Genomic DNA, 72089 nt, shown 5'->3' on the forward strand with positions numbered 1-72089 from the left:
ACCTTCTTAAAAGCCCTATTTCCAAACACAGTTACATTGGAGTTTAGGGCTTCAGTATACAAATTTTGAGGGAACACAATTCAGTCCATAACATTCCACCCTCATAGTACTTAAGTTATGACTTATCAGTGAGAAGAGTAAATATCACTCAAGGGTTTTCTGTCCTCTTCTTGGAAAAGGCTTAGTGTGTTTGGCTGTACACAGGATAATTGTGTCATGTTACGTATAAGGATGACATTGTTATTTACCTTATTTGGAGATTAAATATGGCTTAAGGAGAAGTATATGGATGACAAGTTGACAAGAGGTGGACTTGTGATGATTAATTTTGTGTGTCAACTTGACTGGACCATGGGGTGCCCAGATATTTGGTCAAACATTATTCTGGGTTTTTCTGTGCAGGTGTTTTGGGCTCAGATTAACGTTTGAATTGGCAGACTGAGTACAGCAGATTGCCCTCCATAATGGGGATGAGCCTCATCTAATCAGGTGAAGGCACGCATAGAACAAAAGGCTGACGCTTCTACAAAAAAGAGAGAATTCTCCTGCTTGAGAGCCTTCAGAGTAGAAGCTCTGTTCTTCCTGGTTCTACAGCAGGCTGCCATTCTTCAGACCCCAACTGGGACACGGACTCTGCAGATCTTGGACGTGCCAGCCTCCGTAAGCACGTGAATCAATTCTTTATAAGTAATACATGTACATACACACATAATACATACAAACATAAATCCTTTTTTTCCTGGAGAACTCTGACTAATAGTCATTCATGCATTTCAAAGGCTGGCTATTGCCCACTTGTCACTTAATCACGTATACACACATTTATTGTAAACGTTTCCTGTGTAGTCATGTTCACTCTTGTTGTTGCAAAATTTAGGAATCAGACGATCCTAGCCAGAGTTCCCACAGTTCTGTGACTCCTAATTTGAGTCAGAAATTTGAGTGGTTATAAGATATTCAGATGATTACAAAATATTTCCTTAATTCTCTAACTTACCAGCTGCACGAACTCTGATGAGTTATCTGCTCTGAAATCCAGTCCCTCATTTGGCAATGGGGATAAAAATACTTCCCCTTTCTATACTGTGAGATCACTTTGGAACCTCATGGGATGACTCGTAGAAGCTCTTCTAAAGATACAAAGTGTCATCACATCACTGGCTGTATTACTATTACTGCATGACATGCATATGCATCTGTAACTGTGGGTTTATTTTGAATTAAAAATTCCCAAACTTTAGGAGACAGATCTTATCTCTTATCATGACAAACACCTTAGGTTAAACGAAGGATGGTTACTAAGTGGCTCATGTGCCCACTGCCCTGGCCAGTATCCAAAGTCTACCAGTGCACTTTGCCACTGAGCTTGGGAAGAGCTTTAGAAATCTTCTAATGCCCGTATTCCTGGCAGCCACTACCAGTGGACCTGAGTAGGCACACAAGTGTATACCTTGTTGTCATCTCTGAATTAGTTATTAATTAATCAGTTCTGTGGGCCTTATGGACCTGCCAAAGGAATGTCTAGATTACTGTTAATTTATATAATGCAACATAGATCTACGGAAGAGTGAGGAACATATGTCCAACCTTAACTGCTGCAGTTAGCAGCCATCCACTTTGCAGCTGTGTCCCACAGCCTTTGTGACCTTTGTGTTTGGAAATACAGACATGTCTGCTCTCCTCTGCAAATTGCTTTACAAATTCTGCAGGTCGTGGGAGCTGTCTTTGTAGAAGAGAGTTTTTTGAAAGGGAACAAGAAATCAGAGACACTGTGCCAAGAGAAGAAAATAGGCTAAATTACCCACCTTCCTCACCAACCCTTACTCGCCTTCCTCCCCAACTAGAGGCACAACTAGTCCTTCTGGGGCTATTTTCCCAAGTCTTCTTCAGATTACACAGAAAAAAACAGAGCTCTCTGATTAAAGTTAGCCTAAGGTTTTATGTTTCTTTTTTCACTGAGTCATACAAAACAAACAAAACACATTCAGCTCAATCAAAATCTAACCAATCATATAGCGTTATTAAACACGGCATCGACCGAAAGAAAATATGAACTCCTTGCCCAGGAAGGATGAATGCCAAGAACAGAGTAATTTTCTGGCTTTGTCTTTCATATCTATAAATTTTATTTTTGTGCAAGTCACTACGTTCCTGAATAGCTGTTGATGTTAAACACTGGGGGAAACTTACAAATGGGCAGTGAAATGCATTAGGGATTACCAGATGTTAGCTAGCCACACTCCGTGAGAACCTTACTCACATCTGGTTTTGACCTCCAGAGTACATAAAACACTCTCTTCTCTCTTCTCTTATTCAATCTCCTTATTTTCGTGGCCAAGTATATACTGGATGCAAAAACTTTTCAGACCAAAACTTGGCATGTGAACTCTCGATCTGGCTGCAGTTGGGTTACTACCAATTTGCAAAATAAAGTATGAATAATAAGTAAGAGTGCAAGTAAAGTAAATCTTTACCATCTTATCAGGGAATATAAATCATTCTGGCACATACGTCAACCTTAATTTCTGTGTAAAAGTTCCAGATGTAGTTATGATTCTATTTTATAAACATAACCAACTTATTAGGAATAATGAGAGCGAAAGACCCCATGGATCTCATGAATGGCCCTTCCTCATGAACACAATCTGAGCCCAGAGCCTTGGAATTCGACTGAGTTCACTTGACAATGTTGCCTCTACACAGGTTTTCCTGGTCTCTTTGTTCCCGTCCCTCACTCAATTAAACGCCTCTTCCCTCTACTTCATTTTCTGCCATGTATATGCCTCCTCTTGACCTACGAACAACAGATTAGCCTTTTGGGGTGCAATCAGGGCCAAAAAGGGCATTTCTTTTTAGAACACATATCTGCAGTAATGATTTAGGATACCACCCTCCACTATTTTTTGTATTTCAAAGTAGGCTTCAACATGAAACGCTTGCTATGGGTTTTCAAACCTAAGCTCTTGGTCATATCAGACTCCCACTGCTGCTCTGCCCGCCTGGCACCTGGGCATCACCACCTCTCTCTGTCCACTGTGTGCAGGTCTTGCGTAGACTGGTCAGACCACCTAGGATTCTCAGCCACTGTCAAAGTTGGCTCTCCTTTATTAGGTACCACTTACTGTGGTCCAGGTGCATTACCTTCTCCAGTGCCACAACAGCCTGTTAGGGCAGAACTCTTAGAATGAGGAAAGGGAGGCCTAGATTCATGTACTTGCCTGTAGTTCCATAGTTAGGTCACTTCACCAGGAGCTGCTTCTTTCCTGGCCATATTAGAAGCATCAGTTCTGACCACTCCTCCCATTTCTGCAATCCTTGGTCATTGAACAAAAGGTATCGCCACTCCACCTCCTCTCCTTGGTGTTTTTTTTATCCCCTACTGCTCTTCAATTCTGTACCCCTGAACAATGCCAACACCCCAGGTGCATTCTCCTGGCACCCCATCGAGCTTTTGCCTTCATCTAAGTGTCATCCTCTGTCAATGTCATCTGGGTTGAACATCTTCTGCCTCTCTTAACCCTCCAGACATCTCCTTTCTTTACTCAGAAGCTTGACACATGGATTGGTTTTCTTTTCTAACAAATTTAGTTTTAAGAGACTGTGACGTTCTCTGATTCTTACAGGAACGTTGGCTTTCATGTCGCTTTTATTTTCTTCCAGTCTGCTGACTTCCTTCTTTCCCTTTTTGCCCTGCCCACGACCTTTACAGCTGAGGTCCGAACAGCAAATATTCACCATCCTTGGTTCTCTTAGATCCCCACACTCTGCTCACCCTGTCTGGGAAAACTGAACCCAAGATGAAGGCTACAACCTACTTTCTCTGTACTCTCTCTACCGTTGGACAGTTGAAGGCTGCCAGAGGAAGCTGCATATTCCTGTATGTTGGTGCTAATGCTAGCTTGGAATGTTCGTTAACCCTTCACTTGCCTTGGATTAGAGTCCACTCTCTTCTCCCTCAGATACAGGCCCAAGGCTTTACCATACTCCTAAAGATCTCCACCCAGCGCCCTCCCCTCCCTGCCAGCACACGGCCTCACGCCCTACTTCACTGTGACGACAGCCCCTCGAGCCTGATCTGTCAACTTCCCGTCTTAAGATTTTGCCTTATCTAAATCCACATGCTTCCTTCCTTCCTTGCAATCTCAGAGGACAAGAAGTCTCTTCTCCTGCCTGGAATCCCCCCCCCCCCCCCGGCCCCGTCTCTCCATTCGGCTAACTCCTCACTCCTCTGTTAAGGCATCTCAGATGGTCACTCTTCCAAGACGGGCTCCATCGAGCTGGTCCTATAGTTGGGTCAGGTGACTCCCATCTACCCTCATGCTTCTGACGTGCTAGTGTAAAGCTGCTTAGGTGTTTGCTGCCTGGACCAGGCTGGGAGGTCCCCAAGGTCAAAGACCTGATCCTTCTCACCTTTAAATCCTCAATGTAGTGCAGGCCTGTCACCTAAAAGGGACACAGTTTTACTGATTTGTTTTTGTTATCAACTTCCTTCCTTAACTGAGCTGGATGTGTTTCCGTAACAGTCTAGACAAAAAAAAAAAAAACCAAAACAATCCACCCCCCCACAAAAAACCCACCAGACTAACAGACTCAACAAGGACGTCCTATGCTTCTACATCTCATTTCTATTAAAAAGAAAGATTTTATAGATAATGCAGTATATAACATATATTATGTGCGTGTATATATATTTATACATATTCATAATTTTTCTAGTACTTTATGTGCAATAAAAAATATCTTTTGTTTTCCATTCTTAACACTATTATACACTTCAAATAAGTCACCTGCCCATTCTGGGCCTCAGTTTGCAAAGTGAGGAGGCCGGACTTGGTGAGCTCAGTGAACTCTTCAGTAATGAGATGACTGTTTGATGACAGTGATAATCAAGCAGAGACTCTAGGCCTGGGCGACAGCAGAAAAATACTCGACTCTGCTATTCTAAAAGTATTTGCAAACTATCACATAATTATTCCCTTACCTGACATTTCTAAAGTGAGCTTTTGAATTTGTAAGCTGCTTTCAAATTAAATGAAATAATCAGATAAATTCTGATATTAGTACGTCAATTTCCTTTTTGAAAATACACTTTTAAATTTTATAATAATTTTAGATTTACGTAAAGTTTGCAAAGATAGTGCAGACAATTCCTGTATACCCCTCATCTGGTTTCCCTTTTGTTAATATCTTACATTACTACCAACTCAACTCTAGACCTCATTTGGACTTCACTAGTTTTCCACTGTCCTTTTTCTGTTCCAGGATCTCAGTGAGGACACCACATCCATTCATCATGTCTAATTAATTTCCTGTGGGTTGTGAGAGTTTCTCAGTCTTTGCTTGTTTTTCATGACCTCGATGGTTTCGAGAAGTACTGGTAGGGTATCCTGCAACATGTCCCTCAACTTGAGTTTGTCTGATGTTTTTTCTCATGGTTAGACTGGGGTTATGGGTTTTGGGGAGGAAGACCACAGAGATACAGTGCTATTCTCATCACATCATATCAAGGGAATGTATACCAACATGACTTATCACTGTAATGTGAACCTTAACCTCAGTGTCCTTTTATGGAGCAATTTCATATTCGTTACCTCATGTGACTCTTTTAAGGATCATGGTATATACAAGCCTGGCATCCCCAGCTCCATTTTACAAAGGAAGACCTTGAGTTGGGGTTTGGAGACAAGGCATCATGACTGTCACACTATCAATCTCTCCCTAGCCCCCTGACGATCTCTTCTAAGTCACACCTAAAAGAAGCATTTACAAGAAGCATCTTACAATGCTTTCCTGTATACATTCATTTTAGTGCTCCTGTGGTTAAGAATTTTCACGATTAAATGCTACATGGTATCTTCACGACTACAGCTATAATCCTAGGCTTATTTGGACAAATCCAAAATGAATCAACATGTCCAATCAACCAATCAAGTAGCCAACTAATCATTATTTAAATTCACATTTGGAATGAACTTTCTTTTTTCAAATGGATTACTTGGTGTTTGATAGTCACACTTTATTTTCTGAAAGATTCAAGCCTTCTTACCAGACCCCAAAAATCTTTAAAAGAAAGTTGTTTCTTCATCTGTAAAATAGGCTTGTGATTTACATAGAGATACAATATTTTGGGTGTGTATTTCAATATGATAGGAAGGGGGCCTGATAACTGTCCCTCTGGAGACACTAGTAACAATAATAATCATTGGTATTATAATGATAGCAATAATAATATTAGCTAACATATTTAGCTCTTACTATGAGGCAGAATTTGTGCTAAATGATAATCTCATTTCATCATCAAAATCTATGGGTTAAGTGCTTGAAGCATTTACTTTGCTAGGGCTGCCATAATAAAATACCACAGACTGGCTTAAAGAACAGACCTTTGGGACTTCCCTTATGGTTCAGTGGTTAAGGCTCAATGCTCCCAATGCAGGGGGCCCGGGTTTAATCCCTGGTCAGGGAACTAGATCCCACATGCCGCAACTAAAATATCCCGCGTGCCTCAATGAAGATCCCGCACGTGGAAACGAAGATCTCACATGCCCCAACTAAGACCTGGCACAGCCAAATAAATTTTTAAAATAAATAAATAAATAAATAAATATTTAAAAAAAAAAGAACAGATATTTACTTTCTCACAGTTCTAGATCACAGAGAGCAGTCTGCTTCTGTCTGAGGCCTCTCTCCTTGGCTTGCAGACGGCCACCTTCTCGCTGAATCCTCACATGGCCTGTCCTCTGTGCATGTGCACTCCTGTTATCTCTGTGCACCCAAATTTCCTCTTTTTATAAGGACACCATTCAAATTGCATTAGGATCCACCTTAATGGCTACATTTTAATTTAATCACCTCTTTAAAGACCTTATCTTGAAATCCACTTACATTCTGAGTTACAGTACTAGGGGTTGGGACTTTAACATATGGATACTGGGAGAACATAGTTCAGCCCATAACAGGAACTGTGACTCAAACCCAAGCTGCATGACTCCCAAGCCAAAATCTTAACTATTTAGCTATCCTGGGAAATGAATCTTACAACTTCAGGGGAGTAAAACCACCAGCATTTTTAGACTTACTTATCATCACAGCCAATCATGCAGTGTTTCCACTGATCTGTGATCTCCCTCCATGTGATAGAATGAAACACTGAGCTCATACCAATAATATTTACTACTTTATTATTTACCCCATCATTTACAAGCAGCTGGCCTTAGAAGAGGACTCGGCTATGATGCCAGCTGGGGAATAACATATTTCTGTTTTGGGGTGTTGCTTATTCAGCTCTCACTCGTATCTTCATTTATTTATTCAACAAATATTTACTGAGTGCTTGCTATAATTTGGGCATTTTTCTAAGCACTTTAGAAATATCATTTAATTTAATCCTCATAATACATGAAGGTATTATCATTATTCTTATCTTACAGATGAGAAACCAAGGCTCAAAGAGGTTAAGCAACTTGCCAATCACTTAAGAGGTGGTGACAAGGCTTGAAGAAGGCAACCTGAGGGCAGCCTCACTCCAGACCCTTTGCCTATACTTCAGATTTCTCTTCCTTGCTAGCTGTTAAAGTTTCTGAAGGTTGATAATTACCTCTGACTTTTCCTTTTTTTAAAATGAGAGTAATTATTACAGTTATTAGTAACTTAGCAAAGATCTGTTTTTCCTCTACTATTATATATAATGTGAAATAGTTGCAATTAGAGTTCCTATTTAATCCTTATGTTTCAGAACAGTAAATAAATCTGTGAGTTTTCTGGTTCAAATTTGTGATCTAGCAGCTAAGACTTCACCTTTGAAATAACAGAAGAGATTTTTAAAGCCAGAAAGGATGCAATTAAAACAGTGCTTTGAAGGCATGGGGGGACAGACTAGGCATTTTGAGGAATTTCAGGAAGCTAGAATACAGATAGGATAGGGTCAATGGAGAAAGCAGAGTAGAAGAAAACAGCCTAAGAGAACAGAGATGAGCACAGCTCTTTCCATGAGTGTGCCTAAGACGCTAAAGTCATACCAGCAAGTGTGAAGAGCAGCTGTGCTCAAGGTATTTATTCAATAACTATATTCAGACCGTCTATATTGGGGACCACCGCTACTCCTTACCTAGAGCCCTCAATGATCTCGAGTTAAAATCTGAGAAGTGTTCTTGAAAGAAAGAGGGGGGTGGGCTAGGTGAGACTCCTAGTAAGGGTGTAAAGAGAATCAGAACACTCTTGGGGGTGGATGTGGCTCTTGCAGCAGCCAGGGCTGGGGGATGGGGTAGAGGAGAGAAATCAAGGCAGCTCTACCAAGGCCTGAGTGAGACGCACTAAGCACTAGCTCTCAGAGGCTCATGGGAGCCCTCCTTGCACTGACACCACTGCCTGCTTCTGTGTGTGTGCGTGTGTGTGTTAGAGTGATGTCTGAATAGGATCAAAATGGGGCTATGGGAGAAATGAACATTATTAGGAGGTTGTGGCTTTTGAGACCAACCTGCAACTTTGGTAGCTCTGGATGCAGACACGACTTTGGATTGCATCACTATTGGGAGGCCATGGGTGGGACCGTAATTGCATGCACACTCTTCGGATAGTATCAGGCGGGGACATCTCTAGCCCTGTAGGTGTGGGAGATTTTTTTAATTGCTCAGTGCTTTTTTCTTTTTTAAATGATTATCGGACTCTTGGCTTGAAGGTTTCAAAATATTTTTCAAAGCTTCCAGTTTTCTAAAACGGGTTTAGGAGAAAATTAAAAAGAACTAACCTTAAGGTGCTCATTAATGACAGTTTTGTTTTTCAGATCCAGAGACAACAAAACCTATACCGAATCTAAACCTTCAAAACAGAGAAAAAAAAAAAAAAGATGTGGGGAAGATGTCAGATTGACCTCCTTTCTTTTCTGTTAACCTTTCCCCCTGGAGAGCCCTTCTCAAGAGACCTGAGAAAGAGAAAAGCAACCCCCTAAAGCAGGCAACTGGTCTGGCACTGTCAGCCCGGTCTCGGTCTCCTCCTGGTGAGCACAAAAATTTCACAGCACATCCACTTCAAGCAAGGCCACTCTGTGAGCATGATGGATCAAGACAAAAGATAGGACCACTCTACAATCATGTCTGAACACAGACAAAACATGAACATTGTCCAAACCACAAAAATGACCAAACATTCCCCACCTATCTAAATTAGCATCAAGACACTCAATTGTAGAATTATGAACCCTACTTGCTGATAGCATCCAATTTAGAGTAAAGCCCCACCTTCTTCAGCCCTCTTTAAAATCACCTAACACAAGCCCAATCCTTTCTAGTAAGTTTTTTCTAACCTTTCTGACAGCTTCTTAGCGAGACACCCCACAGTTCTCCATGGAGTGTGTACTCCCTCCCTAAAAACGTAATAAGACCAACTTGTTCAGCAATAGATGTGTTCCTGGTGGTGTCGGGATGGAGGATTTTGACAGGTCTTAGGAATGTCAAGTTTCTCTCTGCACTTTCATTATTACTTGTCTCAGATCATCAAAGAGCAGCTCCCCTGGACTAAGTTTCCTGGTCCAGGCAGTAATTGCCAAGGTTTGCCAAGCTCTCAGGACGTGCCAGGAGCTTTATATGAATGAACTCCTTTTATACTCACAATGGCCCTACGAGTTGAGAGGCTTAGTACCCCGTTTATAGATGAGGAAACTGAGGTACAAAGGTTACACACAACTAAGTGGCTGAGCCAGGAGTCCAGGACAGCCAGTTGAGCCAGTGCTGGGGCTCCAACGTCCACACCATGCTGCTTCCCGCTGTACAGAATCACTGCTGTACAGTCACTGGTCACTGTGCCATCAGCCTGCACTGAAGGGCGCTATAATAAACAGCCCCAGGATATCACTGCTAGGTTTCCTGTAAGATGTGGAAGAATGCAGACGCACAGGAAAAAAGCAATCTTAATCACAGCACCAGAAATAACTGAGTTTCTTTTAAGTAACTGGATTTTTTTTCACCTAATGAAGACAGTAATTGTATAATTCAGAGATTTCAACCTAATTTAAGACAGCGTTGGGATGATTTTAGACTGAATAAACCTAAGCAAGAAAGACAATTCTCTCTGAGTTTTACTTTCAAGTTTACTAATGTGGTCAAGAGAGCATTCCTGCTTGGTAGTAAGAGGACTAGCTTTTTTTTTTGGCCGCATCACGAGGCATGGGGGATCTCAGTTCCCTCATGAGGGATGGAACAGAGCCCCCTGCAGTGGAAGCCCAGAGTCTTAACCACTGGACCACCAGGAAAGTCCCAGGACTAGCATTTCTTTATTTTCCCAGAAAGAGGGAGGTTGAGGCACAGAGGCTTGGAAGGTAATAATTAATATCTAGCAAGGTCTCAATAACTTAGCTTCATTTTATTCTATTGATTTTTGGTAATTACCTTCCATTTATAGCTTACTACACTGATTTTCCATTTACAAGTGATACAAAGATTTCTTTAAAAATTATTTCAGTAAAAATTTGAGTTCGTTTAAGGAAAAATGTTAAGTTAATCGTGGTACAGGTGGTAGGAGACCAAACAAGGAAACAAAAATCATGAAGGTGCTTTGGGAAACGCTGACTTCAGTTGCCTCTTTGCCTTGGGTGCTGGCAAGTCGGAGTTTACTTCATGACTCATTGATGTCAAGGGTACAGTGTCCTACTCCATGAATTTCTCCGTCTGACCTAAACCTAGCTTTATCTTGTCTCCCCCTCACTGTCCCCTCTGCCCTCTTGTCTTGCCACCCTACTTCCTTTCAGAAAAAATAGTGTGTTGGGGGGGCGAGACATAATAAAGACTATCTCTTTGCTTTAATAACACCTGGTCCAAACAGTGGAAGTGACCCGGGCTACCCGTCTGCTAAGGGAGGGGCAGGGAGCTCTGGGAAAGCCCAGGGTGCCTCGTTTCCTCTGGTCCGGGAAAGTTTTAATTCTCCAAACTGGGCTGGAACCTTATTTCTAAACCTGCCTGCGCAGCAGATTCTCCGGCTCTCCTGCGTCCCATCTCAGAGTCACCGTGAGAGCCTGTTCCTGCAAGAAGTGTGAGTGAATTAAAGTACTTCAGTGGAAAAGTAAGGGAACCCCCCAGCCCCCGACGTCCCCCTCCCCCTTTCTGGCTATGCAGCCCCACGACCTTCAGTCCGCCTCCCTCTTTCCAATTCCTCGGAGCGGCGAGGTTCTCGAGGACCCCACGGAGGCCGGGCGGCGGGGGTCGAGGGCAGGGACGGAGAGGGCCCTCCCCACTCCCCGGGATTGGGAGGGGGATGGGCAAGCGCGGCAGAATAACGCCTGGGAGCCCGAGCAGCGCAGCCCCAGACTCCCCGGAAAGCCCGAAAAGCTGGGTGCAGAATCGCCTCTCTTTCGAGAGTTCTCAGGAAGTTTGGGGGAGGGGCGCTCCGCTCGCTCCAGTTCGTGGGAGGGTGAGGGAGGACGACAGCAGCGGCAGGTCTCGGAGCTGTGTCGCGTCCCGCCCTCGGGCGGGCTCGGGTGCTCCCGGCGGCGGGGTCTGCGGGGCGCGGGCAGAGCGCGCCGGGCGGCATGGAGGGACTGGTCCTGCTCAACGCCCTGGCCACCCGGCTGCTCTTCGTGCTGCACTCGCTGGTTGGAGTCTGGCGAGTGACCGAGGTGAAGAAGGAGCCGTGGTACTGGCTGCTGGCGCTGCTCAACCTCTTGCTTTTTCTGGAGACGGCGCTGACCCTCAAATTCCAGCGCGGCAGAGGCTACAAGTGGTGAGCGCACCCTGGGTGACGGAGGGCACGCCGAGTCCCCGGGCGCTGTCCCCTGCGGCACTCTCAGGCGGCCCAAGAGCCCGTCTCCCCGACGATTCTTTACTGGGATGCGGAGGACCCCCATTGTCCTCGCTGGGAGCATCGAAGGAGCGCGGGATGCTTGGGCGTCGCTTGGACACAACGGAGTGCCCCAGGGTCCCAGGGCAACCCGGGAGAGGGGAAGGCTCCAGTTGCAGCCACGCGCCACCCAACCCCAGGTTTAGCAACTTGAAAGATGGGAAAAAAGAAGGGAAGCGCTTGCATGCTCTGCAGAAAGTGCTCCAAAGTGGGAGAGTAGTGGGGCGACGGGGGTGTCATGTGCTCCGCGTTCTGAATTTGGGGTGTGGTTGTGCACGGCTTAGCCTGAGTGCATGCAGTTATGGGAATGCCCTTCGCCGGGCATCAGCGACTTGTGCAAGGGCTTGTGCACATCGGGCAGCGCTGGGGGCAGCACTTCCCGGGGTGACAAGCCACTCGCAGCACGTCTGTGGTTTCAGCCGCTTCCCCGCAAACCAGCCCCAGCATGGCACTAGCTTCAGGTGTCTTCCGGGCTTGGTTGCTTCCGAGAGCCTCGGTTAATGGTCAGCCCATCTTGTCAGATGTGTCATTTCTTGCTTGTTTCAAACAGCCTGCTTAGTTTCACTTAGATTTGTTCTATATCACCTTAGGAAGTTACCTTAGATATAAATGTGTGATTTTGACATCGGTTTCACTTAACCCACTTAGATTCATCTTAATTTGCTCTAACTTGTACTAAGATGGTACTTTTGAGATGAATGTGCATTTCTGAGCTTGTTTGCTCATATAAAGTTTATATAGCATTTACAACGTTAAAAAAAAAAAAAAAGATGGGTTACGACGCTGGTGAAGGTACTAGCAGGCAGTGGTTCAGCCTTCACCTCAACGTGCCAGACCGCAGACTCTTTAGTGATGTTTTATTTCCTCCCCAAAGACTTGGATGGCAATCAAAGAACTGAGAAAAAGATTCCCTGCCATTTACAAAGCGCCTCTACCTCTACGGCTCCACTCCCAGGAAATTTTCAGCCCCAACTTATCTGAGTTAGGCCTCTTTCTGTATTATTTTTTAAAACAATGAGTCTGTGTTTTCATGTATGCCATATTTAAGAAGAATACCAACTGCTATGAGATAGAGGAAAATACGGTTAGCCAATTCAAGAATTGTATACATGATGGCATATTAAGAAAAAATAAAAGAAAAAACCCCTCTGGACAGTTTTACATATTAAACTACAAAAGGCTGTGTATTTCACTACAATCCAAGGGAGAGAATGCGTTGTCTCTTCAAATCATGTGAGTCTTGCTTAAATTTTCCACTGTCGAAAAATTTCTAGAATTATCAATGAAGGAATTATTCAAGTAGAATCAATTTAATACAACAAGGATTGGAGGAATGTCACTGCCCCTCCCCCCATTAACAGCTTATCAAGCAAGAGAGATCTGAGGAACTTTCCAGTATGCCTTTCGGAAATCTCAAAGAAAAATAGTATTAGTTCCCCAAATAAGCCTTAGGGTTAAAGAAACAGAAGGGAGAAAAGTGTTCACCCAGCAAACGGATCACATGAGATTGATTTAGCTTTTACTGAGTAGCTTTAACATGCTAGGGTAAAAAATATCTTCAGTAACATGAGGATGAAATCTGAGGCTTAAATATGTTCCACGGAAAGTAGTCCTGCCACCAGCCATCATCAGAGCTTCTGGGAGACATGTCAACCTCAGAAGAAGGAACAGCTCAACTGGCCCTGAAATATCCTCCTTCTTCTCCAAGAGTGAGGGCTTAGCTCACATTAAGTCAAAATTCCATGCCAGTTGTGTAGAAATACTGTAGGCAATGGAACCTTCATGTCCGTATCACCATTGACCACTGATTGACTCAGATTGACATGTAACTTAAAACGGAGAAAGGACAAAAGGATGGGCCAAAAACTGGTGATGGTCAATATGGCAAATTAAACAGGAAACTGGGGACATGTCTGTATATAGAGCATGGATTCAAAATCAGACAGATAATGGAGTAAAAATCGGGGCTTTCCTACTTACTTCCTGTGAGGCACTGAATAAGTTACTTAACCTTTTTGAGTCTCAGTTTCCTCATCTATAGATACTTATCTCATAGGTTGTTATGAATTAAATGAAATAATATATGTTGATGGTCAATGAATACAAAAGAAATGGTCTTTTCTAGATCCTACAGTTTTTCTTATTTTTCTTCTTATTAAAAAATATTCTGTGTCCAGTGGACATATTTTCTGTCTGTAAAAGTCAAAAAACTTTACTTGAGAGACTGGCCAGTAAACCATTGGTCCAGAGCCAAAAAGCAGAAAATAATTCTCATCTTTATTTCAGAACAGGCCCATGATGTATATTGTATATTATAGCACTAACTGAAAAAAATTTTTGCTGGCTCAATATCAAGATTATATTTGAGAGTTAGCAAAAAAAAATAAAAAATCCTTGATAGACTTGGCTATTATAAAATTTCAGGAACAAACGAGTCTTTGTAAAATGATCTAAACAGAAATGTGATAAGTAATTCTTTGTTCTACTGATGTTACCAAATAAAACCGAGTCTACAAATATCGTCATTTTCGTGATGGACAAAGGTCACATGCTGTTCTTTCATAACTTTGAGAAAAAAATCAGAAAGTGGAATGCTAAAAAAACATAGAAAATTATCCCAGATATAACATGGTGACACTTAAAAAGGGTTTGATTTGGGACATACTTCATTTCTGGATTGAAGTTTTCTGAGTAAGGAAAAGCATAATTTTTTGTTGTTTTTGAACATTAAAAAAAGTTGTCATTAGAAAATCAAGGCTGATGGAATAAAAAAAAAGATAAAGTAAAAATGATGGCAGTAGGAAAATGTTCCTCTAAGTAGGAAAATGTTACTACAGAGATCTTTATGTAGATCTACATAATATAAAGATATATGTATCTTTTTCTTTTGGCTGAGTTGGGTCTTCATTGCTGCGCATGGGCTTTCTCGAGTTGCGGCGAGTGGGGGCTACCCTTCGTTGCGGTGCGCGGCTTTCTCATTGCGGTGGCTTCTCTTGTTGCAGAGCACGGGCTCTTGCATGGGCTTCAGTAGTTGCAGCATGCAGGCCCTAGAGTGCATGGGCTTCAGTAGTTGTGGAGTATGGGCTCTAGAGCACAGGCTCAGTAGTTGTGACACACGGGTTTAGCTGCTCCACGGCATGCGGGATCTTCTTGGACCAGGAATCAAACCAGTGTCCCCTGCATTGGCAGGCGGATTCTTAACCACTGTCCCACCAAGGAAGTCCCTATATCTGTATCTTTCGATCCATTGGTCTTACAATTTTGACTCTACCCTATAGAACCAAAAGTACCCATATGCAAAGACACACATACAAAAATACTAATTTTCATCTTGTTAGTGGAAAATAAAGCTAAAATCAACCTGATTATTCACCAATAGATTGGTTGAAAAATTGTAATATACCCATGCTATAGAATATTTTGCTGGTATTAAAAATAATGAGCTAGGGCTTCCCTGGTGGCACAGTGGTTGGGAGTCCGCTTGCTGACGCGGGGGGCGCAGGTTCGTGCCCCGGTCTGGGGGGATCCCACGTGCCGCGGAGCGGCTGGGCCCGTGGGCCATGGCCGCTGGGCCTGTGCATCCAGGGCCTGTGCTCCGCAGCGGGAGAGGCCGCAGCAGTGAGAGGCCCACGTAACGCTAAAAAAATTTTAAAAAATAATAATAATGAGCTAGATTTTATCTATTGACTTTGAGGGATGTCCATGATATGTTGTCAGAAGAATAAAGTTACAGACTTATGTATATTATGCCCTCAATTTTTAAACAAACTTGTCAAAGAACTACCCTTTGTATCAATTGAATACATTGTCTATTTACTAGTCAAGAAGAAGAAGGAGGGGGAGAGGAGGAGGTGGGGAGGCAGGAGAAGAGAATGAGAAGAAGAAGAAAGAGGAGAAGAGAAAGAAGAAGAGTTGGAGGAAGAGGGAAAACCCTCTCACACTGAAAATCAATCAATCAAGGCCTGAACGGTGGACTAAACTCTGTTTACACATGAAGTGAAAATTTCTCTTCTGGAATATCGGATCCATGAAACTCCTTTAGACCGCTCTAGGCTAGTTTGAACATTGTTCTTTTTATTAAAATTTGCACCTGGCCCCAAATAAATCAAATCTATAGAAATCATGGCGCAATAAACAGAGCTAGAGAGGAAAATGTGAAAAAAATTTCTTGAAACACAGCAAACATATTACACTTGTCCAAAGAATGTTTCTTTAGCTATTCTTTGGATAGGAAAAATGGAACTAGAGCTGCTGAGCTCAGCTGTCCAGGGACAGGCAACATTACATCAACACTAAGAACTTGCCAGTTGGAGGAGCTTAATTTGTTGGAATCCTATAGAATAAAGAGGGTAAGCCAACGACACGTTCCTTGTTAAGTCCAACAAATGTGTGCTGGTGGAATTTGGCCCTTTTCCCCTAGTATTTATTAATTTCATCTGCTCTTCACTTACTTTTCATTAAGATGAAAATTAGTATCACTGCTTTATTTTTTCTTGATTTTGTTTTCTATTGTCTGGGCAACAATCCAAAGGGTCTGTGAATTACCATTTAGGTACAGTCAAACAGAAGATAAGATTTCCAGTTGCTTTCTAGCTAATATTGATAAAATATTCCTCAGGAAATAGAAAAACGATCAAGATTGTGACAAATTTGAAGCCTGTTCACTTAAAAGCAGGTGGTATCTGAGAATAAGTAGAAATCTAAGTTGAATTTATTGATAAAACTGTAGAATTGTAAGTACTGAGCTTTCTTCATCAAAATTTCAAGAATACAAGGTAAATATCATTGAGTTAATAAAACAGCTCACTTATATGGTCACCTTTCTGCATTGTCTCTTGCCCTTCTCTTTTTTTTTTTTTTTAAATAAATTTATTTATTTATTTTTGGCTGTGTTGCTACCTGCAGGCTTTCTCTAGTTGCAGCGAGCGGGGGCTACTCTTTGTTGCGGTGTGCTTCGGTAGTTGTGGCTCGCGGGCTTAGTTGCTCCGCGGCATGTGGGATCTTCCCAGAACAGGGCTTGAACCTGTGTCCCCTGCATTGGCAGGCGGATTCTTAACCACTTCGCCACCAGGGAAGTCCCCTCCCTTCTCTTTTATTAGGTTGAATCAGACAACTACTTGTTGACCTGCCTACTAAGTAAACATGACACATGCTAGACACTGTGAAGAAACAGAAAACAGACATATTTGAGATTTTAAAATAAAATGTAGCATTTCAATGAAGTGTTCACATGTGTGGGAATAAGAATAATTGTGAATAGTTAGCATTTTGTGATGTTCGGGCTCTTTCAAGTGTTTACAGAACTTCCCACTTGATCCTGACAGCAGCTGTAGTTATTTTGTTTCTGTTTTCTCCCATTTTTAGGTGAGGAAGCTGAGGCACAGAGTTGTTACACCATTTAAAGATCATTGAGCTGGTGATGGGGAAAGCAGGGATGTTAAGACTCTAACAATTTAGAGGAGAAAAGGATGTGGGGAGGAGTGATGGGGCAGGGTGGGGACGTGGCCAGGGGATGGTGAGTAGGGAGGGAGAGGGGGCTTTACAGCATTTGAGCCGCAGCAGGAAAAGCAGATATGAGAGAGAAGAGTGCCAAGGCTGGGTAAGTAAAGGACATCCTGAGGGAGGTGAGTGTGGGGAAACGATGACAGATTTCTCTGGAGGAAACACAGAGCCTTATCATTCTTCATTCAGCAAAAATACCTGGAACATCTCAAGTGTGTTAGATGTTTTTTTTTAGTGCCAAGAATACGGAGGTGAATAAATCCTGCCCTGAAAGAACTTGTATCTTAGTCAAGGGACTCAGAAAATAAAATAAATAATAAACAAATGTGCTGACGGGGAACTGGATAAAGGCAGTCAAAAGGTACAAACTTCCAGTTATAAGATAAATAAGTACGAGGGATGTAATGTACAACATGATTAATATAATTAACACTGCTGTATGTTACATATGGACGTTACTGAGAGTAAATCCTAAGACTTCTCATCACAAGGAAAAACTATTTCTTCCCGTTTCTTTTATTTGTATCCGTATGAGATGGATGTTTACTAAACTTACTGTGACAATCATTTCATGATGTACGTAAGTCAAATCATTAATGCTGTACAACCTTAAACTCACACAGTGCTGTATGTCAATTGCGCCTCAGTGAAACTGGAAGAAAAAAACCAGGTGTGCTGATAAGTAACAATAAGCAGGTAAACAAATGAGGGATCAGAATTATGAAGGCCTAAGTGGGATGGGTTATAGAGGGATGGAGGCCCGGGGGAAGGTTCCACTGGGTGGAAAGAGAGATGTCTAGCTGGGGAGGCGACATGTGAGCTGAGTCCGTTAGAGAGAGAAGGAGCCAGGCAAGGGAAGAGCCAGGGAGACGATGAAAGAAGTGAGAGGAAGAAGAGCTATGCGTGCCTTGGGACACTTCCGACATCCTCCCAGAAGACAGAGAAATACTGACTTTCTCTTCTAGTCTTCATTGTCTCTTCTCCCCATGTCCCCTGCCTCCAAGTGAGAAATTCCTTCTAAATTTTATATTTGATCATATCTCGTTTTAAAAAATTGAAGTATAGTTGATTTATAGTGTTTTAGGCATACAGCAAAGTGATCCAGTTATAGACACATACATACATACACACATGTGTATATATATAGTCTTCTTCAGATTCTTTTCCATTATAGGTTATTACAAGATACTGAATAGAGTTCCCTGTGCTATACAGTAGGTCCTTGTTGTTTATCTATTTTATACACAGTAGTGTGTATCTGTTACCATATCTCATTTGAAACATCATGTGTTTGAAAATGTCTGGCTGGCCCCCAACTAAAAACAGGAAAGATAAATTAAACATCAAAAGAGATTCCATCCTAAATTGATTGCAAATTCAAACCAATTGTGTAAAAAACTCAGTGAAATCTGATTTGATTAATCAATTGTATTTAGACGGTTCAGCAGCGGAAATGAAAAACCTAGACTAGACAGGTATCGTATGAGGTCTGACCCTGAACAAGTTTGGAGCAGTGTAGAAGAGCTCTGTAGGATTATAATGCTGTAGTATTTGATAATATGTATCTTCCTCTACCAAAACTGCTTACAAAAACGCCACAGAGGACGTTGGGAAATAAAAGCACTCTTCTCCTGATCTTGTGGGGTATCAGAGAGGACGAAATGAAGGCATTTAGAAGGAGACCCTATGATTTCCATATGGCCAGGGTGGGCACCGGAAATTCTCCCAGGAGATAAACTGTTTCTCTTCTTGTTCACATTTGCTGTCCAGATTTCCTGATATCTCTCCTTCACTTTTTAGTTATTCCAATAATACTTTCCACTGTGCATTGGACTTAACAGTACTGCCTGCAGTGTACATCCAGAGCTTTATAATATTCATTATCTTCACATGTGTTTGTGTGTATGCGTTTTCTATCCTGAACCTTGAGCTCAAGGCAAAAGGGTGACTTACATTTGCATCCTTTTTGTAGGCATACACTGAATGTTACCAGCAAATGACTTTGTTTTTAGTGATCCGAGTCATGGTTTAGGAGGAAGAGTCTTAACCTATCTTGAGTTAGTACTATGCTTTGCTCCTAAGAAGAAGTCGTATTTTCTTCCTTTATTTCACAATGAACTTGGGATCAAATCAATAATTATGGCTGCATTTAGAATGGGACCCCCAGGAAATTGAACCACTGAATGATGCCCGTGTTTTTCTCCACCAGTATGTTCAAGTGAGACATTTAAAACTGAAAATTAAGGCTATAATATTTTGTAACTTCGTGTACTTGACTGGGAGAAAAACAAAGTACAAATTAGTGTGGGCAGCTCCCATGAGTCAGTGTATATGTGTATATCCCTACTTCTAAATTTCAAGCATTTCTCCTTCTCATAGCAGTGACATTATTATGCATACAGCATCAGGACGAATCTGAATAGCTTCACTTTTATAACAATGGAAAATTCACCTTTACATGGAGGTTTATTTTCCCCATGTGCATTTCCCTCCCTACTCCAGAAGTTCCTCTAAAGTACCAATATCAGGCGTGTTAGACCTGGAGTGCATAAATCATTTTGTTAAAGAAAACCCGTGGTTTTTAAAAAATAAAATAGTATTTTTTAATATGCAGGTATGAAAAAATGAACTTTCTTTGAAAGTCACGTTCAGGATTGTTAACAGTCCACAATTTTAATATAAAATGCCAAGGTGGGGCTGATTTTGTTTATTTTTTCTGAATATAAACTTACCACCCATAGTTGTTCAGGGAGAGGGGTTATATTTTATCTTTGGGTTGTCTGACCTCCAAGAAGTAGCTGGTGCATGACTGACTTAATGTTGTATGCTTATTAGAATAAAAATTAGTAATTCTTAGATAAAAAAGAAGTCCTCTCTATGATGGATGCCTCTGACAGCCTCGGTTGGGTCCTACAAGAGTCCTTTGCTTTCTTATTTCCCTGATTGAGCCCCCTGTTCCACACACCTATTTTATTATTAGGAATAGCCTCTTAATATATTGGCTATGCCATTTTCTGACAGTCTGTTAATAATGGAGATGAGGAGGATGATGAAAGTGATGGTGATGATGCAGGTGGTAACAGTTATTGATTACTGAGTACTGACGATGCTCCTAGCCTGCTTTACATCCATTATCTCATGTGATCCTCACGACCACCCAATGAATTCGTTTTCATCTTTATTACTATTTTATGATGAGGACGCTGCGCATAGCAAGGCTAGGTCACTTATCTAAGGTCACGACTAGTAATAATAAATCACAAAGACAATGCCTAGCATATGGTGAGCCCTCACTTTTATTGAGCCAGGCTTTTGCACTGAATGGATTACCTCCTTCACTCCTCACAATAGCCCTCGTGCTACTATTCTAGCTCCTACTTGCACATGAGGAAGCCAAACTCAGAGAAGTATTCCCACGCTCGGCTTAAACTCCATCAGCCTGTTTGTTGTGCTCTGCATTCGGTAACCAGACTGGGTTTTGCCTGTGGACAGTACAACTACGTATATTTTGGGGGTCAAGGATTCCCTACAGTAGAGAAAGGGTCAAAGTATTTACTCTGTTTCAAAACTGGGGAGGTAAATCTCAGGTGACTTGCTAATGAGTACTAGGATGGTTTTGCTTAGAAGGTACAAAATTTCAGACTCCACATGGCCACGACTCAGAGACACTTGCACAAGCAGACATCCCTGTAAAATCAAAGCAGATGCAAAAGAAGACAGAAGAGGGGAAAAATTCTAGAGCGTCTTCATTTTTGGTCCTGAAGTGAAGAACCAATCTCTTCCACAGAACAGAAATAAATACCGTTGTCTTTTATAGAGTGAAATAAATTGAAGTGTTATATAAATAACATCCACAATGCATTTAATGCTCTGAGAGACCATTAAAATTCCTGTAGTCATTAGTGCTTAAGTTCGCTTGTTCATTAAACAATCATTTATTATAGTAGGTGCTATGATGGTGTTCTTGAAGGAATATAAAACATGCGCAGTTATATGAGGACAAGACAAAACAATACTCTGAGAACCAAATAATTTTCCACAAATTAAGTCCAAGAGTGCAGAAAGGCTTCAGAATAAAGATACGGTCTGTATGGTAGACTTGTTGGACATGGAAAATTTCTCAGGTATGTGCTTTATGTCCTAGCCTTTGAAGTGGCTGGTGGTTTTATAAGAGTGGAGAGAAGAGAGAAGGGCTTTTCAGGTTGAGGGAATATCATGATGGTAATACACAGGGTTTCAGCTGGAACCAGTTCATTTACGAAGATGTCACGATTTCCTTTGCCTCAGAAATTCTATGAGAAAAACAGTCATGTAGATCCTAAAAATCGATGCATATTTTGTCCCTAGAGCTCGTTTAGTCATCCTGAAGCATTTTGTTGAGGTTTGAACGTGAGCAACTTCAATTTTAATGGAGTTTGTTCTTGCTTTAGATATCATCTTGGAAATTCTTAAGCGAAGTGAAGTATGCAATACTAATTTTGCTAGTGGTTGATAATATACTTTGAGAATGTTACCTTATTGAAAAAAACAATCAGTGACAATGAACAAAGAAAGTTATAATTAAAGGCCTAGTGTTCAGCTTCAGAAGTATTCTCCTTTTTACAAAACCTAGATGTGGGCATTCTTCAAGGGCTTTGGAAATCTAAAGAACGACTCCACTGGAATAGGCATTCCTAACCCATTTGAAGTTCCTCCCTGGGTCTTCTATTCTCGTTATTAGTCTGCTCCCCCATAAGATCCTGGACAAAACAAACCCATCATCTGATCTTGGTACCTATGGAAACCTACACACTCCATATTCAATTTTCCATTGGTGGGGAGTTCTCACCAGCCTACGGCCATTTGGTTGTGGCCTCCCCTCCCCCTGCTCCTCCCTTATGGGCGGGTACCAGCAAAGGGCTCTAGGAGGGAGGTGATGACAGATTAGTGATTTCCCAGGCATTTGGGGGTCATGTGTTCTAGAGGAGCACAGGGTGCATTTTGAGGGGTGGCAGAGGGTAGGTGCTATCTGGAGACTGTCGTATTGGACACCCTTACCCCCTGTGCTAACAGAAAGCCCTCCTGAGCAGCCCAGATGGAAACCGTGGCTGTTAAGGCCCACTTCAAGAAACCAGTCTACGAGTAAGGAGGCCAGACAGTCCTTAAGTTGTTAGACACGGTTTAGGGGCTCATGAAAGGATATCTTGACCTAGTTTCTTGATTTCCATGAAAAGAAGCCTATTAATATAAAGTGCTCCAGAAATCTTGAAGACCCTCGAGGCTGTTTAACACGAGATTTTGAAACCTGGGTCTAGTATATCCTGATAACTCCACGCTGCCTTTGTAGAGTAGGAAATACTGAGCAGTGAAATATAAATAAAATCGCAGTTCGCATCAAAGTAATTTTGGAACATTATTTTTGCTCCATTTAAATATTATCTATCTTCAGATTTATGCATATAATTACAAGATTAGAATCCTCACTGTTTGCAGAGAGAAAAGCTGATATTATGGTTAATTTTTCTTCTATTTGCCTACTTCCATTGTTGTATGTTTCTAAAGTGAATAAATGTTACTTTTTCAATAAGAAAACAATAATAAATATCATTTTGGGGAAGAGGAAGATGGAGTCCTAATTCTAGGCTAATGGTGAGTTGAAGTAGATATCCATTGCAGGGCTAAATTGCTAAATGTCATGACATAATCATTTTGTGAAAAACACTGTCATGTTGAAATGACAACTTTGTATGACAAATGATACTTTATATTTGGATGAACTGAACTGAAAATAAAGCAATGAGTATAGCTCTTTAAGAGCTCAGAGCAGTGTCTAGCATGTAGGAAGACCAACAAACATATTAGTGAACAAATAAGTACGTAAACAAATAGAGAAAAACGTCCTTTAATGTAAGGTGCTCCTGCTGTGTACTTAGAGAGAATTGGTGTGTTGGCTAAGGGCTGTGAAATAAAAAACAAACAAACAAATAAAAAAAAATTTCTGTGGAGAAAAATTATCTTCAGGAAGGCTGGAATTTAGAAAAACTAGCTGAGCAAAGGGAAAGCAATTTGGCATTAAAGTATTAATGCTGGGCATCTTCTATATGGTGATAGGGTAGTGATGGTTGGAACTGTGGTAAGTCTGAGTTTCCAAGGATAGGTAGCTCATCAGTAATCAGGTATTATCAATTTTGTAAAAATATCCCACCTGGACATGTCTTATTCATTTAATCATATATTTATCAGTTTTTGTCAGTCTCTCAATAGTGTAACATAATTTTATAAACAAGCAACCAGAAACCTGATTTATTTCTGAGATGGCTAGACCCCTCTCTGGTATTAGTGCTTGTGGTTGGTATCTACTTACTTTTGATACAATTAAGACATGAAAACTGGAGTAAAATGATTTGTAGCCCCTAAGAAAGGGCATGCAATTTGGTTAATTACCCAGAAAGAGGTGGGATCGGGCTTAGTTTTTAATTTTTAGAATTCACATTCTCCTTGGTTCCAAAAATGAATCGCTGACAATGAACTATCAAGAATATGACAAACCTTCAAAATAATAAGTAACAGCTAAATGTCATCTTGAAATATTAAAATCCTTCGTAGTGGCAAAAAATACCAAATTTATACAAGAACAGAATAATTAGTTTCCTTCAGAAAAACTTCTGATAAGAATCAATTTATGATGATATTTCAAAAAGAGATTTCTAGTCAAACCAGCAACAGAGTGTCAAGAAAGTTGGAATTATAAATCAACTAGGACCTTATGAAATCACTGACGATTTGGGGGAGCCCATCATGTGCCAAACACTGTGGAAGGAGCTGAGGGCATAATGTTGAGCAGACAAGACACAATTCTGTGCTTGTATTGGGTTGGCCAAAAAGTTTGTTCATTTAGTGAATACGTTGTTCAATAAAGGTCTTCATGAGAATGAAAAGCGTCCTTTATTTTTACTTAAAACCGAACGAACTTTTTGGCCACTCCAATATTACTCAGAATTGCTGGGAGACAATTAGTGACCACAGGTACACATACACATAGATACATATATATAGTTATAAAATTTGAAACTGTATGGGGTGAAAGTGAAGAGTGTTATATATAGAACAAGTGTAACAAGGAGATCTAATATAGGCTCGAAGGACAAGGAAAGCTTTTCTGTGGAGTCCTATAGAGCTGACATGAATTTTGAGAAGGAGATAATCCGGTGAAAAGTGAGGGAGAGAGGTATTTCAAGGGGGAGAAATACATGTGTGAAGGCCTGAGTTAGGAACTCACTCAGCTTTTTTCCAGAACTGAAAGAAAACACCATTATAGGAGCTCAGTGAGGAAGAATGCAAGCAACAGAGACCAAGAGGTAGGCAGGGTGCTGATGGTACAGCATTTTATAAGTCATGATGAGCAAAAAGCCCACGCCAACCATGACTGTGTGACAGTAACTGCCTTAACCGTGAACGTGAAGTTAGACATAATGATGTCCACAGCACTGCAAACAACTTCCCTTGATTCAGGGAGTCTCAAATAGGTTTGGTTTTGAGAACCATAGTTTAAAAATGGGATTGATTTCAAGTTATTTGAAGAAACAATCTTCTAACCAGGTATTCTGTGGGTCTGCTTTAAGTGTAGGTGCTGAATATGTGGCCATGAGTGTATCTGCAGAGCTGAGCCTGGGTAAGGCAGCAACTCACATGTATTGAGCATATACAGTATCAAGCTCATAACACTGTCTTATTTAATCCTCACAACCACCCTATGAGGTGGATATTATTATACCCATTTCCATAGACAAGGACATTGAGTCTCAGGAAAGGTAGCGACTTTCTAAAGATGAATGAATAGAAGAGGCAAGATTCAAGTTTGGGTCTCTCAAGTTCATGAAAATGCTACCACAGTGTCACAGTTCCTCAAGGGACACAACAAGAGGAGCATACTTGTTACCAGACCCGCTGAAATGGGAAGAAAATGTCCTCGTAGATGCCAGCAGCCTCCATTCACTTCATTTGCTCAATCCTCCCTTTATTTATAAATTCAGGCATTCAAGCATTGAAGTATTTGCTTAATAAACATTAATTAAAGACTTCAAAAGACACCTGAGACCACTGAGGAGGGGAAAAAATGAAGGAGAGGGAAGAGGGAAGGGACATAAAGATATATATGACTCAGGATCTGTCTTCAAGGAACTTAGGAAAGCGAAGTCATATATACACATAACAAGAAAACAGTGGAGAATGTGTTGGGTCACAAGAAAAATACAAGTTAAGATTAACTGCTGCCATTAATTCCTATATTGCAAAATACAGGAAGGACGTCGATGGGTAGATGTAAGAGGAGGGCTTTCCAAAACAGGCAGTCATAATTTGAAGGGACGTTTGCTCCAAAAACCATGTCAGAGCCTCTCTTCTCAGACGGACCAAGCTGAAGGGGCAATAGAGCCCTTTGCTCTTAACAGGGACCCATGGTCCAATAAAACATATGTGACATATGGTTGAAATGTCTTCTTCATGTCCCAAATAAAACCTATCATACATGTTTTAATACTTCTCTAGATTATAGAGACTTATTTTCTCCATAATTAAAAAAAAAAAGAAATTTCAGTTGTACAACTACCACAGCCTGCTACTGGGGGGGGGGGGAGGGGGAGGGGGAGGGGGAGGGAGAAAGTAGGGAAGGAAGCTCCTGATTCTCATTTGCTATTGACCACTTTGCAGACTAGGCATTTCGTTGGTAATTCTACCTGGAAGCCTTTGGAAATTCCAGCAAATCCTCTTAGGTGTAGGGTTAAGAGGGTGGGAAATAGGGAGAGAAAGACTATGGACTCATACACTCTTGAGCTGAATATGATTAATTCTTGGGGGGTTAAATGTGATTCCCTCTTCCCACCCCCTTTTCACTTACATCAAATAGGTCTGATGAAGAGGGGCTGAAGTGAGGGAAACTTTCTAAAACATTTTGTTTTGTTTCATTTTAAATACACAGCAGGTTGAAACTACCGAGTTGCTCAGCTTGATAGAATGTGGTAAAGGAAGAGGAAGGGGAAGGGGAGATAAGATTAGATAATGGAGGCTTTGAATATCAGAGAGAGAATTTAGATTTTCTGTAGTAAGCAGCACAGAAAATCCTGGATTTGGAAGTTTTTTGTTTTCTAATATAACTAGATTCCTAATTAGAGGAAATATGTTGAACCAGGATAGTATTTTTTTCCAGTTATAGAAATAAATCTTATGCATAGAAGATGTTAAGGGTTATTGTTCTTTTTTATTCTTAACCTCTTTCAAGAGCTATGTTATGTTCGGTCTAGAGTCTCCCTAGATTATTATTGTAACAGTATTGTTAGGGGAGTTAATCCCAAAATTAATTCCAAGAGAGTCAACAAAACTGCAGTCCAGCCAACATTTGATGTATCCAAACAGACATTTACATATTCCCTCCGACTGTCCCTCCAACCAGAATTCATTTCCTTTCCCAATTTCACAAAGGAAATATTCTCTCCTGATGTTTCCCTTGATATGGAAGGTCAAAGAATTAAGTGTTCCTTTTCTTTTTGAAAGCATGTTCAACATGGGGGCTTTTGATATCTTGCTGCAGCCCAGCCATCATCTAAATCAGATTTTAATAATATCATGACCCATACCCTTTTGTTTCAAAATTATTTTTTGCAGGAATTCAAAGGTAGGGTAGTGTCCATTTAAATACTGATTTTTTTAAACATCTTTATTGGAGTATAATTGCTTTACAATGGTGTGTTAGTTTCTGCTTTATAACAAAAGTAAATCAGCTATACATATTAAATACTGATTTTTTTTAAAAGACTCTCTTTCTTTTACCCTTTCTCCCTTCTTCTCCTCAGAAGTTGAAAGGAGATATTAATGAAAGGGTTAACAGCCTTTAAAAAGTCCATTCTAAAAATTTTCCTGCATTTAGGATTGCTCACTTCTTCCCCCACTGGATTATAACAGTATGAATTTAGTAGCATTTCATCTCAAACAATTCTATTTTTGAGCAATTAACATTTCTATTTTTCAGGTCACTTTAAACCATCACATATGTGTACTAAAAGTATTTTAATAAAATTACATTGACTTACAATTTTGACTTTAAGATGATTCATAAAGCAAGATTCCAATCTAAATTAAATGAAATTGGAAGAAATAAATTTGGAAAGTATGTAATTTTCATCTTCTTTCAAATTTTTAAGGACATGTTTTCATTGCACAATGTCCCATAATTATATTAATAGTAGCTACTTGTTATTGAATGCCCAACTCTGCCAGGCGCTGCTTTATAGAAAGTACAGTTGACCCCTGAACAGTATGGGTTGGAACTGTGCAAGTCCACTTATATACATATTATTTTCAAGAAATACATACTATAGTACTACATGTCCCATGTTGTTTGAATCTGTGGATGTGGAACTGTGGATACAGAGGACCAACTACAGAGTTATATGTGGATTTTCAACTATGCAGAAGGTCAGTGATCCTAACCTCCACGTTGTTTAAGGGTCAACTGTATAATAAAAATTCCTGTGAGATAAATGTGACAGCTACGGACTGAAATGTGTTCTCCCCAAATTCATATGTTGAAGCCCTAACCCCCAATGTAACTGTATTTAGAGACAGAGCTTTTAGGAAGTCAGTAAGGTTAAATGAGGTTCATAAGGGTAGGGTTCTAAAATAATAAGATTAGTGGCCTCATAAGAAGAGAAGAGAGGGCCTTCCCTGGTGACGCAGTGATTAAGGATCCACCCACCAATACCGGGGACACGGGTTCGAGCCCTGGTCCGGGAAGATCTCACATGCCGCAATACAGGGGACACAGGTTCGAGCCCTGGTCCGGGAAGATCTCACATGCCACAATACAGGGGACACGGGTTCGAGCCCTGGTCCGGGAAGATCCCACATGCCACGGAGGAACTAAGTTGGTGCACCACAACTACTGAGCCTGGGCTCTAGAGCCCATGAGCCACAACTACTGAGCCCGCATGCCACAACTACTGAAGCCCACACTCCTACAGCCCATGCTCTGCAACAAGAGAAGCCACTGCCATGAGAAGCCTGCGCACCAAAACGAAGAGTGGCCCCCGCTCATAGCAACTAGAGAAAGCCCGCATGCAGCAACGAAGACCCAATGCACCCAAAAGATAAATTAAAAAAAAAAAAAGGGGCTTCCCTGGTGGCGCAGTGGTTGGGAGTCCGCCTGCCAATGCAGGGGACACGGGTTCGTGCCCTGGTCCGGGAAGATCCCACATGCCGTGGAGCGGCTGGGCCCGTGAGCCATGGCCACTGAGCCTGCGCGTCCGGAGCCTGTGCTCCGCAATGGGAGAGGCCACAGCAGTGAGAGGCCCACGTGATGCAAAAAAAAAAAAAAAAAAAGAGAGAGAGAGAGAGAAATCTCTTTCTGTCCTTGTGATGTGTATGCACTTAGGAAAGGACATGTGAGGATCTTGAACTTCTGACCTCCAGAACTGTGAGAAAATAAATTTCTGTTGTTGAAGGCATGCAGTCTGTGGTATTTTGTTATGGCAGCCTAAGCTAGTATATGACTGTTCCCATTTTGTGGATTAGGAAGCAAACAGAGGTCAGTGGCAACACTAACATTTGAACCTGATGTGTCTGACTACAAACAAAAGCACTCTCTTTGAATTGCCCTCTGAATTTTGAGTCTGAAAATAATTAATATAGATAGCTCTTTAAAAAAATACCAAACCCTTCATCTGTTGTTTGTTGGTATAGGCATACCTTGGAGATACTGCAGGTTCAGTTCCAGACCACTGCAATAAAGCAAGTCACATGAATTTTTTGGTTTCCCGGTGCATTTAAAAGTTATATTTACACTATACTGTAGTCTTTTAAGTGTGCATTGTTTTAAAAATCAATGCACATACACTTAATTTAAAAATGCTCCATTGTTAAAAAATGCGAACTATCATCTGAGCCTTCAGTGAGTCTTGGAAGTAACATCAATGATCACTGATCACACATCAGCATAACAAATATAATAATAATGAAAAAGTTTGAAATATGTGACACAGAGACACAAAATGAGCAAATACTGTTGGAGAAATTGCGCTGACAGACAGACTTCCTTCACGCAGAGTAGCCAGCAACCTTCACTTTGTAAAAAATGCAATATCTGTGAAGTGCAATAACGCAAAGTGTAATAAAATGAGATGTGCCTGTATTTTTATTTGTACCAGGTTTAGCAGAAACACACAAAGCCAGTTGATTTCCTTCAGTACATATCATCTGATTTTTGTCTTTTTGTACGTTACTATTTGAGCTCTCAGAATTTCAGGTTAATGTTGAAAAATGTAGCCAATCTTTCTGAAAGTACAATGTTCAAAAATCCAAGATTTACTATTTCTGTATTTGCTTTTTGTAAAATGTATTAAATACAAAATACACAGTTTTGTGCCTGAAACTAATTGGCAGTACCCCATTAAACTATATTAAAATTAACATCTATTAATTGGATTAGAAATTCAGTGAGAATGACAGCTGCTAGTGCCTTTTACAGTTATTTTGTTTCTCTATAATCCATATGGCAGGAATCACATAATGCTTTTTCCCCCTTAGAAATAAACACTTGAGATAAAATGGTCTGACTCAGTGTGGTCAGGGTATGTGCACTTGTTTTCTTTTTAAAAAATTTTGTAAAAGCTGAGCTATCTTTTTTTTCCTCTTTCACAGGTTTTCACCAGCCATATTTTTATATCTCATTAGCATTGTTCCATCATTATGGCTTCTTGAAATGCACCATGAGACCCAGGTATGTCCTTTTGGAAAGAAGGGAAGTGGAATACTCAGCAATAAACTACATTCACATTATAATCCAATTTCTGTCAGAAATGCACTTTTCTAAGGAACTGGAGTTATCAAGATTTGAATAAGTAAGAGGCCTCAGCGAAAAGGAAGTGAATCCATGATCTGTAAAACCCCATGAAAATGTTGCATTCATTTAAGATTTAAGACTACATCATTCATTAACAATTTGGGTTAGAGATCTTGTTCTTAAGACTTCCCCTCCAATATGCTACAGTTTACATGGGGATATACAATTCTGGTTTTAACCCTTGCCGCTTCAACGAGTTATTGTGCTAAGAACGGGCAGGGCTCAGTCATCTAGCATCCTATAAAATGACAGTTTTAGGGACAACAGAAACAAAAAAGAAACCCCATCATCTGTACTCAGCTATACAAATACAATCACACTTGGAGGGGCTATATGAAGTAGTCTGTCTTAAAATACAGGCTTTGCAGGTTACAGGAGATTCACTTTTGAGGGTCCTATGAACTGTCTCAGTAAAATAGGAATTTCACCCTAGGGACCCGAAATAAGGGTAAAGGAGAGGAGCCAGGGGACCCACCGTCAGGAAGGGTGGGCTCTCTGTTTTAAGACCACACTGACCTAGAAAACAAACAGTGGGTTCCAATAAGAGTCCCTAATCTATATTAGGGAGATACAGAGGGAGGTACTGATTTTTAAGTGAGCTGCTTCTTGCCTGGGCAACCCTAGGTAGCAGGCTCTAGGCTGGATTTGGTCATTGATTGTTGTAAATGCTCTTGTACAACACTGGGGGTGCCAGTTGGCGAAGTCCATCAGACTGCAGCCTGGACATCACATCTTCAGGGTGCAGGTTACAGGTTCATATGTTTTACAGTAGTTATAATATTATTTTAGGACATTTACTGGTAAAATCTGTGAGACTGTTTCACAGATTTCTTTGCTACAGTTGGTCATTTCATAGCAAAGTTAAGCCTCTTATATATGTTTCAGATATTCAAACCTTATCTGGAAAATGCTTGCTCCAAATTTTAGGCACACAGATGGGAATTTAGTTCTGTAGACTATTTCTGAATTCCACAAGCATGTACCAATGATGTAGGCATGAAGAAAACATTTGTCTGCCTAAATCTCCTGTTTAAAAAACACTGAAGTCAAAGACTCTCTATATGTTTGTAGCAAAAGTATTTTTGTCACAGTACATTGGTTGGTTCAAGTTATTATAGCTTTTAAAAACGTACCATAAGGATTAGGGGACTGTTTCAATTTCCTTACTACTTACTGCTTTCAAGGATATGAAAATAAGCTCTGGTGATTTGAATCATTTTTTTCCTTCACATCTAATTCTATGACGTGGCTATCATCCACAATAACAATTCATTTCCCCAAATGCTTTTATAATATAAATGCTTTGCACAGTTAATTGATATACAGGTCCAATCCTATTACAACAAATAGCATGCAACCAAAAGCTCTCTTTTTAAGAAAAAAGAGATTTTTGAGCCCTGGGAAGTACCTCTTTAATTTTCATACTACAAAAGAAATTGGACCTTTAGCAGTAATGGATTTGACTCATTTTGACACTGAGAATTAAAACGAATGCCCAGTGATTGAATTGGGCAGGCTGGGCAGAGACAGAAGTAGAAAAAAGAGAGAGAGAGACAAAAAAGTATTGGCATTGCGTTTAAAGAAATAAGAAATGGCAGAATAAAGGGAGGTAGAGAAATTCTTAGTCCATTCATGTAGGAAATTTTGGTTATGATAATAATCACTTTTTTCATATAGTCCCTTCATTTCGAAGTATTTTCAGATACATTTTCTCATGTATACACCCAGCAACATGGTATATGGATTTCTATTTTATAGAAGAGGACCCTGAGACTAAGAAGGGTTAAGTAATTTTCCCAAGGCCACACAGCTAATCAACCACAGTTCTGGGGCTTAGAACCTGAGTCTTGAGCCCTAGTGCATTAAACCACACTGCCTTTCTCAATTATGTGTTCTGTGTGTTCCAGGAATTTGCATCAAAATCATCTGGATTTTTCATGATGGGAAAGGATCATTTAATTTCCTTTCACATTTTCCCTTTACTCTATACCCTAAATGCTCTAACCTATGACTTGGCATTTGAAAAACATGCTGACCTATTTCATGAAAACATTTCTCCTAGATGATCAATTCTGTACCTTCATTTCTGAATCTGGCTGGGTCTACCTGAATGGAAACAAAATGCTTATGACAACAGTTATGACCTTAACTCTTAGTCAAGTCTATTTATGAAGTGGCACAATTCAAGCAAAGGAAATTTTCTGGTCTTGATGGTGTCACAGTCTGGTTGACCCAACGGAGTACTTTCTAAGCTATTAAAACTTTTAAGACAGAGCCCACGAAAAAGTGACTTGTTGGCACCCAGATCGTGCACGTCACTCACTTACACAATGCTGAATGTAAACAATATTACCATAAAAACAATATAAGTCAGGTTAGGTCTTAGGAGTTAAACCACTGTTCTTTGCAGTCCTAAGGCAGCTGCCACTTAAAGGAAAGTCGTATCAATTTATAACAAATAGAGTTCTAAGAATAAAGAGGGACTCAGGTCTTTATACCATAACACGAACTACAAAACTATTTGCTATCAAGTTATCTTATGCTGCAGTATAGATGACGATGTTTTAAAAATAACAAGATGTCTATGGATTTTCAGTGATAAGAATGTAAAAAAGCATCAGGGTCACCATTTTAAATATACAATCTGCTTTTCATGCCTGTAAGAGAAGTGGTCAAATTTGTTTCCTATTGAACATGAGGTTCTTAGATAGAGTCACCAAACTCCTCTGCAATGAGGATTTGTTGCTCAAAGATTTAATTTGTTATCTTTATTATCTTTTCTCGGAGCCTTAGCTGTACAAAAACAAAGGGTACAAACAACTGCATTTTTGCTCTTAGAGTTACGGCACATGGCCATTTTTCTTAATTATTCTTGTCATTTCACCTGTAACACTAGTTGTCTTGATGGAAGGGAGGAAAAAAATAGCTTCTTGACAGACTTTCTTTCCTACTTTTCCAAGTAGCTCATAGAATGATCGATGAAGTATCCAGAATAACTAAGAAAAATACACTTCTCACAATGTTAGCATTTAAAAAATAATAATTTCTCTCTAAATCCAAACGTGTGATCATGTGTGTGTGTGATCATGTGTGTGTGTGTGTGCATGTGTGTGTGTTTGTGCGTGTGTGTGTGCATGTGTGTGTGCGCATGTGTGTGTTTGTGCATGTGTGTGTGCATGTGTGTGTTTGTGCGTGTGTGTGCATGTGTTTGTGCGTGTGTGTGCATGTGTGTGTTTGTGCGTGTGTGTGTGTGCATGTGTGTGTGTTTGTGCGTGTGTGTGTGTTTGTGCATGTGTGTGTGTATGTGTATGTGTTTCAAAAGTACGTTTGCTCTGCAGATGTTTTTAAAAAGAACAACCATATATATATATATATATATATATATATATATATATATATATATATTTTTTTTACCCATTTGTGAAATAATCATTGGCTACAGTTACATTTTCAAGTGCCACCCCTTTCCTCTCTTATGTACTTTTTTCTTCTCTTTCTGTACCTCAGAGTCCCAGCATCTGGCTGGATAAAAATCATCCACAGTTCACTTGTAGAAATTTGCATGCAAAATGAAAGAACAAGAAGGGGGAAAAGTGCCATTTATTTTAGGTCTATTGCTAAATTTTTTATAAACCTAAACTGACTTCTAAAGTGACACAAGATGTATATGTTGATGGGTGAATATGTTAATTTATTATTATTTTGGGGGGGTTGCTACAGTGCTTAACAGGCATGATTGAAAGTAACTGAATTATCTATATTAGCAAAATGGTATTTTAGATGAAGAGGCCTCTGGATGAGAAACAAAATCTTAGAATGAATGCTTTGACCAGGATCATACATGCTTTCATTGGTTGTTGGTTTGTTTTATAATTGATCCAGGGTTCAAGGAAGGGAACACAGTGATCGATCCATAGATTCTATAGCTCTCCACAATGAACTCAGAGCATCTACATCCTCATAGACTTGTGGAAAAATAAGACATGTATAGTTGACTCTTTTCTCATATTAGCTGAAAACTGGTTTTCTATCTCAAGCCTATATTCTGATTTTCAGAAATGTTTATGCATACTATGAAACGTCACATATTTGCTCATAACCTCTTAGACACATTGAAGCCATCTTAAACTCTACCTACTGTGATATTTTTTGACATACTGCTTTTTAAAACACTTCTTAGTATTGCAGTAGCCAATCTGAAGGAATGTCAAAGAACACCAGCACCAAAGAAGACTTCAATCAAACTCTGTTGTCAACTGAACAAACCAACAGAGCGGATGATCTCATTGAAACGGTGAGAGCTTTCTCACTGTATATTAAAGGATCTAGCAGATCACCTTTTCACTTGGTGAGGATAACATACTCCATACCTTTCAGCTCATTCTTTCCTAGGGAAATTTGCCAATTGTTTGGCTCAGGAATTCACAAGATAATTGTATTTAAAAATACTATTAAACATATTTCACTTGCATAATAGGCATATATATCTTATATACATTAATAAATATATTTAACCTACAGTATTAAGGAACCTTTAACACTTAGATCAGTCTATGTACAAAGAGAGATACATACATTTGTGAAGGAATGATATAATGGAAAGACTGGGATCTGCCCTATATATTTTTTAGGTGTTTATGTTAATAAATCAGGGAAGGTTTCCAGCCAAAATAGAATCGCTTGTTTGTTCTTCTCATGCTTGATATTTGGCAAACTAACCATGACCTATTAGAAAATGATATACTGGAGAGACTCAAGGCCAAGGCCCCTACCACTGAACCATGTTTTCAACAATAAGACAGGCTACAGATTCTGTGAGGTTGAACAGAGCTACTTCAAGCTTCAATCACAGCTTACCCAGATCACTTTGAACAAATCAATCTCACTGTCTCTCAGTTTATCATCTGACAATTGAAAATATTAACACTGCTAGTATGCTTCCTCCAAGAATTAAATAAAATGTATGAGAAGTCTCAAAGAAGTGTGCAAATGAAAGATTACTTACTGATCTTCACTCACGGCTTCAATCAGGGTAGCATCCTGCCTTGTCTTTTATCCTCCCTTAACCTTTACACTTGACACCAGCACGTGATCAAGAGGGGTAAATAAATTTTGCACAGATATAGTTAAGTCACTTGTATACATCAGTTGGAATCACTATTCAATCCACTTAAGATCTACACCCTTGTCGTCTTTAGAGATCATAACTGATAGGGCCAATAATATACTTTAAAAGTTATTTGGAAGTTAAGTGGGCAAGAGATGGCATCCAGAATACATGAATGGGTTGTAAATTTTTCTCAGAGTCCAAGAATAGGGGCAGAAGAATATTTGCTAGCTTATGAATTTTTGAATAATATGTTAAATGTTCAGAGTAAAAATAACCTTATAGTTATTCTCTTTCTTTACTTTTAGGTAATGAATAAACACTATTATATATTTTCTCCTTTGATATAGTGGGGGTTTTTTTGGTTTTGTTTTTTAAGAAGATGTTGGGGGTAGGAGTTTATTAATTTATTTTATTTATTTTTGCTGTGTTGGGTCTTCGTTTCTGTGCGAGGGCTTTCTCTAGTTGTGGCAAGCGGGGGCCACTCTTCATCGCAGTGCGCGGGCCTCTCACTGTCATGGCCTCTCTTGTTGCGGAGCACAGGCTCCAGACGCGCAGGCTCAGTAGTTGTGGCTCACAGGCCTAGTTGCTCCGCGGCATGTGGGATCCTCCCAGACCAGGGCTCGAACCCGTGTCCCCTGCATTAGCAGGCAGATTCTCAACCACTGCACCACCAGGGAAGCCCTGATATAGTGTTTTATAGCAATAAAAATCAAAAGAAAGATTTGTACCATGCTAAAAATATTACCAGATTAGTAAATTCCGATTTGAAATCTATAAAAGAAAAATACAGGAATTTTTAAATTTTAATAGGGAATTTTTAAAATGTTGCTATGTGTTATACTGGTTACAGAGACTGATGAAATGATAAATGAGAAATTATCTATAAAACATTCCAAAATTGGTTTTTAAAATATCATATAGTACAATGCCCCTAGTAAGTGAAAGGTTTAAATTACTTTCAGTTATCAGGCTACCCCATTTTAAGGACCACATTAGCTTTTTTTTTTTTTTTTTTAGCGTGTTCAGTTGAAAAGAGTTTTGCTTTCTTTATTAAGTGAAGAATCATTTTCTGAAAATGACCTTCCACAAAAGCTAACTATTGACTGACAGCCATGGTGAAGAAAGCCTCTCTCTCTAAGGTGGTAGTTCATAATCCTTCTGTCTGTATGACGTTTCTCTTAAACAGGCCAAAGTTTTTGTAAATAACTTATCTACAGTATGCGAGAAAGTTTGGACTTTGGGACTCCATCAGACATTCCTGCTAATGCTAATAATTGGAAGATGGCTTCTACCCATTGGAGGCGGGATTACTCGGGATCAACTCTCTCAACTTCTCCTTATGTTTGTGGGGACAGCTGCTGACATACTGGAATTCACAAGTGAGACCCTGGAAGAAGAAAATGTGAGGTAAGAAGGCCCTGCAACGAAAAGACCTTCTTTTCAAGGTCAGGCCCACACACCTGTCTTTTTGTTCTATTATTTATATTCTGCATGAATAAGGATTTTCAGGAGATCATATATCCAGTGCTAGAATCACAGAATTTGTTGCTGTTCGGGTACATGTTAGGTACCAGCCCCCTAACACACACACACATATATACATATGTATGTATATACATACATATGTATTACCATATATCTATAAAAACTTTATATATGAATATGTCAAGGATGTTGCTGCTAGAGAAAAGGGGCAAATAATATTACCCATGGGTAAGAACAGAGAAGCTCTGACTGTTTGCATGACCACAGATTAGGTGAAGCCGTGGTTATCCGAAAACCTTCTGAGGGTGGAATGACCATCCCTAGCTTCCCTTTCACATGCTCAAGTGTCCAGGAATGTAGCCAATCATAAGGGTCTCTTCTAGAGCAGAGCAAAGCTACCATTCCAGGGAAGAACCTAGAGGTGACATGGAGAAATCACTCCTCTAGCCAGTTGGGGAATTTATACTCCCTGACGTGAATGCAGAATGGGGCAGATTAGGTTTTATTTTACTAAATTTTATTTTTAGTCAGTTTTGTTCGAAGTGCCCAAAGGCTATCTGGTGTAGATGCCTATAAATTAAAACTTACTGAGTTGGTACTTTTATTTTTGCCACAAGCAAATAAACTCAGAATCCCTGATCACAGCTGCTTATGGAACTACTTTCTTACCTTTAGGGATTTAAGTCTCAGTGCCTAAATGTACTTTCAGCTTTGGTTGTTTTGCACTATGCTATAAAAATAAATTGCAGTGAGGCTGGCTTTTAATTCTACATTTTATGCTGTGTTTCTCAAACAACGAAACATAAAGCTGAGCAAAATACACTAACTTGCTGAGTAAACTTAATACCCCAGTTACAGTACAAAGTGTATCTGTAATCATAGCTTACCTTCACATGATCATTTCCTGTTCCATTTCTACTAAGTTTTCTTATACCATAAGTAGACGTCGAATTTTAAAAAGAATCCAATCTAAGTTGACCCATTGTCCTCAGAATGTTGACTTTAGCTTTGTAGCTTTAATACCAAATATTTGGTCAGTGCTTCACATGGTATAACACATTTTCAGATACATTAGAATACTTACAGTACAATGAGGTTACAAGAAAATCATGAAGAAATCATGACCGAGCACATAAAAACAATAAATAACTACAGGCACAGTGATATGGACATGACAATATAAGGATGATTAATTCTACCTAAATAGAAGTAGACATATAAATGCCAAATATCTAGTGAGATGCATGGGAAATAGGGTAGGAGAGGGGGTTCAGGAGGAATATGTTTTGAGGGGCTGGTTATAAAAATGTGAGAAACGCCAAACTCAGCTACCTTAATGGCCTGTTTATGAGGCCCATCCGCAAGTGACACCAAGAGGCATTTTATAGATCAGTGTTTCCCAACAGATGCTGAATATTAAATAAGTTAATGATTAAAATGTCAATCACCCGGGGGGGAAATACCTTGAAAATTACGAGGGATCATTCATGCACCAACTCTTGACTGATCGTCTAGTGTGGGCCAGGTAGTGTGCTAGTGCTAGTGGAGACTGGGGAGCAAATGGTGAGCAACTGATGAAATAAAGGACACACAATCCTATCCCAACCCAGGTAATTTCAGTTCAGCAATTTCTTCACCCACCAATACATTAATCTGAGTGTTTTATAAATAGTTTTTTCTCATTTTAAACTTATACCATGTCCTGAGAATAGAACTGAATAAACTCTGCCCAGGTTATTAAGTTTCTTTTCAGGTTTCATGATCTCAGGTGAAATCATTTTATTTTTAATATAACTGCATTGTGTCAGTGACCTTCTGTGGTCTCCACTAGACTCATGCATGTCTCCATCATGACCCAAAGACTCCAAAATCAAGGCCCAGAGAGAACTGAGAGTTTTTAATTCCCTCCTAAGGCCCACCTCCCAAGTTCTGATTTCATCTCAGGCCCCATCTATACTGCAAGAATTAACACTGCAAATTTCCATCTCTTCAAAGGAAATATTAAATCCTTCTCACTGTAGTGTAGCTTTCCTCTTTGGCCTCAAAAAGACAATCATGAAGCATAAATTTAATAACGACGTGTAGCATCTTTCCATGTGCTGATTAGCTATTCATATATCTTCCTTGGTGAAGTATCTGTTCAAATTTTTGCCCATTTTTCATTGGATTAATTTTTATTGAGTTGTAAGAGTTCTTTATATATTCTGGATACAAGTCTGGTATTAGATACATAATGTAAATATTTTCTCCCAGTATATCATTTTTTAATGTTGTCATTTGAATAACAATTTTTTTGAATTTCGATAAAATCCCATGTATCATTTTTTCTTCTCTGTAGTGCTTTGGGAATAATAGATTCTAAGAAATATTCTCCCCATCAAAATTAGAAATATTTTCCTGTGTAATGTTTTCACTTAATTTTTGTGTATCATGAGGTAAGGGTCTAAGTTCATGTTTTGTCCTGTTTCATTTTGTGTTTTGGCATTATCCCAGCAGTATTTTTTGTCCCAGCTAGGACCAACTGTCTCAGCACCATTTGTTGAAAAGACTATCCTTTCCCTATTAAATTGCCTTGGTATCTTTGTCAAAAATCAATTGACCACATATGTAAGGAGTTTTTCTGGACTTTCTATTGTGTTTCATTGCTCTGTGTACCTTATGCCAGTACTACGTTATTGAGATTACTGGAATTTTATGGTAAGTTTTGAAACTGAATACTGTAAGCCCTCTAACATTATTCTTTTTTCAAAAATTGTTCTGATTTTTCTAGCTCCTTTGCATTTCCATGTAAGTTTTATAATTAGCTTGTCAAATTCTACAAAAAAAATCCTGCTGGAGTTTTGATAAGGATTGTATTAAATCTAAGCATCAATTTGTGAAGAAGTGGCATCTTAATAATATTAAGTCTTTCAATTCATGAACATAAACTATCTCATCTTTTATTCAGATGTTCCTTAACATATTAAGATGTTCCTTAATTTCTCTCAGCAAAGTTTTGTAATTTTCAATGTATAGGTCTTGCACCACTTTTCCTAAATTTATTCCTAAATATTTTTCTTTTTGATAGAATCATTTTCTTAATTTCTTAGTATCATTTTCATGTTTTTTATTACCACTATGTAGAAATACAATTGACTTTTGTGTGACAATCTTGTACCCAGAAACCATGCTAAACTTGCTTACTAGTTTTGTAGACTCCTTAGGGATTTCTACATATGGGATAATGTCATTTGAAAGCAAAGATATTTTTGATTCTTTCTAATCTGTACGCCTTTTATTTCTTTTTCTTGTCTTATTGCACCAGCTAGAATTTCTTGTACAATGTTCAACAGAAGTATAAGAGTGGACCTTTCAATCTCAAAGGATAAGCATTCTGTCTTTCACTATTAAGGATGATGTTAGCTATAGGTTTTGCACAGATATTTTTAATAGATGCCCTTGATCAGTTGGAGGAAATCCCCATCTAGGTTACTGAGAGTTCTTTCTTTTCTCTCTCTCTCTTTTTCTATGGACACTGAATGTTGTTAAATGTTTTTCTGTTTTTCTTATGATCATTGTGTGGTGGCTATCTTTTATTCTATTAATATGGTGTATTACATTAACTAATTTTCAGATGTTAAATCAACCTTGACTTCCTGGGATAAATATCACTTGGTTATGGTGTATAATCCTTTCTATATGTTGCTGAATTTGGTTTGCTAACGTTTTGTTAATAATTTTTACATCTATACTCATAGAGCATACTGATTTTTAGTAATATTTTCAAATGATATTTTTCCTGGCTTTGGTATCAGGGTAATATCCTTCAATGAATACCTCAGGAAGCATTCCTTCTTTATTTTCTGAAAGACTTTGTATAAGACTGATGTTATTTCTTCTTTAAATATTTTATAGAATCCACTTAGGAAGCTATCTAAGCCTAGGTTTTTCTTTATGGGAAGATATTTTATTACTAATTCAATATCATTATTTCTCATAAGTCTATTCAGTTATTCTATTTCCTCTTGGGTCAGTTTTGATTATATTTTCCTTCTAGGAATTCTTACATTTTATCTAATTTTATTTTTTATATAAAGTTGTCCATAATATTATTCCTTTATACTTGTGTCAATTTCTATAGGGTCACTTATTATGCCCCTCCCCAACTTTTCATTCTGAGTTTGGTCATTTGCGTCTCCTCTATTTTTTCTTAGACCTCTCAATTCAGTCAGTCTTTTAAAATAACTAATTTTCGGTTTCATTGATTTTCTCTATTATTCTGTTTTATATTTCATTGGTTTGTGTTCTGATGTTTAATTTTTCCTTCCTTCTGCTTGCTTTGGATTTAATTTGCACTTCTTTTTTCTAGTTTCCTAAGATGGAAGCTATTGATTTGAAACCTTTCTTCTTTTCTAATATGGTATTCAAAGTTATGTTTCCTTCTAAGCACTGCTTTATCTGCATCTCATAAGCTTTGATATGTTATCTTTTTGTTTAATAGAGTTCAAATTATTTTCCAGTTTCTCCTATGAGTTCTCCTTTGACCTATGACTTGTTTAGAAGTAAGCTGTTTAATTTCCATGTGGGGATTGCCCAAATTTCTCCCTGTTGTGTTCTATTTTAATTCTGTTGTAGTCTGAGAATATACAAAATTATTTTAACCCTTTTAAAATACTGAGACTTATGGCCTAGCATATGGCCTATCCTGGAGAATGTTCCATGTGGGCTTGAAAAGAATGTGTTGTCTGGTTGAGTGTTCTGTAAATGTAAGTTATGTCAAGTTGGCTGATAGGGCTGTTCAAGTCTTCTATATCCTTACTGATTTTCTGTCTAGTTGTTCTATCAATTATTGAGAGTGAGGCATTGAAATCTTCAACTCTGATTGTTGAATTGTCTATTTCTTTTTTCAGTATTGTCAGTTTTTGCTTCATGTATTTTGAGGCTCTGTTTTTAGATGTGCACACATTAATTTTTTAAACTTCTTCCTCATGTAGTAACTGTTTTTCATCATGAAATGTCACTTTTTCTCTAGTAATATTTCTTGTCTGAAAGTCTATTTTGTCTCATATGAATCCAGGCACTCTATTTTATGACGACTATTGACATGGGATATCTTTTTCAAACTCTGTATCTTTACATCTAAACTGTATTCCTTATATACCCCATATAGTTGGATCTTGCATTTTCCTCTCAGTTAGACAATCTTTGTCTTTTAATTGGAGTGTATATTAACTTCCCAGGGCTGCCATAACAAACTACCACAAACTGAGTGGCTCAATACAACAGAAATTTATACTCTCTTAGTCCTCAAGGCTGAAAGTCCAAATCAATGTGCCAGCAGGGTTGGTTTCTGTTAGAGGCTCTGAGGGAGAATCTGTTCCCTCTTGTGGCTCTCTTGTGGCTTCTGGTGGTTGCTGGCAGTTCTGGTGTCCCTCAGCTTATAGACACATCACTCCAATCTCTGCCTCTGTCTTCACATGGCATTCTCCCCAGTGTGTCTGTCAGTGTCTCCAATTTTTCTCCTTCTTATAGGGACACCACTCACTGGATTAGGACACAGGTTAATCTATTATGACCTTCTCTTACCTTGACTACTTCTGCAAAGACCCTACTTCCAAATAAGATCACATTCTGAAGTCTACGCAGACATGAGTTTGGGGGAACAATTTCCAAGCTTTTGCAATGTGTTTAATCCATTAATATTTAACGTAATTATTGATTTGGTTGAAAATTTTTTTTATCTATCTATCTATTTATTTATTTATGGCTGCATTGGGTCTTTGTTGCTGTGTGCAGGCTTTCTCTACTTGCGGAGAGCGGGGGCTACTCTTTGTGCGGTGCACAGGCTTCTCATTGCAGTGGCTTCTCTTGTTGTGGAGCATGGGCTCTAGGTGCACGTGCTTCAGTAGTTGTGTCATGCGGGCTCAGTGGTTGTGGCTTGTGGGCTCTAGAGCGCAGGCTCAGTAGTTGTGGTGCACAGGCTTAGTTGCTCCACGGCATGTGGGATCTTCCGGGACCAGGGCTTGAACCCATGTCTCCTGCATTGGCAGGCAGATTCTTAACCACTGCGCCACCAGGGAAGTCCTGATTTAGTTGAATTTATATCTGCCATTTTGCTATTTGTTTTTCTCAATGTCTCATTTCCTTTTTGCTCTTGTGTTAATTATTTACTGCTTTAAAAATATTTTTAATGAACAATTTTAATTCCTCTATTGATTTGTGTATTGTTTTATTACAGTGGTTACTGTAGGGAATACAGTATGATTTTAGATCTTCACACTCTATTACAAGTTAATAGCTCAATTCCCTCCCCCCTCTTTTTTGCAATTATTGTCATATACATTACATCTTTATATGATATAAGCCAGACAGTACAGTTTTATAATTATTGTTTTATAGACTTCTGTTTTTTTAAAGAAATTAAGAGAAGAAAAGATATGACTGTATATTTATATGTTCTCATATTTACTTACATATTTGAAGATGCTCTTTATTCCTTCTTGTGGATTTGAGTTACTTTCTGGTGTCATTTTCTTTCAGCCTGAAAGACTTCCTTTATTGTTTCATCTAAGGCAAATGTGCTAGCAACAAATTCTCCTAATCTTTGTGGAGAAATGTGTGTATTTTTCCTTCATGTTTGGAAAAATAGTTTTGTTGTGTGAAGAATTCTTGCTCCATAGTTTTTACTTCAGCATTTTATACGTATCATTCCTCTTTCTCCTGGCCTTCATTATTTCTGATGAGATGTTAGCCACTGTTTTGTCATTACCCTGTACAAATGAGTCGTTTTTCTTTTGCTGTTTTCAAGATTTTCTCTTTCTCTTTGGCTTTCAGGAGTCTGTGATGTGTCTAGGTATGGGTCTCTTTGTCTTAACCTTACTACAACTTTGTTGATCTAGGATCTGTAAATTAATGTTTTTCCTCAAATTGAGGAATTTTCAGCCATCATTTCTTCACTTTTTCTGATCCATTGTCTTTTCTTCCTTCTGGGACTGCTATTACAAATAGAAATGCTTAGTTGTGTTCCATAGGTCTCTGAGACTCTGTTCATTTTTCTCCTATCTGTTTTACCTACTAGTCTTCAGACTGGAGAGTTTTCACTGATTTATTTTCCAGGTCACTGATTCTTCCACTATCTCAAATCCATATGTAGAGTCAAACTGTAGAGTTCACCTAGTGAATTTTTCATTTCTGTTACCATATTTCCAAATCTAGAATTTCTATTTAATTCTCTTTTTAGTTTATATTTCTTATTTCAGTTATTTATTTGTTGAGTCCCTGTCATATTTTTCTTTAGTTTATGGAACATAGTTTTCTTTCATTCTTTGAAAATATTTAAGATAGTTGCTTTGATGTCTTTATCTGCTAAATCCAATATCTGGACCCCATTAGAGTCAGTTTCTATTGATTAATTGATGGTTGTTGTTTTCTCCTGAGCATGGGTCATGCATTCCTGTTTCTTTGTATGTCCCATACTGTTTTGCTGAAAACTGAACATTTTGTATTACGTTTTGTAGCAATATGTTATCCTCAGGCTTCCCCACATGCCTCAGGAGTCTTCTTGTCATCTTTGTTGTCTCAATAAATTGCCTGAACTTAATCTGAGGACTCTATCTCCCCGTGGATTGCAGTCACTGATGCTTCTGCTCGGACTTGTTTTTTGTTTGTTTTTTTAATTCTTATTTTTGTCTTTAGCATGGCTATTAGGGTCACACCTATGGTCAGCCAATGATTTGAGCAGGGTTTGTGATCAAACACTCTGAGCCCTTTTGAGTTCCACCCTCTGCTGATGGATCTGTGTATGAGCTGGATCGCACATTCAAGTTCAGAAAGTTTTCATATATAACCAGTTTTAAATTTCTACTGGGCCTTCTTGGATCGTCCCTGCACATGTCTGGCAAACTTGGAGACATTATCTAGCCTTTCTATGGCTCTCTTATTTTTGGAATCTCTCCATGAAATGTTAAGTTAGTCTGCCCCTCACCCCAGCTGGGGCTGCAACCTCTAAGTAGGAAAGCCATGGGCTTCCCCATTCATTTCCAACTAAATGTGTTACTTTTACTGACCACACCTTTAACCATGGATTTCACACTCCACTCCAAATCAAGTCAGCATACCCTGGTCACAAGGGGCCTCTGGTTTTCATTGCTAAGCTCTCCCTGGTAAAACCACCACTCTGACTGACCAAGGCAGCCTTAACATTCCCCTCAGCTTGATTAAACTTTAAAAAAGTTTATTCCTGAATATAAGCCTCTGCTCTCCCTTTCCTCAGAGCACTGATTTTAGAAAACTTGCAACTGTCATTTCTTTCTACGTCCCTTTGAGATGTAAGTCTTCTCTTAGACTCTTTCCAGCTTTACAGAGTAGGAATATCTTTCTCGAGGATGTGAGAGCCATCCCTTTGAAATGTGATCATCAGGAAAGATAACACCCCCATCTCCTAGTCTCTCTGGGACGACAGGAACTTAACTTATATCAGTGCCAATTAGCAAACATAGATGGCCCAATCACATTGACCAACTTCCCTCTCTAACAACCTCTAGTACTGTTCCACTAGCTCACCCCAGTGTTTAAAAACTCTTCTGATTTTGTTTCAGTGGGGGTGAATTCAGTCTCTCTCCCTTACTGCAGACTTCAATAAAGTCTTCATTGCCTATTTAACTGTCTGGTGCCATTTTTCCTTCACATAGCAAAGCTGGAGGTTTAAGGGAACATCCCATGGGCAAGAATGCCTTAGACGCTCACTGTTCTTAACTGAAGTTCTACCAGGTTTTCATGAATAAATGTTACTCAATTTGTTATTTGCCTTCGGTTTATTTCCAGAGATCTGAAGTGGTTGTTTTTGACAATTTGTCCAGTGTTATGTATGTTTGCTGGGGAGAGGATTTGCTGACCATTTCATTCTGCTACAGCCACCCTCCAACATTTTAACAAGTCTGAATTTCAGTATAATTGCCAGGAAGAGTTAAGTAGTTATTTACACCTTTGGAGATCACTCTCTGCAGTCTTTTTTTGAACACAGATCATTTACTGAAAAGAAAAAACACACTTGGTAAAATGTTCCCGTAGCATTACTGCTACTTCACTGTGAATATCTGACCAAACAAAGGAGAGTTTTTCTACGTTTACACTATGTGTTCTTTTAGTTTAGCTCTTTTTGCTTGATGAAGCATTTCTTCCAGGTTAGCTTAATAGCTCATTTGCTTGCTTTCTTTCCTTTTCTCTCTCTCTCCTTAATTTTTTTGCTCCTCTGAAGAGGTTTGTGGGATGCTTTTTAAAAAGCTAGAGCAACTCTATCCACTGATTATCTCTTATCGATAGGAGTATTTACACTTTCAAAAAGAAACAGTTAAGCAAATTAGCAATGCATGAGAATACACCCTCAAACCACGCACCAAAATAAACTCAGACTGGCTTAAAAACTTAAATATAAGACAAGACACCATAAAACTCCTAGAGAACATAGACAAAACATAAATCATATCAATGTTTTCTTAGGTCAGTCTTCCAAGGTAATAGAAATAAAAACAAAAATAAACAAATGGGACCCAATCAAACTTACAAGCTTTTTCACAGCAAAGGAAACCATAAACAAAATGAAAAGACAACCTATGGAATGGGAGAAAATATTTGCAAACGATGTGACTGACAAGGGCTTAATTTCCAAAATATACAAATAGCCGATACAACTCAACAACAACAAAACAACCCAATCAAAAAGTGGGCAGAAGATCTAAGTAAACATTTCCCCAAAGAAGACATACAGATGGCCAATATGCACATGAAAAGATGCTCAACATGGCTAATTATTAGAGAAATGCAAATCTAAACTACAATGTCGTACCACCTCACACTGGTCAGAATGGCCATCATTAAAAAGTCTACAAGTAACAAATGCTGGAGAGGGTGTGGAGAAAAGGGAGCCCTCCTGCACTATTGGTGAGAATGTAAGGTGGTGTAGCCACTGTGGAAAACAGTCTGGAGGTTCCTCAGAAAACTGAAAACAGAATTACCATATGATCCAGCAATCCCTCTCCTGGGCATGTATCTGGACAAAAACTATAATCAAAAAGATACATGCGCCCCTATGTTCATATCAGCACTATTCACAATAGCCAAGACATGGAAACAACCTGAATATCCAGAGACAGATGAATGGATAAAGAAGATGTGGTACAAATGTACACTGGAATACTACTCAGCCATAAAAAGAACAAAATCATGCCATTTGCAGCGACATGGATGCAACTAGAGATTATCATACTAAGTGAAGTAAGTCAGAAAGAGAAACAAATACCATATGATATCACTTATATGTGGAATCTAAAGTATGACACAAATGAACCTATCTATGAAGCAGAAACAGACTCACAGACATAGAGAACAGACTTACGGTTGCCAAGGTGGGGGGGCGGGGTGGGAACAGCTCTTAGCTGTTCTAGGAGCTTTATATGTTTAACATATTTAAACAATATATTTAATTAAAATTATAATATAAAATCCAATAGCTATTATTACTGTCATCCTTACATTTGGGATTAGTAGATGCAAACTATTATACACAGAATGGATGAACAACAGGTTCTATTGTATAGCACAGGGAACTATATTCAATGTCCTGGGATAAACCATAGTGGAAAAGAATATAAAAAAGAATGTATATTTATGTATAACTGAGTTATTTTGCTCTACAGCAGAAATTAACACATTTTAAATCAACTACACTTTAATAAAAAAATAGCAATTTATGACTTTATTTTTACTTTTCACCCAATAGTTGTGGTGCACTGATTTACCAAATGCTAGTCTTTTATCCTCCTAGTTTTCCAAGCAGAGAAGTGATACATCTATAATTATACTTCAAATGATCTTTTGTCTCTGTATGAAGAGCCCATTGTCTGCTTACATGCTTCTCAGTTGACGCTTATGAAGACAGATTACACATGAGAAAATGGGGCAAGACAAGTTGGGGAGACAATTACACAACAGAGACAATGCTGGAGAAATTGACTCCAAAATTCCTTCACAAATTTGGAGTGTTTGCCATTTAAGCTCAGTGATGTATTTATATTCCAGCGTTTAACCTTCCTGGATAAATTTTACTGTCTGAATTAATAATACAAATTTGTCTGCTCCAAAGATTTTCTGGCCATCTTTTCCAAAGTTATTTTTGATAACTTTAGTAATAGGTTTCTCAACACCCACATTCTCCCATATTGTGTGTGTTCAGATAATAATACTTGGGAATGCAAAAGACATATATTTGGTATTAGAGGGTTAGAGTTTGACTTACTTAGGGCTAAAGTCAGTTTATTATTTACCCCTGTTTTGTATAATAATAAAATTAAAACACAAAGAGTTTAAGAAATATGTTCACATAATAAAAATAAAACTACTATTACTACTACTAACAGTAGTAGCGGATAATATTGATTTATCTCTTGCTGTGTTCCAAGCACTGTTCTAAGGGTTTTAGTTGTGACGAGTTACTTAGTCTTTACGACACCACCATGAGGTAGATACTGTCATTACCACGATATTATAAGCTGAAGAATGGCAGGCAAGAGAAGTTGCAAGAGTCTCAAGGTTACGTGGTAAAAAATAATACTTAACTTGTGGTGGAATACCATGCTTAGTCTGTATCCAGTGCTGTTCTAAGAGCTTTATATGTTTAATATCTTTAAACAATATATTTAATAAAAATGATCATATAAAATCCAATAGCTATTATTACTGTCATCCCCACATGGAAGGTGGGTAAACCAGAGCACATAGGTATTAAATTACTTGTTCCTATTCGTGTAGCTGGTAAATGATTAGTCTGGGACTGGAAGCCCACATCCTGTCTCTCTGGTGAGGGTTAGAGCTGGTATTTGAACCCTGGCAACCTAGCACCAGAGCTCGTGCTTTACCACTTCTTTCTGCTGCCTTGCAGACAAATTGCACATGGGTTTTTTCGTAGAATTACTGAAGTCTGAGATGAGAAGAAACTTCAAAAGTGACCATCTATTGAGAAACCTATTTTACATCTGTTACAAAATCCTCTCCAAAATTTTCTCAAGTTTTTGTCCAGACTTTCTTTGAAAACTTTCACTAATAGAGAATATACTAACCCCAGGGGCAACGTGTTCTATTTTGAATTAGTATTATTAGAAAGTACTTTCCTCTACTGGGATGAAATTTGGATTCTTACAGGTGCAACTCAAATCCTCTGAACCTGAATTGGCCCTCTGAAGTCGTAAGAAATAAGTTTAATTCCTTCTCCACAATGATAACCCTTTAAATGTATGAAATCAAGTTTTAAAGCAGTCTTCTCTAGTTTTTAGTTCCTTGAACTATGCCATGTCTAACATGGCTCTGAGTCCTCTCATCGCCCTAGTCTCTCTTTTTTGGACCAAAAATGTTTTCAGTGTTCCTCCTAAAACATGAAGGACAACACATAATATGTCAGTTACACCCTGAATATTGTAGAACAGAGCAGGGCTAAAACTGTCCATTTCCTTCATGGAAATACTACCATGGAAAGGTAAGAAGGTGGATGCTGAAATCACTGGCCAAAGAGAGATAATAAGTGTTCGTACTTTGTCGAGCTGGTATGAGGATTAAGTGTGATCGCAGAGCTAAACACTTAGAAAACTGCCTGCCACATAGTATGAGCTCAGAAATGGCAGGCAAGATTATTTAAAAATTCAGGCGCTTACTGAAGGTCTACTATATAGAGACATTGACTTTGCAAAGAGGGAAAAGTTATAGACTGCATTCCCTAGGCATTTTCACTTAAAATTCTAGACTTTAAACTTCTCGGGAAGAGACCTATGATTGCATCTGATTTTGGAAAATCATAAATCATGTCACACTGCGGACTCATAATTAGATAACAGGAAGGGAAAATCCTTGAGCCTTTTTAATGGCTGCTGCTGTGAAGTGCTACCTCTTCCATCCTATTCTAGGTCATCCAGTTACATCCTGTCAAGATCTTTGGGGATCCTGATGATGTCTTCTGGGGTATTGGTTTCTCATCCAGCCCCCAATGTCATATGTGCATATGAGAAGCCTTCCATCAATGTCGGCAACCAACTCAGTGATGAAATGTGAAGTAGAACAGAGTCAAAGGCAGAGCCTGCAGCGACCCTTGGAGAGCTCCCTTTACAGATCCCTGAGTCATTTACACAGTTAGGAATCCACCTAACTGTGCTCACACTCAGAACATTTCTTAATCTTGCTAATAAGAACACTATGGGAGGCTTTTTTCATGAGCCTTGTTTAAATCCAGTGTCTATTATTATGTATGTATCATTATCTGCTTAGTAATCCTAACTCTATTTTAAAAAAAAGGAGAGGGGAGAGAGAAAATAATCTTAGCTGAGTGCCGTTGTTCTCAGGTAACCTGTGCTGATTCTCAGGTAACACTGTCTTCTTCAATAAGGGCTCTCAGAAATCTTTCAAATAATCAGTTATATAATCTAACTAGGGATTAACAGTAAATGTGCCTTTATAGTTGAAAATATACTTCTGCTTCATTTTGAAAGTTAAGACTTCATTTTTTTGTCACCAACCTTGTCTTCACCGTTAACTGCCAGGACAGATAATGATGGCTTAGAAATCTCATTTACAGATTCTCTCAGAGTTTTAAGATCTAATTTTTCAGGGCCTCAATACTCGAAGCATTTAAAGATATCCCTTACAATCACCTCATTGAGTTTGGTTTCAATTACTGTTCCCTGATGTTTTTCTATCCCTCTCCATTCTGGAAATCCCTCTTGACAGAGAAGTTGGCAACAATATCTGTTATTACACCACTAACCTCAAATTGATAATTTCCTTTGGGATTTTGCTGTAAAAACGTGACTTTGAGACTTCTTTCGGATCCTTTGCGTTTTTGTAACCTCTCTTCTTTCTGACTTTAGTCTTCAAGACCATTTTCCTAGGTCTATGACATTTGTATTTCTTCCAAGTACAGATCCTTTGATTATTCGTTCAGCAATTCCTTCCACAAATATTTGTTGAGTGACTGTTATTTGCCATGTACTGTTATAGGCACTGGGGAAATCCAATGGTGAATGAAACAATCACATCCTTTAATTTACATCCTAGTGTCCAATGTATATCTTTGATGATTGGATTTATCTCCCTATGTTTTTTTTCACCTGAGGATAACTTTCTTTTACATGCTAAGCTCTTAATTGTTGAGCCTCATCTAGGCCTTTTGAGATGTACTTTTAAGCTAGAGTCTTGGGAATCTTGGAACAATTTTCAATTTCCCTCCTTGAAATTCCTTGAAATCAGTCCTCTGAATTTCCAGGTTAATGTCTAACTTTTGTCCTAGCATTTCCCTCCCATAATGTGTCCATGATTCTGTAAAACTAAATACAGCAATATAGGACCAAGAGGCTCTGTCATAATTCACACAGATGTTGGCACATGTGGAAGTTGGGTTTTACGTCCCAGATTTTTTTAAACTTCTTTTTCATTATTCCATTTTAATCATGCATGAATTTTTCATGGATATCTTATATCACCAAGATATTCTGACAACTCTCAAGAGGTTTATTAGGATATAGTCAAATATGAGAACAAAAAGAGACAAGATTTTTCTGCATGTGTTCGTATTTTTCATCACTAATTTAAAATTTTGTCTGCATTCTAGGAATAGCCCTGCTCTGGTCTATGCCATCCTTGTTATATGGACCTGGAGTATGCTGCAGTTCCCACTTGACCTGGCAGGTAAGTGTCCGATGTTTGCTCGAAGAAACAGAAAAGTACAGCTCTTGATTATGAACTGCAGTGAAGCTAAGGAAGCATTTGAGAGGATTATCTTTTTTTTTTTTTATCACTTCGATATCTCAGTGTTAGTTCCAGTTCAGTTTAGAAGACAACTAGGTTGAAACTTAGGAAAGCCATGATCCACTCTGGTACATGGTGAGCCTGACACAATTAAGTCGATAAGAGCACAGCTTTATGTTCATTTCATACAGTAGTTCCATCACTTGCTATGTGTAAAAGCTTCTGCAAATTAGTTAACACATCAGCGCCTCAGTTTTTCATCCATGCAATGGGGATGATAATTATTGCAGTGAGGACTGAGGGTCCTTGTGATGACAAAAATAAGACATAGTTTGTAGCGACTGTGCTTCAGCACGCTTACTGGCATGCAAATGTTATCTCCTGATTTTTTAAGGGGCCATTTTCATTCCTTTGTCAGACCCTTGTATTAGAACTTCAAAGGGAATAAGAGCAGGTTCAGGGCCACATGGGAAATTAGATTTTTCCTCAGTATTGGCTCTTAGAGTCCCATTGGGCTTATTTTAATAAAGACATAAACCCCCAAGACTTTGCAAGAAGTAAAAGGTTTTCTGGCCATTTCATACTGATGATCTAGAGCTGCATTATCCAGTACAGTACCCACTAGCCACATGTGGCTGTTTAGATTAACATTAATTAAAATTAAATAAAATTTAAAGTTCAGTTCCTCAGTCACACTAGCCTGCTCCGTGGCTGCATATGGCTATGATGTCAGACAGCACAGATATAGAACGTTTTTCCTAACACAGATGGTTCTATTGGAATGCATTGACCTGGAGTTATCCCATAACTTCTAGGAGCCCTGGAATTTTTTTTTTTTTTTTGCGGTACGCGGGCCTCTCACTGTTGTGGCCTCTCCCGTTGCGGAGCACAGGCTCCGGACGCGCAGGCTCAGCGGCCATGGCTCACGGGGACCAGCCGCTCCGCGGCATGTGGGATCTTCCCGGACCGGGGCACGAACCCGCGTACCCTGCATCGGCAGGCGGACTCTCAACCACTGCGCCACCAGGGAAGCCCGCCCTGGAATTTTGATTTGGAAATTCTCCTGGATGCCACTTTAACTCTGAAGAAATTCTAGGATTGAATAGTTACGTTTTCCTGAAGTCTGACTCCTTTCTTATGGTACCCTACCTGATGGCCTCAGGGTTAGAATTAATCTTTGTACAGAGATATTTAATTTTTTTCTGCATCTTTTTTTGGTCCACTTTGATAGGCACAGAGGTTTTAGGGGCCATTTTAGACCTTAGCATCCACTTTGCAAAACAAAATTGCCAACAGAAGGAAAGAGTGGCTGTGGCTTTTTGGAAATGCCCCAAACCTAATTACTAGTTAATAACTGCAAACAAATGTATGCCAATAACACACACACACACACACACAGAGATTTTGTTGTAATGTGCCCCAGAAGGTACTCTATACCATTAATCAGCTGGTGTCCTCTGCGAGAATATTAGGCACCTTCAGTTTAGATGTCGAATAATACTTTTAGGAGGTCCTCTGGGAGCCATTTCCCGACCCTAACTTCTTAGGAACGGTGACTATTGATCTTACGTTGGTTTTTCTTTTGTCATTCCCTCTGCTGGGCCTCACCCTCCCATATCTTGTGGTTTACCGCCTTGCTTAGAAAATTTTTATTTAAGAAAGAAATTCTGTAAACTTTCAGGGGTGATAATGTTATGCAGCTGTTTGAAAAACAAAGACCAAATGTTACTTCTGACTAAATCACTATTGTGTTTCCAACAAACGGTACGTTATGTGCACCCATATCAAAGCAGCTTCATAATATTTGCAGGCTCCAGTAGACGAAGGCATTCTTTGTTTGAAAACTCCAAATGGAAGTCTTCATTATTATAAAAGGATTATTTTCTGCCCTTGACCCTGAATTAAATTTACATTTTAGAAATTAAAACAAAAAAGGTTCATTTGTTGATTGGACCTCCTTTTGTTCAACTGGAAAATCAGTAATCATATCCAGTCTTTCTTGTAAACTGTGCAACAAAACCATAAGGAATTAGACAAAGTAAAATAACCATGGCATTTATTTGGGCTTTTTTTCCCCACCCCTGTTAGAGAGATATGTTTAACGTGACTTCAGTTTGAATTTGAAGATAAGTGCTTGAATTTTCACAACACAATTTACATAGAGGGCCAAGTGAGTCAACCAGTAAATAGGCAGGTACCAGAGAGGGGATGCAGACAGCTCTGGGCCACCGACACTCTGTTTCATCTCCCAAATTTAGCAGCCAGGTAAGTCATGAATTATCCTCAGGGAAAGACAGTGAGAAAGGAGAGGTGCCAGGGGTGTTAGTCTAATGGAACCAAAAACAGTCAGGGAATAGGGGCCCCTCTCCTCAAAGCTGTCATTGTTCTCCAGTTTTCAAAGGAGGAAACTGAGGTCCAGGCAGCCTAAGTAACTTGGCGTGCATCTTGCTGTTATAAAATGAGGAAACCAGGAGAGGAAGCCAGGCTCCCTGACTTGAGGCTGAGAGCACCCTGCCGTGCTGCCTTCCTACTCTGCAGACTTCAAAGACAGACAGGGCGGCTTCTTCTGCTCTTTATCCTTTCTAGCCTAGTTAATTGTGCTTTCCCCAGTGTGAGTGAGGACTTGAAGATGAGCTGATTTTTTTTTTACGTGGATAGAAACCAGAGGCTGGCTTTTTTTCATGTGTGTCATTGGACTTATAACAGATGATCCATTTTCAATATAAAATGCCCAAGGATGTAAAATGGCAGGGTGGTTACACTTGTTTCCCTCCAGAATGAAATTACAGAATCACTCCCCATTGTGCATGAGCGTAACCCCCATGGCTGATGACTTGTCCCCACTTCACTCTGCCTTACTTTTCTGCATGTCAGAGAGCTACGGTAACTGGTCTCTCTTGTGTTTTCAGTACAGCATGTTGTGTGCCCTGTGTCTATGGCAACAAGGGGGTTCCCCAGCCGGTTCTTTTGCCAATACAGTGCCGACCTGTGGAACATTGGAATCAGCGTCCTCATACAAGACGGTCCCTTCCTTGTTGTGCGACTCATCCTGATGACCTATTTCAAAGTGATCAACCAGATGCTGGTGTTCTTTGCTGCCAAGAATTTCCTGGTGGTGGTGTTACAGCTCTACCGCCTGGTGGTGTTGGCCTTGGTTGTCCATGCTTCCTTGCGGAGTCAGCAAGAACGCCTGAAAGGAGAGCACAGACGCCCAGGTGTACCAGCTGAGAGTGGGGTCTCACCTGGGGTCTGGGCAGGTGGTTCGAAGGAGGGCTTGGCTATTCCTTTACAGGCCTTGCCGGTCACCTCTGACGACTCTCCCCTGACCCCATAGTTAGTCACCGAGAGCAGCATGCCGCCAGAAGGCTTGACTTTCCGGTTCCTATAGACAGAATCTTCTCTCTCTCTCTTTCTCTTTTTTTTTAACCTTGGCATATAATAATTTTCAAAAGAACAACATAAAAAGTGATCTTAAACCAAAGCCGAGGAACTTCTTTTTCAACGGAATGAAAAGAACTTTGATTAGTGGCTGTCGCTACCACGTCTGTGTGATGGCATCAGATGCTACAGTTGTTCAACCGCTAAGTGATTTGTTTGTCTTGAACTGTTTGAAAAGCTGCGGACAGGGTTACAGTGACACATGCCCTCAAGACATTTAATGCAGACAAACTGTCCTGGCTGTTACCTGAGAATAGAGAAGCTTTGAACTTTGGCTCTATTGTCAGCCTATCTCATCTGATCTTTCCTGCAATGTCCCCCTGACATCAAAAAATGTACATGCAGTGAATGCAGAATAAATGAAGGGAAAAGTGCCTTTAAAATTACCTCACTGTGGGCTGGAAGCAGTGAAAATCTCTGCCCAGCTGCCATAGCATCAGGAGCCCTATTCATCGCTGCACAGACCTTCCCAGGAAAAATCATTTTTCTGGGCTGCTGTAGTCTTCTGTCATGGCGCATATGCTCTTACGGAAATGTTACTGCTTTGGCTTGGGTGCCGCAAAAGTCACAGCAAGCCATCCTGGTTACGGATCTATTGGTTGGGAGGCAGGAAATACTTGTAATGCTAGCAAAGTCACAATTTCCATTCTAAACATGATTTGCAGTATTCGTTAGCATTTTCCTTAACTCCACTTTACCATTTTCTATATTGCCAAGTCGAATTGCGTGGGTTGATGCAAGAACGCACTGCAGCAGTGACTGAAGGTGTTTCAGGCCCTTTAAGTGTTACCATAGTCGCTGGTGTCTGCCGGCTGTCAAGGTAGCTCCTCTGCACTGCCACATCTGGAGCCGGCCTTTGGTCTCAGGGAAGATGCTGGTGATGGAGACTTGCATTAGCCCTACTCACGGCCAACGGCCCTGGATTAGCGAAGGGGATCAGAAAATGCCCCAGCATCGTGGAAATCAGGAAATGCGCTTTTCTTCCCTGCATTACGACCGCATTTCCCCAGTACTGAAATAGCCATGCGTTCCCTTTATATGCCTCTGTACTTTCCAGATGGAGGCGATTCAGAACCTTTTAAAATGATTTTTTGCTTTTAAAGATACAGTGTGAAAATCTACCTGTTATAAAGTATAATTACTTTATAGCAGTAATTATGTAAAGCAAACAGCCCCAAAACTGTTCCTTTAGGGTTCAAAGCATAATTCCTCCTTGTTATTATGCTCAGGAATTGAAAGGGACATTAAAGATAAGGCAGGGTGTGACCTTAAATTGGGTGTGACCTACCGACAACCAATTGGGACAATTTCAACTATAAATCTATGGGAGAGGATATCTGTTCAAACCATTTAATAAAGAGTTGCATAGGCAAACTCTGTTCTTCTACAGAAAAATTAATACTTTCCAATTAATAGCTTCTCCAGTGCCTGATAGTGTTTCTATTTCTTTCTTTTTCTTCCTTGTGTTTCTAATTTTAACAATATGATGATTGTAAACTTACACATGAAGCTAATGGAATACATTTATAATTTTTCATAATAACTTTATGAAAGTTAAGATCAGGAAATTATATTCATATAAAGAACTTGACGACTTTTAAGGGCATGCTATTTAGAACGCTTAGCAATTGAAAGCAAAATAATAACTGCTATTTATAAAGACGCCTCAGCAGAATCTGTTTTTATGTTGACTGTCTTATGTTGAATGTTTTCCTCCACAACATGTATGTGCTGCTTATTATTGCAGATTTGCTCCTGGGCATACTTTTCACGTTCCAATTTTTTTCTTCCAGCCAAACAAATATTGGGCCTCTAAAAATAGATAAAGTATAAAGCAGTATGGCTGTTACAAGGATAGTTTTTAAGTGCTTTCAAATCTGAGACTGGGCTTGGCTCTGTGAAAGAGTTTCTAGTATTTAAGCATTTTGTAATTATAAAGCGCCCTGGACAGCAGTTACTTCCCAGAGGCTGACATTCTGGGGCTGGCTTCTGTTGTACCTGTAATAACATAACGGACTTAGATCATCTATATAATGCGATGCAGGCCATACCTCTCTTCCAGCCTCCACAGACACAGAACACGCATATCCCCAACCACTGAAGAAAGTGGCTTATTTGTGGTTGCTGGTGCTATTGTTATTATTGTTACTGTTGTTATTTAATTGCTTGATTAAAGCTCAATCAAATGTGCTTCCTAAAAACCTATCATTCCATTTGTGAGAAAACACAGTGCGCATGTTTTAGCGATGCTGTGTAGAAACACACCTCATAACCATCTTGTGGGCTTTCTTCACTTACTAGAGGAGTCTCCGAGGACATGACTTGACACTGCAAGATTAGTGATCTGTCTTTCTCTTTGACTATTCTGTTAATTTTTATTTAAACTGGAACAGATAACATAAGAAAATGGAAATTTTTATTGGCCAATAACATTCTTTCTAATCTTCTAAAATGAAGATTGTTACACAAATTCATCAGTTGGCTCTGTTGTAGTTCCACTAACATGTAGTAGCACTTCAGGCCTTTTAAGACCAAAAGATGTGGCCAGTTAACTATCAGCATTCACTATCATAATATTAATTGTTAACTTGTTATTTCACAGACTTTTCAAAGCCCTGGGAAGGCATGCATTTCAGTGCACGTTTTAGGATTTCCATACAGGTTTCAGAGATCCACACTGACTCTTATTATCTCTGGCATTTGATCTCAATGACTCAATCACCTCTCCTGTTAAAAGAGAAAGGATTGCATAGGGCCACTGTCCACCTTCACTCTACTCCAGTGTAAGGAATGTGACATACATGCTGACATACATCTAGAGCCTCAGAGATGTAAATGAAACGTCAAACCGTCTAGAATTATAAGAACAGAAGAGACTGTTACTTTTTTCCCCCTAATTTCAGACTTCGCTATTTACTTAATGGACATTCTGATCCACTCTCAGAAACATCTGATTTGGGGTTAAACTAGGCAGCTGGACGACGTTTATGGCTTTGAGGCTAAAATAACTTTCTATATGATGGGAGTAACTCTAAACAACGTTTGAATAATCAGCTCCTACAGTCTTATATTTCATGGGTGTCCATCCTCTGAATCTTTCTTACAGAAGTATTTTATAAGAAAATTTTCTGTGAATTATTTATATTTATACTATTTTGGTATGAATGACATTTGTATTATATTATATACATTAAATAGTTTGTGTACAACTTTATCTTAATGTCTGTTTTTTGCCTGCATTTCCTGTCTTTGTTCTCTACTGTAATTCAGTTTATTTATTTTTTAAGCTCTGGTTTAAAAAGAAAACTGATCTACTTAGAATATGACTAAAGTGGCATTTCAAACTAGTGTGGAAAGACTGACCAATTTTATAAATGATGTTGGGATATTTGGCGAACCATCTGGAAAAAATGAAGTTAGATTTTTATCTCATGCAATACATAGAGATAAATTCCAGATGGATCGAAGATCTAAGTGTAAAAGTGAAAACTATAAAATATTAGAAGAAAATATGGAATGTCTCATTAGCATCTGGGGAGTGGGAAATATCTTCCAAAGCAAGATATAAACCCCAGAAGCTATGAAAGAAAAGAATAACAGATTTTCTTATGTAAAGATTTAAAATTTCTAAATGGCAAAAGGTATCAGGAATACATCACTATTATCTACTTTTTGGAGAAAGGTGTCAGTGCGCTCAGACAAGAGAAATGAGAGGTAAAGAAATTAGGAGGGAGGAGCGAAATTTATCGCTTACTTCTAGAAGACTGAGTCTTGAATATGCAGGAAAAGCATAGGAAAACCTAAGAAACTGTTACAAATAATCTGAAATCACACAATAATCAATAGCTTTTCTATACACAAATCAACATCACATAGAATATATATCTGAATAAGAGATTTCCATTATAATACGAACTAGCATCATAAACTACATAGGAATAAATTGAATAAGAAATGTGCAAGATTCGTGTGAAGAAAACTTTAAAATGACTTTGAGGACCATCAACGAATAATTTAACAAATAGAAAGACATATTCTATTGGGAAGTGGTAAGAAGCCTTGATATTTTAAAAAGTCAATTTAAAAATCAATTTCTCCTAAACTGATCTATAAATTTAATACCATCTCCATAATGAATCAATAAGATTTTAATTTTTAATGACTACACAAGCTGATTCTAAAGATATTATGATTAATTAAGCATGAAAGAATAGCCAGAAAATACTAAAAGGAAGAAAAAAGCTGGAGAGGGTGCTTTCAGCATATTTAAACACATTAAAGAGCTACAATAAGCAAGAGAATCTGATTCTGTCAAGAAGAAAAATGGAACAGAATAAGGTCAAGAAATAAATTGAAATACATAAGGATTTTGATACATGGTAAATCATGGGGCTGGGGTTGATAGACTATTATAAGTGGTTTCAGGTCTGAAAAATATCAAACTGGATCCCTACTTCAATCCTCGTATCCAAAACATTTCCAGATGGATCAAAGAATTAAACACTAAAAATAAAAAACACAGAGAACTTTGCTTTTACAATTGCAATGGTGAGAATGTTTTCAAAGCAAGATATAAAACTAGTAACCGTAGATGATTCATATATTTCAACTTGTAAAACTAAAAATTTTACATCTTAAAAATACTATAGGTCAATTCAAAAGTTGAACAACAAACACGGTAAATATTTTTGCAGCAAATGTAACAAAGCATTAGTTTTCAGAGCAAACAGTACTTACAAATAAGAAGAAAAAAAATACCCACTGGAAAAAGGAGCCAAAGAGGTTACATATATGATTTACTGCAAAAGATATAGTTAAGAAAATGGAAATCAGACCACAATGAAATACCGTTTTTCAAATCCAGACTAAACCATAAGATAGCATTTTTCAATTAGCAGGTTGGCAAAGATGCAAAAAACTTTTAGAATGCTGTATTAGAGGGGATCAAGGGAAGTGGGCATACTTATTCATTGGTGGTGAGGATGTAAATTGGAACAATCCTTTGGAAGACAGTTTGGCAATATCAGTCAGAATTAAAGGTACATTTATCATTTGACCCAGCAATTCAACTTCTAAGAATGTAGCCTGCAGATACATGTGTGCAAAAATATGTATACAAGCCTGTTCAGAGCAGTATTTTCTCAGTAGTTGCTACAATAGCAGCATAGTCTCCATCAATAGGGTCATTATTAAATTACGGAACATCTAGACTCCATAATACTATGTAGCTTTTAAAGAGACTGGAGTAGGTCCATAAATGCTGATAAGGAACAATCACTTAGCTATTTTATTACATCAAAGTAAGGGAGAAAACCATGAGGTGAGCATGTCACTCTTTTTATAAATGTTATCCATGCCTTGTCCAGTGGCTAGAAATAGAGGAAATGATGCTCAAATTTCCAGTGATCATGGACAGCCCCCCATTTTTTTTACCTTAATGCTGTCTATAATTTGAAAGTTTTAAGTATGCATTACTTTTGTAATTTTAAAGACAATTATTAACAAAAAGAAATCTCACTGACTTATAGAGCCTGCTGCTATGTACAGAGACTCTAATATCATTTTGCAAATAAAGGAAAAGCCCACCATTCTTTTTCACCCAAGAAGATAAAAGACTTTGCCATTATAACTAAGGATGCTTTAGATAACTCAAAGGTTTAAACCATATCAAATTCTGCTTGCCTTACGAAGTGTTAAACCTTAGGAAATGAAATAATGAATAGATCTAAAAGACCCTGGAAAAATCAAACTGACCAAAATGATTCACTGGGTCTTGATGAACACCGTGGAGACCACTTTACAAGAGCCAGTCTGACACTTTCACACTCCATAGAGTGTGAAAACCATAGAGGAAGACAAACCATAGCGGAATATCACATTGAATTACAGAGTCAAGCTGATTTCCCCAGGACAGAGAGAGAACTAAAGGAACCCTGAAAGACAAAACTTCAGAAAAAATCTGGGCATCTGTTTCCCAGTCCATATTTACAGCCCATCTAACTTGTTTATGTAAACTTTTTAGATTTTTGCCAAATATTTACTAAATTTATAATTGATTGTGATAAGTGATCAAATGGATCATATGCAAATCTGATCAAATTAGTGAGGGAAACAAAAATTCCTAAACCAACTATATGTCAGATATCATATAGTCTTTGTATCTAAACTAAGAATTTCGGGCAAGGGAAATTGGATCTGCAAGACAAAATATGTTTTCTCTGTGGAAGGTGTTGTTCAGTTTCTACCAAGTGCGTAGCTGGAGAGTTCAGATGGTTGTGGTTCTGGGATCTTGGGGGTTGTTTCTACCTTCTGGCAACAAGTATTCTTCCCTAGTATTCAAGGGCTCCCATATGACCTGAGTGACAGCTAACAGCTGGGTCAAAGCTATAATTATTTCATCAGCTCTCTTGGTTTCAACTAACTCCTACCAATACCTAGTTATTGGCCTCTTTCCTGGACTCCGTGCCTGGATGTGCATCTCCCCCCGCCCCCGGATACTCTGCAAGCATATGCACTCAGTATACATGGAGTACAAGTTGTACCACACTTAACATGTAATATGCCCCTCTCCCTGTGTTCCATATAATGGCTAGTAGCACCACTAGCCTCTCAGGCACCCATGTTAAAACCAGAGGGCTCCCCCGGTGGCGCAGTGGTTGAGAGTCCACCTGCCGATCCAGGGGACACGGGTTCGTGCCCCGGTCCGGGAAGATCCCACGTGCCGCAGAGCGGCTGGGCCCGTGAGCCATGTCCGCTGGTCCTGCGCGTCCGGAGCCTGTGCTCCGCAACGGGAGAGGCCACAACAGTGAGAGGCCCGCGTACCGCAAAAAAAAAAAAAAAAAAAAAAAAAAACAGAGATCTCCTTGACCCTTGGTTCTTCTTGCTTATCCTCTCTACCTAAGTGATCTCCAAATTCTTTGTTATATAGCTTATAATTCCTTTCCATTTTTAACCTGCCCTCTCTATTTCAACTGCTACCATCCTAATTTAGTGTCTCATCATTTCTTGCCTCACTGACGGCAGTCATTTCCCAACTGGTCATTCAACCTCCTGGTTTAATCCCCCATAATAATATTCCAAACTGAATTCAGAGCCGTTCTGAAGTGCACAGTTTATCATATGTCTCTTCTATTTAACACTTTGGTGATGCCTTTCTTTCAACTAAATCAAGCATAAAGTCCCAAGGAAATCATTTAAGACCTTTCACAAGCTGGCCCTAACCTGACTTTTCAGTCTTTTTTTACCATCAATCACTGCACTCATACACACACACACACACACACACACCTGCCACCATAACATACTACCCACACCCCCCTAAACTTGTCATTATCCTTTACATTGCTATGTATTTGTGCACCACGCTGTTTCTTTTCTTCAGATGCTCTCCATTGCCAGCACTCCATTACCGATACCTTGGTCTACTCACTCCTCCCTTCTCATGGGTAGCCCATTTCCCCATCCCGAGTTAATGGTTAGGGGAGGAAGAACAATCCCAACAGCCAAGATTATTCTGCACCCTAAGAGCACCCAGGAAAGTGAGCACAGACCTCCTCCGGGAGCAGAGACATCCTCCAGTCCTGGGTCACTGATTTCTGGAGTTTCCTCTGAAGCAGCAGAGCTGACGAGGACACCAGGTAAGACAACATGGACACAGAGCTATGGGAATTGTCACTTATCATGATCGCGAAGAAGAATCTACAGGAGAAGCGATGGGTCAGTGGTCCCCAGAAGTTTTCCCCTCTTCTTCTCAGATCTGGCTGAACTAGTCAGTTGCTCCTGTATTTACTAATCTAGCAGCTTCTATTTATATTGCCTCCGTGATGTCTTCCCCTGCTCCTGATGAAGAGTCCCCCTTCTAGCAGTATTCCTCACCTAGCGATCGCCAACCATGGCAGAAACCCGCAAAAGCTTCAGAAGGCTTAGCTCAGAGATCACATTTGCCTGTTTCCCAGATTGAGTGACTCTCCTCCTTTACTGTGTATTTACAGCACTTTGTACTTGCCTCTGTCCCAGTGGTTACAATAATATATGCAACGATTCGTTTCTGTGTCTATGAGCTGTCCGAGGGCACTGGCCATGTCTTAGACTCTATCATAATAACCAAGCAGATCCAGACACACTGAAAGTTTGTCTGTCCCCAGAACTCACCAAGCTTCTTTCTGTCTTGGGGACTTCGTTCCCGCTGGTGCTTTTTCCTGGGACAACTCCTACTTCCACCTCCCATTCTCCCAGAGCCGGCTCCTTCTTTTCATTTGGATTCCAGCTTAAGTGCAAGGTCCCCAGAGAGGCCGTCACTTTTTCCCTTTGCCAATAATTTCCATCACAACTATCTTTCCTTTATTCCTAGCAGTTATCATTAGTGGAAATTATCTCTACTTTATATGTCTATTTGTTTACTGTCTATCCTACCTATAATGGAAATGTAAAGGTCAAGGGTACCTAACTTGTTCATCTCTGTGTCCCAGGTGGGTAGCACATAGTAGCTGCTCAAAAACTACTGTTGGGTACCTTATTTTTCTGTGCTTATTTATACCTATAATTTTTTATAAAACTAAAATCAAACTACATATTTACATGTATATTCTGCTTTGTTCATTTATTATCATTTCTTGAGCTTTTCCTAATGTTAATTATTCTTTGAGAATATAATGCCCAGCTACTCTTTTGTGTGAATGTAGAAAAAGTTCTAAACACCATTTTTTTAGATTCCACATAAAAGTGATATCATTGTCTTTTTCACAGAGAACTCTACTCAGTACTCTGTAATGAACTATATGGGAACAGAATCTGAAAGAGTGGATATATGTATATGTATAACTGATTCACTTTGCTGTACAGGAGAAACTAACATAGCATTGTAAACCAACTATACTCCAATAAAATTAATTAAAAAAAAAGACCTCGGGCTTCCCTGGTGGCGCAGTGGTTGAGAGTCCGCCTGTCGATTCAGGGGACACGGGTTCGTGCCCCGGTCCGGGAAGATCCCACATGCCGTGGAGCGGCTGGTCCCCGTGAGCCATGGCCGCTGAGCCTGCGCGTCCGGAGCCTGTGCTCCGCAGCGGGAGAGGCCACAGCAGTGAGAGGCCCGCGCAACACACACACACACAAAAGTGTCCTCCCCCAAATCAGCTCCTTTTCTTGAATGCTCAATGCCTCCAAAACCACCATCCTTCCAGTCATTTTGGCTTAAGCTAAGGTGTCATTTTTGACTGACTCTACTCGTTCACACATTTGCTGAATCTTACTTCATTTTTTTTTGCATACTGAATATAATTTTGTTGCTTTTCTCTGATTACGCAAGTCATATGTGTTCAATGCAATGATTTCAAACATACAGAAAAGAGGGTAAAAATCACGTGGGATCCCACCTTACTGTAATGTTCATCATTAATAATAATCATTCTTTCATGAATCTTTTACTTCAGATAGAAAAATGATAGACAGACAGATGACAGCTAGCTAGCTAGCTAGCTAGGTAGATAGATGAGTTTACAGAAATAGGATAATATATTAATTAAACCTTTAAAGGTAAAAAAAATCAAAAGAGTTGCAAAAACTGTGGGTTAATTTAAATTTGTATGATGAATAATGTCAGCTCTCAATCTTGTCAGTATTATCTTTATGAAGGCATATATAACCTCATGTGGAGAAATGAAGAGTGTCTGTTTTAGGGTTTTTGTGAATTTGAAGCCTGGACCAAATGGTGCCCCTGCGGAAATTCTGGAATTGGGACCTTGTTTTATTCATCTTTCTATGCTCCATGGAGACTCTCATGGTCTATGTAGAATAATATTTTGCTCTATGAATGATCAATGGCCTCGACAAATATCTTTTAATACCTACCACGTACAAGCCACTGCTAGCTATGTGAGAGATACACAAATGAATAAGACATTGCCCTTGCTTTTGAGGAAATTTATATCTATGGTTTCTTTAAAAAAATGTTTATAAACTCCATAAACCTCGCTCCCTACCACCTGTCTTCAAGCCTGTGAAGAGCTCATTTTGGTTCTCTCTGGGTTTTGTGTAGGACCTGAAGTTTCCAGCCTTGCTCCCAACATACACGTTGACACATAAGAGGGGATGCAAAAAAAAAAAAAAAAAAAAAAAAAACGGAGATCTGAGAGGGTCTATTTAAAAGAAATGAAAGTTGTTTATTTTTTGAAAACACGTTTTGTAGGTGATGGCTCTTGATCACTGCGGGACGGCCACTGTAGGATCCCTCAAACATTGCAAGATCTCATCCTGGACCTGTAATCATTCTCGCTATAATCTGCTGTCTTCTTTTCAAAGGATGCAGCTATTCTGAAGAGGCTTCTGTCTGAACTCAGGCATATTTCTAGGCTCAAAGTAGTGGGACACTGCTCATGTAAAAGCACCATGGAAGACTTGAAAGCACTATATGGACCTACAGAACAATCTAAAGTGTGTTCCCAGTACATGTCCAGGACAGAAGATGCTCATTTGTCACATGTGAGGGAGCAGTGAAATTTATTTTTACAGATTCACTGGGCTGAAAGGAAGACTACGTGGGCCCATCACATTCTAGCAATTTCCATCACAGCAAAAACAATCTTAGAAGGAAGACATACTTGATCTCTACTTGAAGATTACAACCTCTTTCATTAACTCTTTGCAAGTACTTTTCAAAAAATTTAAGATTATACTTCAGCGATATATGGCATAAAAGCATTAGAGAGGGCTTCCCTGGTGATGCAGTGATTGAGAGTCCGCCTGCCGATGCAGGGGACATGGGTTCGTGCCCCCGGTCCGGGAAGATCCCACATGCCGCGGAGCGGCTGGGCCCGTGAGCCATGGCCGCTGAGCCTGCGTGTCTGGAGCCTGTGCTCCGCAACGGGAGAGGCCACAACAGTGAGAGGCCCGCGTACCACAAAAAAAAAAAGCATTAGAGAAAAAGGTAGTTGAAAATGTCAGTCATATTTAAGAGCAGATGTCCACCATTTCTCTCTGGGGAAGCAGCCCATTAAGCGGTATGCTGCTGAATCAGATGTGACAAAAAAGTTCATTCAGCCCAGTTTATTTTGCCTTGAGAGTCAGAAGCATGAGTGGCAATGGCTGGTCTTTCTGGATCTGCTGTTTCTTTTACTTTCGAGACTGTGGAGTCGGACCTGACTGAGCTCACGGACATCTCTGGCTCTGCTGCACACATGCGCCCCTTCACAGCCTGAGTGCCGGTGATCTCTAGCATCCTGGTAATTTGTGTTTTAAAACTGCACACCTACCTGCCCACATGTAAAATCAGCACCAAGCAGAATCAGCTTCCCCTCGAATCTGTGTGTTCTGTGCTCTTCCACAGAAGACTAAACACCGCGGTGTGGATCCAGGGTGCATGTTATATGGTGCATGACACCTCTGGGGGTGACAGCCACATTCATCAAAGCTCCAGTCCCTCGAAAGGGATAGTGTGCAGGAACTGTGTGAGCAGCTATTAGAGAATTCATCCTTGCCTTATGGCTTTTCTAAAACTTAATAAAAATCCTCTTTTCAATCAGAATCTTCCAAAGAATACAGACCTCATTTCTCCAACTTCCTGGAGAAGCCAAAGCAAACATCCACTACTATAATTTCTAGTTTTCAGTTTCGAGTGCCTCAGAAATGCTCTTTCACTTAGTGTCACGCTGTTGATCTCCTTTCAGATTTGCCTACACAAGGATTTTATTCAGGACAGATTCTGCTCTTTATTTGTACTTTGAATCACATACCTTGGAGCCTTTGAGCTTGAAGGAATGTTAGATCTCCTTACCTCTTTGAAGGCGAAGAGATGAAAGGTGGAAGAAGAGAAGGGGCGTCCTAGTTCTACTCTAGCGAATGGCACAATCAAGACCAAAATGACCTGTGCACAAAAGCAAAATACATACAACAGAACAAAAATTAAACATTTTAAATTAAAAATTAAAGTTTTCTGCCAATAACATGGTATCTGTAATACCCTTAGGATAATCTTCCTTGCTAAACATTTTAGAGTTTATGCAATGCTTTCACATAAATTGTTTTAATCCTCACAACCACTCTAGATGCAAGTTTTGTTTTCTTAAACAAATGAGGAAATGAGCATTCAGGGTGCCCAGAAGACTGGCAAAGATCATGTCTTTGGGTCTGAACAGGGGCTCAAGCCCAAAGGTTCAGATCCCCAGGCAGGAATGCATGATGAAATGATTCTACCCATCAGCGAGCAGCAACTTAAAACATCTAAATAGATTTGCTTTTTCCCATTGGTCTGTAATTTTCCAAACTTAGCTTTGACCAGCAAAATTGTCCTGCCGTACCCAGAAGTGGGTCCACAGACACTTCCAGAAGGTGAAAACAATATCTGTCAGAATGATCAGAATGGGATTTAATTACCACTCGATTTCTTTGGGCCCTAAACTGGTTTGTTCCCAACAGTTTCAATCCTCAGGAATATTAAAGTAATTTGACGGCTTCTTCCCAAAGAGAGATTTATATTGTGCAGATTGGTTCAAAGAAAAGTCTTGCCATTGTTTCTGTGGTACTGGGATTAATTATGCCAGACTGTTTTCGTTTATTGTCTCCTTTTCTATATTTAATGGAGCTAGGAAAAATAAAACTCATTTTTCTTCCTTCCCATGCTGAAACCCCTACAATATTTTCTTAGGCAAATTAATAAAAGACACCGTTACAGGGAAGATGTGGGATTCTTCTACAGAAGACCTTCTGAGTTTCCCTGACACAGACTTCTTCCCTTCCCTTCCCCTCCAAGCTCCTCCTCTTTCATAGAAGCACTTTAAGTCATGGGGGTCAGGAGTCTGCAGCAAGTAAACGTGAAACGAAAACACTAAGTTTTCCTTTTTCTTCTTTCTCTGATTTCTTCATCTGCATAAATTGAAACCTATTCTAAACTGGCTTCTTTGCTTTGGCACAAAAATAAGTTCTTCAAGTGCTCATGAGGTGCCCAGTCACCTCATCCTGGGTCTTCTGCTTCCTTAACTTTTTGTTCCTTAACTTGCCAGGCATATCTCTTGTCAGACCAGTATAATTTTTTTCTGTAAAACCTGAATTGGTAACCTTGGAAAGTCTGAATTGCATCCAAAAGGAATTCATTACTGAGTGGCGGTGACTTTGACTTTCATGAAAATGAATGCTCCGAAACCATCAGCTTTGGAAAATAATTCATTACACTTCTTTTTTTTTTTTTTTTGGTGGTGGGGTGGATAAAAGTGCCTTTCATAAAAGTACCTCTTGTATGAGTATCCTGTGTGACCTATCTCTTATGAAAGAAAATGTTAGGACAGTCAGCTATTTGGAAACATTGTACATGCAAGCTTTTATGCTGACTTTCACTGAGAACAAGATGAATCATGAATACTTAAAATTATTTCCCCATGGTCCTGCTTAAATCCTAGTTTAACTGTTTCAGAGTATGCACCTGGGGGAAGCCGTATGCAATATGGGTTTGGGAGTTAGAGCTTCCAAGAACTGTCCAGCTCTGTGGCCGGTGGGAATGCTGCTCCCTGGAATTTTCATCTCAGTCCCCTCTTGTCTCATTATTTGGGCAGATACATTCATATCTCTCTTTCTCTTGAGACAAAAGAATACATACCACTAGCCCGAGTATTTTGTAGGCTGGCAAAAGTTATGAGATTTTTCCTTAACTTAGAACAATTACACAGAAGAACAGAGTAAAAGATTCATACATCGAAGACCCAGATTTTTAAAATTTAATATTAAATTTGCTTCAGAAATTTTTTATATTAAATACATAAATAAAATAGGAATTAAGGAAAAATCTGCTTTGTACGTCTACTCAATGGTATTCTTTCTCCCTCCCTAGAGGCACACACTCTCATCAATTTGGGATATATTCTCCCAGACCATGTTTTTACATCTTTACTACCCATCTTTAAACATTTTATACTATTTGAGGCAGACGATTCTGTTTGCCCACCTACTCACTGTCATTCCCCTCTTCCCTTCTGTCAGGACACTGCTCTTGTTCAGGAAGCAGAGATCAAGAAGTCTATTCATTCACCCCTCCCAGGCTCTGGTGCAGCTAAAGAGTGGAGGGGCGGGTAGGGAACGACGTGACCTCGATTTGACCAAGGAGGTAGAAGCAGAAGTTCAGAAGATGAGGCTTCTGTAAAAACCATCATTTTCTTGGTAAGAGGGAGTATATTCAGACTAGGTTCAGATTCATCTTCTACCCTTTCTCTCTATGGACCTGACACATGGATGAACTGTGTGGGGTGGAAGCTCTCATCTTGTCATCTTGAGGATGAAAGAGTGAAAGATAGAATGAGCTCTGGGGAAGGAACCCTGGTTGCAGGTTTGAGGACCCCTAAAAACAATTTTCAAGCTCTCCACCAGAGATGGACTAATTAAACATATTTACATGTTATATACCCTATCCCCTTTCTGGACCACCAGACCTGGTTAATTGTACAAGTGGCCCATCCCTCGCTTTGTGGGACCTGACTGATGGCTCCTTAGAGCCACCTTCATCTGGATCACCTTCAGCTGAACTCTTACAGGACAAAATTATAAACCTCTTTTTGGTTAAGCCACTGTCATTAAATTTCTTCGAATGCGACCAAACACAATCCTAACTGTTGATATATTGTTTTTAAGATTGTTAAAATGGTGGTATCCCAACGAGCTGTTTTACAACTTGCTTTTTTTACTCAAATTACGTTTGACCTCTATCCACTCTGATACATATCTAGTTCACTTACTTTTAAATTTATTTCCTCTATCCATTTCTTTTTGATGGCCCTTTAGATTGTCTCTAACTTTTCACCATTACCAAAATATTGTTCTGCACAGCCCCGCAGGCTCACACACACAAGAGTTTCTCTAGGATGTGTGCTAGATGTGGACTCTGACAGATCTTCCTGAGATTCTTAATTTGGGTCCAAGTTACTTTTTGAAAATAGAACTATTTGTACATTTAGAGGCAAGTGGGCAATGGCAGTCTCCAGGACTCTTTAAACTATACCGTGTCACATTCCCTAATTTTCTTACCATATTTGTTAGGCTTCTGACAAAACTAAATTGAAAGCTAAAATCAGGGGGTGGGAAATGCAGAAACAGCAGCAACTAAGTAAGAAAGATTCTGATTTCCACCAGTTCTCTAACCATTCCTTCTGTTATTCCATTTTTGGCCATGAAACTCTATACCAGGAGTTTCCAACCACGGTACTATGGACATTCAGGGCTAGGTCACTTTTGGTTGTGGAACCTGTCCTGTGTATTCTGGGATGTTTAGCATCCTCTCTGGCCTCTACTCACTAGATGCCATGAGCACAGCCCCTCCAGGTGCAACAACCAAAATGACTCCAGACACTGCCACATGCACCCTGAACATGATACAAATTAACACTGATGTTTACTATCAAAGTTATTTAGCATTAGGGAGTGGGGGGGATCAAAATCACCCAGTTGAGAACCACCGCTCTACAGTTGCTAATCTTATGGTATTTAGGACCAATACAAACAGAGAATCCCACGGAGGCACTGGCACACTGTGTGATTTTTTAAAAACGGCCATTTTAAGCCCATTTAAGAAGCCTACTATGGATTCAGTTTCAGTAAAGCAATATTTCCAACCCTTAAGTTGGGGAAATTAATTTTGGATATTTATAAAACCTTTGTAAAATAAAATAAAAACGTAAGAAATAATAACAACAATAATAATAGCATTTATACGGTATTAGTAAAATAAAATAAATAGTAAAATAAATAGTAAATAGTAAATAAAATAAAATAGTAAAATAAAATAAATAGTAAAATAAAATAAATAGTAAATAAAATAAATAGTAAAAGAAAATATCTTATAAAAATATAAGAAATAATAACAACAATAATAATAGCATTTATACGGTATTAGTAAAATAAAATAAAAATATAAGAAATAATAACAACAATAATAGGATTTATACGGTATTAGGAATTTTCCTAAACATGTTACTATGCCTGCTTGTTTAATCCTCACAACCTAGCTGTGATATAGGTACTATTGTATACCCCTTTCACAGATGAAAACACTGAGGTACAAGAAGGTTAAGACTTGTTCTTCACAGAGATTCTTTTTAATTCTCACAACAAGCCTTCAAGCTTATGTGTAGCCTTCAACAAGCCTACACACTATTACTGCCATTTTGCAGATGAATAAATTGAAACAGAGATGAACAAACCTATTAAGCAACTATCCCACAGTATTAAACTCTGAGGTGATATTCAGTGTGGATTAATGTGGTTATACCCATGAATGTGGTATAAATGAAAATTGATATTTACTATCAAAGTTATTTATTATTCAGCATTAGAGGTATGAATCCCTTAAGATGAATTTAATTACCTCTTTTGTAAATACAGAAAAATTAGATTTTATAACTTGTAATAGAAAATTATATTTATGTCTAAGTTTAAAATTTTCAACTTTCTCCCCGTTTCTCTTCCTCCCTAAGCCCCACATTCTTTTCAGTAAGGATTTAGGTAAGGCAGCTAACCAGATGTACAAAGCTAACTAAACATCATAAAACGTGTTATAGTAACATAAAGTGGATTCAGAAATAATGAGAAAACACTTCCTACATGGACATATACACTGCTATGGGAAGGCTATAAATGAGAATTCTGCTCTCTCACTGCCATTATTAAAAGGGAAATGTGGTCAATCACATAGTTCCCAGGGCCCACTAAATAAAAAACAAACCCATTACTCAGAAGTACCACAGTGGTTGGTACTAAGATCAGACAGGAATTTCTCCCATTGCACCTGACAAAGTTACACTGTACACAGTGTTCAGAACAGCATCCTCTACAGTATGCAAACAATAAATGCAGTGAGGATTTTCATAAGTCTGGGTGGGCTGCAAGCCCAGTTCAGGGAAAGCGTGATTATCACTTGTGAGTTGTCCTTTTTATCCTGACTGCAATTTGATTCTCTGATGAACATTTCTGAAGTCATCAAAATATCATCAAACTATACAAGAATTTTAAACATCATTCTGATCTTATTGGTTTTTGCTGCTTCTTTGGGCTCTCCATTAATCTCCATTTGACACTGCCTTTATAAATCAACAGACATATTTACATATTTTAAAATATACTTTC

At 39.2% G+C, this 72089-nt stretch overlaps 1 protein-coding gene across 1 annotated transcript; it reads left to right on the forward strand.

Annotated features, from left to right (window-relative positions):
• Nucleotides 1-11518: 11518 nt before the first annotated feature.
• TMEM26 (transmembrane protein 26) lies at nt 11519-54891 on the forward strand. Its single transcript, XM_060033766.1, has 6 exons — nt 11519-11709; nt 29998-30076; nt 34380-34493; nt 36496-36716; nt 51421-51497; nt 54467-54891. The coding sequence occupies exons 1-6, from the start codon at nt 11519-11521 to the stop codon at nt 54889-54891; spliced, it is 1107 nt and encodes a 368-aa protein (XP_059889749.1).
• Nucleotides 54892-72089: the final 17198 nt, after the last annotated feature.

Source organism: Delphinus delphis, chromosome 16 (genome assembly GCF_949987515.2).
Source record: "Delphinus delphis chromosome 16, mDelDel1.2, whole genome shotgun sequence".
In the NCBI taxonomy this organism is placed as follows: domain Eukaryota; kingdom Metazoa; phylum Chordata; class Mammalia; order Artiodactyla; family Delphinidae; genus Delphinus; species Delphinus delphis.

What these genes read in the sequence shown, in the direction of transcription:
- TMEM26 (XM_060033766.1), top strand. Translation starts at nt 11,519, where the DNA reads ATGGAGGGACTGGTCCTGCTCAACGCCCTGGCCACCCGGCTGCTCTTC. An exon ending in CGCGGCAGAGGCTACAAGTG is followed by an intron (nt 11,710 to 29,997) that starts GTGAGCGCACCC and finishes CCTCTTTCACAG; the next exon opens with GTTTTCACCAGCCATATTTT. An exon ending in CGGATGATCTCATTGAAACG is followed by an intron (nt 34,494 to 36,495) that starts GTGAGAGCTTTC and finishes TCTCTTAAACAG; the next exon opens with GCCAAAGTTTTTGTAAATAA.